This window comes from Brachycentrus maculatus, unplaced genomic scaffold, assembly GCF_059751285.1.
Source record: "Brachycentrus maculatus isolate JH-2025_06_01 unplaced genomic scaffold, ASM5975128v1 h1tg000058l, whole genome shotgun sequence".
Classification (NCBI taxonomy): domain Eukaryota; kingdom Metazoa; phylum Arthropoda; class Insecta; order Trichoptera; family Brachycentridae; genus Brachycentrus; species Brachycentrus maculatus.
In genome coordinates, this window is record NW_028280812.1 from 594,300 (window position 1) to 666,388 (window position 72,089).

Sequence of the window (72,089 nt, forward strand, 5' to 3'; positions counted from 1 at the left end):
TCCCCTCCCTTACAAAACTCGCCAGATACTTATGTCCTGATTTATAAACACCCCATGGCTGGAATTATAACGGAAAGATAACGCTCTATCTACGTAGCGTAGATAACTTTGACTTTACCAAACTTTTATTTCTAACTATGTACTTTGTCATCCTGAAACCAGTTGTCAATCTATAACGTTAGTGAAGTTATTGATACCGAATATAAAATGTTTGTATATCGAATAGAAGTAATGTTACATACACTGCGTAGTTAACCCGTTATCTTTCCATGATGATTTTGATCCATATCTTATGGATTTCTTATAAAATGATACACTTTTTTTCTAAATATATCTCAGAATAAATATTTAAAAAAAATAGTAATTGGTTAATTGATTAGTGGGTTCATAGGAATTTTACATTACATTTAATAAGACAATTATCTTAGTAAATAAAGAAATGACTGGTTAAAAATTAGGACACGGAATCGTAGTGTTGTTATGATTATTGTTTAGTCATTACGATTTTTTTTTACAGTTAACTTTTCTATGATTTCGACAACTTAATGAACCGCTTTTCTTTTTCTCAAAAATTGCATTTTTGCAGTAAATTTTAACAACATTTAATAAATCAAAGAAGTGTTCAGCATCTATCGATGGATTTTAGAAAAATTACGTAGTGCAAAAACATTAATTTGCAATATTTGAACCTGTCATGATTATCTACTCAATTCGCATTCTACAAATTTTGTGTAAAATATGCTTCCACCAATTCAATATTAGAGTTTTTGTATTACATCATACTATTATCCAAATACAGGTTCCTGAATCTCTACATAATGATGTATGATTTACTCTTATTAGGGTCATCACATGACCTTCTTTTTTTCACTAGTGTTTTTGTCACACTATAAAATCTTAACCTTTCCTTCCCACCTTCCCGAGGCAGAAATTATATTGTAGATCATTTTCTTCAATGAAATAATTTGAAAATGATGTTTTATTAGTCATTCATACGAGAAGGTTGGCAAGTATTATGTGGATAATATTTTCAACTACAAATATGACATCGTTACATTTAAATCTCTTGGCGAAAGAGAGTCAGTTTCATTATGCTTGTCTAGTTTTGTCATATTACAAATTATAATTTCAAACGCCTTTCCAGAAAAATGAAATTTTGTGGTGTCCTGTCGTTTTTACATTAAAAAAAAACAATATTAGAGAATGACGGTATTTTGTACATCTATACTGCGGCATACCACTTTAGTTGTGAGCTCAGTAATATCATGAAATGGATATATGGGAAAGTCACACAAACAACTTTACAAATAACACGAGTTTAGAGTGATGCTTTTGTTTTTTTTAGTTTTATATTCTACCATTATCATACAATAAAAAACCCGCAATAATGTTAATATTTATTATCGCTTATATATGATAAAGTTGTTTGTAGAGCCCTCTCTTAGCGTGCCTCTCCCCAAACACCTACATATTACTGCGCTTTATTGACTACGCAGCACTAAGTTAGAAATTTACAAGGGGGCTGTTTTTTAAAGAAAAAATAACACTTTTGTGATCTTTTTTCTAACTACAAGCTTTTTACTTGCAGATGTTATTGGTTTCTACTCTAATATTTATTCAATGCTACACTGGACTGGTACCTGAAGCGGAGAGCTGATCACCTTTCCTTTATTTGTTATCGATCAAGACAACACTGCGTTTATATGATGCAATGCCCTATGCACCATCGGGTGCGGATAAGGGTATGAATGAATGAAGTTGTTATTGATATACGGTAACCCTAACATTTGTGGAAGAAGTTTCAGTAACAGAGTTAACAACTGCCTAACAGGGTGGTTGGTGGTTGGTGGTTGGTGGTTGGCTCTGTGCCAAGGACTCACCCCTCGTGGGAGACTAGAGAGACGGAATGACCAGAAATATGGGACCTGAACAGGCTGATCTACATAATAGGTACGTATAATAAAGCATAAAAATCAATTTAATAGTATAATTGGTCCGAAGATCTTGGCGAGTTATTTTTCAAAACTCCTGTTTTTTTGGAAAAGACATTACGTTCACGTCGTTGGTAAATAACTTAATTTATTCATCCAGTTTTCACCTGTCGTCAGGAATGTTAATCAACATTAGGGTGAAGATTATAATAGTTGAAATTTAATTACCTTCTACTTTTTTCTCAAGGTCGATGTTTTGGGAGAGATTACTATCGAGTATCGGTAATTATTATGATATAATAAGTAACAATGAAATTAATAGTTGATGTTTGTATTGTTTTAGATATTTAAAATTTATTTGAGTAATATGAAATTATTTTAACAGGCAGATCTATTATAAAATAAAAAAATTTGACAGTTTCAAAACAAAATTAATAAAAAATGGCGCTACATACATTATCCTTAATCATTTTTTTTCATATAAGTATATTATTTTCTACAGAATTCTGTAGAAAATAATATACTCATATGAAAAACGAAAAATGCTGAAAAATAATATACTAATAAGGATGAATTCATCCTCAATAATTCTTTATTTGCAATTCCTACTGTAAAAAAAAACAATAATATTTCCTCCGAAGGTTTCAACAATTTCTAAACATATTAATTTGTTTTCTAAATCATTTCCATTATTTTTTCACCCCCAGTGAAAATAATACGAATATGGTGCCTATATAAATTATGCAGAATTGTTATCATAACTGTATATTTTTTTCAAAAGAAAAAACCCAAAAACATTATCATATTTCCTGCGAAGGGCCAAACAATTTCTAAATAGATTAATTTAGTTGCACAATAATTTCCATTATTTTTTTCTCGGCCAGAGTAAATGGAAGTGATACTTTATAAATTATGCAATATTGTTAATATTATTGTCATAACAGTATATCATTTTGTACAGAAACTATCCTCGATTATATATTTATCCTTTCCAAACTACTCCAAGAGCATTACCACATTTGTTCCGAAGACATAAACCGTTTCTAAATTATCAATTTGTTTGCTAAAAATCATTAGCATATTTGTCATCCCCTGTTTAATTACTGCGAATCGCCCTTGAAGTATTTTACGAAAATGGCGCTAAATAAATTATCCAAAATTATTGTTGTTTTTATTATTTCCATAATAGTATATTATTTTCTATGAATATTTTTCTATTATTTCTTATTTATTTGGGATGCCTGCTGTAAAAAAAAATAATTTTCCAAGAACACATTCCACATTTCCTCCAAAGGTTCAAACCATTTTAAATAAATAAATTACATACAAGTTGTTTGAATTAGACTCAGTAGATGGCGCAACTGATCAAAATATAAATTTAATCGTTTTTTATATTTTATATTTGACTGGTCAGCCTCAGGTACTAACTCTAAAAAAGAAGGTTTTGACTTGTGTTTCTTCTATAACTCGAGTGTAATGAAAATGTCTCACCCTCTAAAAAGCAACAGAACTTGTCTCTTCATCAAAGAAGGTCATTAATATCAGAAACATAAAAAATTTAATTATGAATTAAATTATAAATAAAACACTACCACAACACAATACAAACCCGTAGATAGAAACCTCCGCAGCTCCCGAAACTGTGTAGTAGTTAAGATATAATAAATACTAAAGTGATAAACAAAAAAAATAGTGTTTTATTTATAATTTAATAATAAATAAGTGAATACCTGAACAATAAATTTTAATTGTGTATTTACTTACTTTAAGTACTGGAAGCTTATGGAGTGCCTGTGAAATTAGTGGAGCTATTTAAGTCCCTTTACCTCAATAGTGAATGCCATATGAGAGTTGACAATGTTGTCTCGGATTGGTTTGGGGTCTGTACCGGAGTCAGAAAAGGCTGCGTCCTTGCGCCGTTTCTCTTCATCATCCTCATGGATTTGATTATTGGAAAGTCAATACCATCTGACCGAGGTATAACCATCTCCCCCTTCCGGAAACCCTACAACCTAGAGTACGCAGATGATGCTGTTATAATTGATGACTCCGTCGAGGGTCTTCAATTAATCGTCGACCGGGTAAATGGGTACTCTACGCACATGAACCTTACAATAAATGTTGCAAAAACCCATGTGTTCCGCAAGAGCAACCGTGTACTAAGCTTTGAGAATAGGTGTCTGCGGAGAATTTTAGGCGTGCGGTGGTTTGTGATGAATGAAGAGATAAGGCGTAGGACGCAGCAAATCTTGGTCACAACTGTCGTCAATAAAAGGCGATTCAGTTGGCTTGGCCATGTACTCCGCATGCCTCCTGAGAGCCGCCATCAGCTTGCTTCTTTTACAAGGCATCAGGTTCCCGCCGCCCAGGACGACCAGTGCTGACAATTCATCGGCGGTTCTCGTCAGAACTGCGAGACACCGATCTGACTTGGGAGGATGCAAGGGAGCTGGCAGCCGACAGAAAAGCCCGGAGACAGTTTGTCGACTCCATATGCTCCACCCAGGGAGCGGATAGGGTTTAATAATAATTTACTTACCAAATTGTATAACAGAATTCTCTTTTACAGCTTTCAATTTTCAATTGAAAGCTATAAATAAATAAATACAGAAAATAAAACCACAGCTTAAAATTCAACATTTTATTATAACTTTTTATGCTTCAAATAATTTTCTATAAAAGGAAATATACTTTTTTACATTCATTCAAGCAAAAACACTGCACACTCTACGAGTACATCTCCTGACAACACCAAACTGTTCAGGTAACTCGGTACAATAATATCACCCGCTACTTTGTGTATGTACAGACCATGGTGCTTCATTACATATTACGCAAACAATAATGTGATACTAGCAATTCCATTACAGCATTCAATTATTGATGGCAGTTGTATCTTAACTTGAATATTCTAATTCATTCGTCATATAATATTTAAAACAAAAATTACATATGGTTATAAAAAATATATATATTACCAACCGATATGTAATATGGTAAATTCGATAATGACTCATAAGAGAAAATCGGGATGAATGCATGACCTAAAGAAGTATATTTTGTATTTACGTGAGATGAAGAGAATATTAATTTCATCAAAATACTACACATAAACACAGTTACAGTAAAGAGGAAGAATATTCAAGAATGCACATAGTGATGTATTGTATAACTTATGTTACATACTTTTGTATTGTAGAAATAAATAGCTTTGTTTTATGACAATGTAAATAATATTTAATGCGATAAAATAAATTGCTTTAAAATATATAAACTCTGTAAATAAATAAATAATTCTTTGTTATCAAATAAATGACAGGAGTAATGATTGGAATGAAATGTATCTCAGAACTAAACCCGTTCTCTCTCTTTCATTAAACTTACTCGAGAACAAGGTACTTAAGATAAACCCTTTGCTTCACCATCGGTAAATACTTTCAAAAGAATATAGTAGCTAAACATATTGAATATAACAATCTGAATTAAAACAAAAAAGAGGAATTTTGTTTTACAAATCAGCTTATGGGAAATATTAATTTCGAACTCATTATATTTTAAAATCGGGATCACATACCATTTTGAGTCCATTTTGCGCTTAACATGGAAAAATTGCCCTGCATATTTGATATATACATACAATAGAACAGTAAGTTAGTTTTATGAATAATTAGAAAGTATTTTTCAATCACAAAAATGCGCCCAAATTATATTTTCATAAAATAGTGTATAAATATTTAACATTATCAGTGCAAGCTAGACAATGGCCAAAATGTCCAAAAAATAATCATACTAGTACATAAATGCGCAAAAATATATTTATTAATTAAATTTAAACATCGGGAATAATGAATGTTGATGTTGTGTAAAAATATACACAAACTTTTAAACATCAAACTGTCGCACCATGTATATAAATTGGAAGTTCATAAAAATGCACCCTTAACACATAATTGACTATAAATATATTACATCCATGTAGTAATAAATTAGGACATTTTGGTCATCTTATAATATTACTATTATTATTACATATTACATTATGTACATAGAAAAATGTTAACAAAATATATTGACATATTCCTATAAATACTACTATCCGGGAGTACAGCCTGAAGGAAAGTGACCGGATTATACCTGTCTAAGAAATGGTACAAATCCATCGAAATGAGGAAATAAAGCTCTATAATAAGAAGTAATATAGGTGCAGAATTATGGCAGATTCAGTCAGTTTTCTCATTTCTGAATTAAAATATTATCACTTAAACATAAGGTATAATTCAATTTACAACATTTAATCAGAATACATGAAACTAAAGGAAGTTATTAGTAATAGTTTAAATCTCCAATTGAATCCATAACCTTAATGAAAACAAGTGTACGGTGAGAAATTATCATAACATAAAAAATTATTGTGTGTATTACAACACAAAACCTTTTCAAACCGTATCTTCTTCATTATAAAAATCTTTTACTTTAAACAAGCTTTTATTTTGACACATCGAGAGAAACAAGGAATGCTACTATACGTCTAATAGTCGGTTTAATAATTCATGAATTTAAATGTATACCATAACCGTAAAAATGAAGGACCTCATTTGTATTCATTTGTATGGTATACATATATGCATTTTTCTGGTTTAGTGAGCTGATAATGTGAAATGTATGTATCGAATATAGTGGCTCGTTTATAGTAAAAGATGAATTCAAATAGCGAATGAGTTTCTCTTTTTTGTATTCCTGGTTAGTGAAAAATCAAATAAGTACATAACATGGCACTTATTATAAAGCAATATCTCATAAGTCACTCGGAGGAAATTTAAAGGAGGCAAAAAACTGCACAGCATTCATTTTTGTATTATATTTGGTGTAATTATTAAGTAGTCAGGAATAGTCAGCCGGATAAAACAAGCAACAAAAGAATCTAACAATATATGTTTAAAAACAAGAAAAACCTTAGTTTTTCTCTCTAGTCTGAAGCAAACTGTTGTATGGAAGTACAACATGGACTATTGGGCAGGCAGAATGGCTTACGAGGTATTGCTTTATTATGTACTATTTAGTGAGGATGATTATTTAGCTGTATTCAGAGATAAGATAATTGCGAAACATTAATAAAACGTTAAATGAATTGGAATGTTTGTTGGCGTGATATTGCGTTAAGTTCCTCATTTCAGCGTGGCAGTACCGTCGTGCATTACCGACTATTCTAGTTCCCGGAGGCGCGGCTGCGGCGGCGGAGTGTCCTAAGGCCAAATCTTGTTGAAGGCCTCCATGAAGGAGTCGTAGATCATGAAGGTGATGGCGACGTCGAGGCAGACGCGGCCCATGCGCGGGACGGTCCCCTTGTAGAAGGCGAGCGGGCCCTCGTGCTTCCAGATCTTCACGAAGCAGTCCCAGGTGCCCTTGTACTTGGCGGCCTCTAGCCCCTGCATGCGAGTCTTCACCACGTCTATAGGGGTGTTACCAAATACGGACGCCGCACCTGACACAGAACAATTGTGGTTTATCCAAAGTGTCTAGTCGTTTCATGTGATAACAAATACTGTATTCAATATAGAAAGGACTTATATAACATATTGTACACATTATGTTTCCATCCATACAGTTTTTTGAGATAAGAAAATGACCGCTTCGTTTAGTAGTATTATTGTAATACCTTCTGAACTAACTAATTAAAAGAAAGAAAAAAAATACGAACTAGGTAATTATGCCTAGTTATTTTTTTAAAGTTCTTATTTTAAGTAATCATGGTTAATTACTTATAACATGATTACTTGCATCATGCATCAAAATCAAAAGATCAACCGATGATATATTTTAATCCAATTTTATTTTATTTTTAAACTAACATTTATTTGAGTGCAAGAAAATTATGATACAATTACTTTTTACACGTTTTTTCTAAACTGTTTTGTTCAGATATGGTTTTTACATAAGTCAAAATTATTCAATCAACTTTGTAAACCCAGTAAAATCAATTAATGAAAATGGAAATTCAGCAATAAAAATGTACATTAAATACTTTTGTTTGTTTTTATAACATGGTAAAAATGTCAAGTTGATAATTTACATATTTTAATAGAAAATGAAGAAGTTATATGGAAGTAAGCATTCGATCAACTTACTACGCTAAGTACTGGCGGATACTAGTTTGTATGTACTTATTCAACATTCCTAAGGTCAATTAGAAATAATTACGTAGTATAAATTCACATAAATATTCAACATTGGTCGCATTATATAATTTCCTCAGGCATAGACGCCAAAATAAATATTACTACATTTGGAGATGATCAATCAATTATGCCTTTGATAATAATCTGACAGCGAAATGTTCAAAACATAGATTAAAATTGGTAATGCTCAATTTAAAATTTACCAATTTATCATCAGCAAGTTGATGATTCTTGTAACAAAATCTGAGTTTTTTTGCACCATATTATTTACTCTCTTATTGCGAAAGTTCACATTTTAGAAATCTTAAAAGAAATTGAATGTGCGAAATGGATTGGAATTGAGGTATATGCTAATTGTCATCCTTACCGGCGATGGCTCCGAAAGCACCCACTACCACTTTGGGAACGGGTTTGGACGGGTCGCCCCCGCGGTACATGTCCTTCATGGACTCCATGACAAAGAAACGGATGGCCTGGTTGGAACCCTGTTTCATGATGGTCGCTGTCACCCCCTTGTAAACGCCGCCAATACCTGGACAAATACAAATACTCATCATCGGCTATATTGGGACGGGTACAAATCTCCCTGTTTAGTTGCTTTCCGCTACTAGAGCTTGCTTATTTATATTAACACATTCGCGACATTCGATGCCAACAATCGTGAGATGCTATATCAAAAATATTAAATTTATTTTTGTAGATATCAGTACTCTTTGAGTGTAGCATTCTCGTTTATACTCCCTTCGAGACCAGCTATTGCGTTAAAAGGCTGACCATCCAGTCCCTGTCCCCAGCCATTCCAGCTTATGTGATAATATTCGTCAGTCAACACTTTGGACCGCTTTATGCATATTGTTCCTGGCGTCGCGTTACCCCGACACCTACCTTCCTGCTTGACGATGGTGGACACGCCGTGGAAGAAGCCGCGGTACTGCGGCTTGCCGGAGAGCTGGTCGTTGATGAACTTGACCTTGACGGTCTCCATGGGCGTGACGGCCAGGATGGCCTCCGACACGCCGGCGCCGAGCCCGCACAGCAGCCGCGCCCCGGGGGACAGGTTGCCCCGCTCGTCCACCATTCGCTTCTTGAACGCCTCGAAGGCCCCGAATCTGACGACCGCACAAACAATGACCGATGACATATTTGGCGAATGGGTAACATACTGACCGATTAGACAATTCAAGTAAATAAACTAACCTGACAGCGGACTTAGGAATGGACCCATAGAGCAACACGCTGAGACCGCGGTAAAGACCGAAGAAACCGTGGCTTTTAACTGTCTTCTTCACGCAGTCTGCAATACCGGAATACTGCTTCTTCTGGCCCCCACCTGCAATGATGTACAGATCCGTATACTTACTGCCATTAAATATCATTTTATAAAACTGCCAAGTAATATTTATATATATATATATATATATATATATATATATATATATATATATATATATATATATATATATATATATATATATATATATATATATATGTATATATATATATATATATGTATATATATATATTTATATATATATATATATATATATATATATATGTATATATATATATTTATATATATATATATATATATATATATATATATATATATATATATATATATATATATATATATATATATATATATATATATATATATATATATACATATTATTTTTTTATTTTTTTTATTTAACTTTTAATAAAATTAAAATAAATTTATTAAAAAAATTAACTGTGATTAAAAACCCAACTTTTTTCTCATACCTGAGACAGAATAACGTGTGACATAATAATTTAACCTGATGATAATAATACTTCAGTTTCGTAAACAGATTGTCCATGTGATGTCGAGCGGTGGAGGAGAGGAGGGGTGGGGGGGGCGACCTTCGGTCCGCGGAACTCCAAATTATGACAATGCGGCAGGTATGTGGGTAAAGATTCTATTTCATTCGCAAAGACAGGCGCCGCGCCGCGCCGTAGCGTAGTAGGGTAGGCGCTCTACTGCGAAACTGGCGTCGCAGGTTCGATTGGCGCCAATTCCAAAGGTTTTTTAATGCTTATTTTCAATTGGTCTGGATGTTTGAGATGAATTTTTCGAAATTGCCTTCTTTACTTACTATCCTATCCGCAGATTAGCCTCTACAAAGGGGAACTTTATGGGTTATTCCTTTAATTAATAAAATGGTGCGTGTCCAAACGTAACGAATTTCAAATAGATTTTAGAAAACTAATGCGCTTATAAAATACAGTAGGTTTAACGGTTAGCCCTAAAGTCGAAAAATTCGCACGGAATTCCCCTGGATGGCCGTGACTATTTATTTTGATCCTCTCGGGAATCGAGCCCGGGACCACCAGCATGGTAACCTAGCGCGCTAGCCACTACACTATGGAGGCGGATAAATAGAATTATTTAGAGAAATTATGAAAGATTATTAAGTTATGCGATTCGTGATAGTTAGCCGGTTCCTTTGGTCGTTTATATTTATGTATTTTTCTTTAAAATTATTGTTGATACATAAAAATAGTCCGGCCTGTAACCCTGAGCGGACCGCGTGAGGTCGCAGTCGGCAGTCGGCAGTCGGCACTCCGACCGGACCAGGCGTGACCCCGCCGGCGCCACTCTCGTGTTATTATAAGGTGGGGACACGTTACGATGCGAGCATTCGTACGGTCAGTACAGCGCTCCATCGGATGCTAGCCGCGAACGGCGTTACGACGTTACGTTACGGCGAAATGCTCCGGTCAATCCCCACCTTTAGGCACATTGGATAATAATTCCTCCACCGGAGCGCCACTTCCCGGGAGAAGGTCGCGATGTCACGGCCTCGACATGTCCCAGGTCGATCAATTACATTTACATGCATGTGGGACTAAATTTAGAGTAATTTTGTACAAGAAACAAAACCTTTTAAAATAAATTATAAATACTTATCCACGAACGCATTGCGCTGACGTGGTGTCATCTTGATTTTCAATTACATGACAGGACGGCCGGTTCCGCGTGTGTGGTCGTAATGTCGGATATCCAAAAAAAATATATCTCATCGAGAATAGAACCCGGGATGTAAAATGTCACGTGACCCGTGCTCGGAGGTCACTTACACGAGTATTTTTTCAATAATGCCAATTTTATTATCATCTCAATTTGATATTGTATGTAGAAACGTAAATACGAAAACGTATTAGCGTCGGCGTTACGTTAGGGCGAATATTTTTTTTAATTGACTTTGTTACATTTTAAAGAAGTTTTAACAATCGCAAGTCCAGATTAAATGTCCTTTCTTTAGTTCACTAATTACGTGCATGTTGTTATTGAACCGCAAGCGCGTCAATTCGAAACGCAAGAACCGAGTTAATCGTAACAGAATGAAGATTTACTTCAAAAATACATTTCCTCTCTACAAAGCACCGAGTATATCGCTCACTCCTTTCAAGAACGTCATAAATCAAAAAAACTTGATTTTTCAGGAGAACGTTTTTAAAGTTTAAAAATATAATACAATGTATTAAAAAAATATATCAAGCCACTTATTTAACTTTTTACTGTGTAACAGACCTTTTTAGGTAAAACCTGAAGGTTTTTTCTCCATTTGAAAAATATTTAGTATTTTTTAAAAAATAATTAAACAATACATTTTCTTCAAAATGCAAAAACAACACTTTCTGCCCTGTAGCGGGTAAATATTAAATTAAAAATATGCCTCTTTTGCTGGGATATAGTACATTTTCTTGGCATCTTGAAAACATGCACAACTGAAAATTGGCGATTTTTTATTTATGACGTTCTTGAAAGGAGTGAGCGATATGTTTAATAAATAAATACATACATACATATCGCTGGTTAAACGCCAAAAGACCACAACGCAAAAAAGTAAACTCTTTATTCCAAAAATTATATCTAAATCGTCAACATTTTCATATTCGAAAAAGACACCCATGATTCTAGCGTTAGAAATGTCCATTCTAACGCTAGAATCATGGGTGCCTTTCGAATATTAAAATATTGACGATTTAGATAGCATTTTTGAAATAAAGATTTTTTGAGTTGTGACCCTTTGGCATTTAACCAGCGATATATTATATATAGCGTCTAAATCTCAATTATTATGTAAGGAAAACGCGTAAATCTGTTTATTTTTAAATGATTTCTAGACGTAACGGCCTTGTTCACAGTGTACGCAAATCCCACACGGGACGAGCCTGAAATGTGAAAACATCGCAACGAGTCTCCACTTGATTCACAAAAACATTACAAATTGCATGATTAGGAATATGATGCGGTACGTATTGTTCATTCTTTCAATGAGGGAAGTTATTATTCAACTGAGATATGGAATGTTTAGTGTGGTATCAAACTTACAGATAAACAATATTTCATGCTCGATGAATTTGCACTAGTTGATAAAGCAACGTTACGTAGGGAACATTGATGTAAGTGGATAATAATAATTACAACTAACTCGATAGAACATGGCGGAAGTAAAAATAATTTAATCAATAACAATACATTTCAACATTGGCATCACCACGGGGTTGAATATGGAAAATACTATGGAATATGGAAATGTCAACAAGAGATAGTAAACCTACTCGATCCCATCCCAAAAAACTATCAAGTTATCATTAAATGATTATAAAAATAAATGTCTATGTGCCGAAATAATTTCCCTTCTAAATGCCGAATGTCGCTATGCGCTATCGGGTCATCTGGCAACGCGAGAGAAAAGTCGTGAAAAAATTTGTCAAAAGAGCTTATTTTATTGACGTCATCCACCTTCGGTTTATTTTCATCCCTGCGTTAGGTAAACTCGCCATATCCATATTAAATATAAATATAATATCATAAGCAATCGCAGGCCGCGGGGATATGGTACACAACAAATCCGAAAAATGCGATGTTTCCTGAACACGTGAAAAATTTAATTGAAAAAAAATACAAAAGTATGCGTATAAAAACACTATTATTTTAAACAAGTAAGATTTTTAATACTAAAATAAAAACCTTATTTTATTGGTCTTAGTTATAGAATCGTGGGAAAATTATACTCGTACATAATCGATGTCACATTTCGTAACCTCAATGTATAATTCAAAGATATTTTTTTTATTATAAAAGAGAAATATTTGTGTTTTTATTCTAAATAAAAATACTTCAATTTCATGCTATTTCTGTGAGCCTAAGCAGCTTATTATTAGAAATAGGTATCAAATTGTGGTAGAGTGGATTCGAACCGAGAAACTCTGCCTCAAGAGTCCGCGACACTAACCACGGGACCACAACCCGACTTAATAATCGACAATTTATTATTATCATTCACCCTACGGGTGATATGTAGATATTATTGGTTATACTATTATATTATAGTCAAATGGCAGGTAGCGAGCCCTGGGATGCGGATGCTCAGACTTCCATCTACTTTCATATGATAGATGTTTCATCTCGAGTTGAAACACCTAAAGGGTCCGCCAAATAACTTTTTTTTTTCAAAAACAGGGCGCAAAACATCGAGTGTAGCTTCGGCTGTGTGGCACGTAGCGCCGTCCTGTTGAAACCAAATGTTGCCAATATCCTCCTCTTCAATTTTTGTGAACAAAAATCCGTTCAACATGGCCCGATAACGATCGCCATTGACTGTAACGGCCACTCCTTGCTCATTTTCAAAGAAAAATGGCCCAATTATGCCTCTGGACCAAAATCCGCACCAAACAGTGACTCGTTTTGGGTGTACCGGCTTTTCAATGTATGCGTGCGGGTTTTCTGTGCCCCAAATACGACAATTTTGCTTGTTTACATACCCGCCAAGATCAAAATGAGCTTCATCCGAAAAGATGATTTTTTTGGCAAAATCGGCATCTTCTGTAAGTCGATCGCAGGCCCACTCAGCGAAGCGAAAACGCATTGGATGGTCAGTTGGCTTCAACTCCTGAACCAATTGGACTTTGTATGGCGTCATACCAAGGTCTTTATGCAAAATTCGTCTCAATGATGTCTCCGAAATGTTCAATTGTTGAGAACGACGGTGAATTGATGTTGATGGCGCTTCACGCACACTTTCTGCCACAACATCGATATTCTCGGGTGTACGCACTGTTTTTGGCTTTTCACGCTTTGGTTTATCGATGAGGATGCCAGTTTCTTTCACTTTTTTCACAAGATAACGAACATACGGAGCTGACGGTGCTTCTCTTCTTCCAAAAACCGTACGCAATTTTCGCACACATTCTGCAACATTACCATGATTTTCAAAGTAATGTCGCAATATTTCCCAGCGTTGTTCAAGCGTATACACAACCATATTCGCTCAGCGGAAGGATAAAACTAATTATCTGTCAAATCAGACATGAGCTAAGTGTTACCATTCACGAAATAAGCACTAGTTGAAAAAAAAAACTTTAGATGGCGGACCCTATATAATATAATACTTAATATTCATTGGAAAAGATCGAGCGGTTTGAGAAAACACTAAGGAATGGTGAATTTAAAAAATACAATAATACGCACTGTTTGGAAGGCGTGTGCTCCTTAAAAAAAAAATTACTTAAAAAACGGATACTTCATAACCCTAATCACATCGGAATACCGACCTACTTTCATAAAATTAGTAATGATAGATAAAACATATTTTCTGATGAACTCTGTACCCGTTGGGTCTCGGTGAGCGAAGGATATAATCTCCACAAAGATGGAAAAACAGATGAGAGCAGTCGACGAACTCGCGAAGCGGAGTGCAAGCTTCGCGAGCGTCCAATTCAGTTTGTACGTATTCGTCTTTTTCATTTAACTTAGCACTTACCAGAGTAAGGTCAGGTGTCAAATGGAAAAGACTGTACCTCCATTTACTTTTAGAAAATCCGGGTAGCTAGAGACCAAAACATCGCCCGGAGGCATACGGAAGGAAATAAACTAGCTAACTAACTAACCATCACGCCGCTTCCCCGCAGGGGTAGGCAGAGAGAATCGAACACCACACCACTCTGTCTTTGCAAAAATTCTTCCACATGAATGCATCTCCTCATACATACCCGACGATTGTTACGACTCCTGACCCGGCCACTTTCAAGGAAGGAAGGAAATAAACTTGATGAAAATGGAATCAACGGGAATAGACGGGCTGTAAAAAAATTGCAATCTGTGATAAGTGCAGTTATAAGATTATCCCGGCTGCTCCGGTTAGGAGGGGAGTAATTAGTCGATAAAATGAAATCTGGTAATTATCGAACATTCATAACCGGCGAGTTGTATACGGGGAGCGGTAAACGATTACGATAAACTAAAAGCAGAGCTCTACGTAATAACCGCGATGAGATAACGCCGAGAGCAAGGTTCGAATGTTAACCTGTTTACCGGTTGCTTCAACGTTCAAAGCCGCGGAACCGATCACGTTCAATCGATAACAAATAATATTTTTACTATGATTTCTGAAGCGACCCGCCGCGTGGGATCTGAATACGTTATTTTTAAACCGATACTAAAAATTAGATGCTTTATAAACGCGGCAATCTTCCAGAAAATTTTAAGTTATTTTCTTTGAACCAATATAATATTAATAGAAAAATGATTGCGGTTACCATACTGAAACACTTACTAAATTAAAAGAAACATTGCGTTCTTAACTTGCAATCAATCAATTAAACTAAAATTAAAATTCAAACATTTTACATATATTTACATACCGTATGTTTTTACTATTTCAATTTCGGGATAAAAATTGAAGAATACCTTGAAATTGATCGCAAACCAAACTGACGAGATGATATAAGTCCTATATCAAGTTTTGTACCTCATTCCAAAACACTTCACACCGAACTGATGAGATACTAAAAGACAGGAAACGTTTTAAATTTGAAATATTGTTGGTATCTTTTCTTAATTTATTATAGATTAAAAAAAAGCATCGGGTTAACTGACTTAATTCATAAAAATATGTATCTACAGTCAATTCCGATCGAATTTTCTTGTTAAGCAAAATTACGTTCCAAAATAGATAGTCATTATTTCTTTGAATAGTGAACGAAGTTTTTTTAAACCCTTATCCGCACCCAAATGATGCATAGGGCACTGCATCATATAAAAGCAGTGCTATCTTGATCGTTAACACACGAAGGAAAGGTGATCAGCCCTCCACTTCTGGTATCGGTCCAGGGTTATATCGAATAAATATAAGAATGAAAAACGAAGTTTAGTGACGAGTAAGGTGTAATGTGGATTCCGCGATACCGCGCGGGCGACAATTGGTTACCAATCCGGGAATAGCCGGTTGGACCGGGACCGGGACCGGGTTAATGGAAATACGCTAACATACCCTTCTCGTCGAGTTGGAGCTGCGTTTTGACGTACTCCGTGGGGAAGGTGATGCAGATCTCGATGCCTCCGGTGATGCCTCCCGCTACGATGCCCTTGAGCGCCACGCTGCCCGGCTGCGCCGCGGCGGCCGCCATGGCGCCCTCGGCCCACGGCCGCCGGAACGGGCTCCCGCTCTTCTCCATACCCGGCATACACCTGCCCGCCACATCGTAGCACATTAATATATGTCCCTAATCATATTCTCTTCTTCCAACTAGATACATTTTCGCTTCATCAAACGTCAAATATATCAATAAAAAATACAATAACTTCGTTATACGCAAATCATCACAACTGTAGAAAAGCAACCGTTATGAAAAGGGGGGACGTATCAGTTCGGTACTGACTCGTTCCCCTTTCTATAACACCACTGATGGATCATCGTCAGTGCGGCCTTCGTGAGAATGTTTTCTAGAAATTCAAACGTTCGTCCAATTTAAAATTGAATAAAAAAAATATTGTCCGTTCGCTAAGTTATAATTTTCTATTTGCAATAATCAAAAAATTTTCGTCGGCGAGGGGGGGAGACTGGATATATTTACTCCATATTATTTTCGCGTCTCGGGAACCTCAGGACCTCCCTTTTCCGGTGTCACGTTAGAAAGGGGGCCCCCGTGGACTTGGGGCCCTCGTTCATTCGACGCCCTCAACCCTCCCCTGAGAAGACCGGTACCGAATTATTCTCATCGTAGAATAGTGTCGTTACCTATATAATATTGAGCCGGATCTATTTATAAGGGCTCAGAGGACGCGGAGTAGGACCCGAGCATGCTGATTTCTGTCTTCTTCCACTGTCGACATTTTTGCAACCCTCCATCCAACAAATAATTAGTTTTGAAAGTACTTTAGCTCGTGTTTACTCGAATATTGTTACTGGGCTTTTCCAAGTAATATATAACGTATAAATTTTAATTGATCAATTGTAATATTTTTTAAGTTTTACGTAAATTTCATTTTTGACACGTTTTTCTTTTTAATCGATAACACTTCAAACTATCGCGGATCGCGCGATTCTAGATTAAAGTAACATAAACCATGATCAGCATTAAAGAAAAGAAACAAAGAAAAATACATTTTTATAAGTTCTCATAAATAATACGCTCGTTGAATTATATCATCACAAAAACTTATGTTCGTGAATTGTGACAGAATAACATACCGAAGAGGAAACGTGTTTTCTCGTATCATATAAATAAATTATTGTATAAATAAGTTGCAAAGTATTTACTTAATATCACAGCACAGGAAACGCTACGAAAAGTTAGTATTTTTATGTACTTTATTATAACGCGCTCCCGGGTTACTCGAAACTGCACTACAACACCCCGCAACACCTCACCCACACAGCCTGAAACGCCTGAAATCAAATGACAAAACCACAGAAAAATCATGACGGCTTGATAACTTAACATTGAAAATGCTGCCAGTGAAACAAAAATTGTTTCAGTACCTACCATTAGTAAGCTAGTACTTACCTACAATACGAATGTACCCGAAGTTCAAGCTACCATAATATTCACGGCGTGTGGTTTAGCAATAGCAACCTTTATTATTACAAATGGAATCAAAACCATATTTCGACATAAAGTGTTACGAAAGAATGATTCAAAAAATATTTTTTTTTATGTATGGAATTTTACTGTAGGTTAAACTTTACTACCGCGATAAAGATTTTATGACTACCATTACCAAATCATTCCATGTACAGTAAAACCTTTATCGTTTTTAAAGGGACCTTTTGAAATAAATTATGAATGCTGGAAAACAATGAATACGGGATTAAGAAGTTAATGTGGTGACAGAGAAACAATATATTTTTGTATGAAATGAACTCAGGGTAAAAGAAATAAACGACACATCAGGGAAAACGATAATTCGAGGAACGATAGATAAAAGTTTCACTGTATACTATTCTGTTTATCTGTGCAAAATTATTTCATGCGTGTCAATGTTAGTTCCATAAGTCTCATTGAATTATTATAAAAGGTTATCCCCACTTCCTTCGACCTTACCTGCTGGCGAAAATTCATTCATTTTGCTTTTTTGTGACAAGTGTTACCCTTTTACTGGTCCAATGTCGAATCTCATTTGACATCGATTTTTTCCTCTTAGGTCCCATGTCGGATGTTATTTGATATTTTTTTCATCATTAGTATTATTTATTTAAAATGCAAGCTTACATTCTTGTCACGTACATATCTATTACAACAGTATGTGGAGCAGATGATTTTTTTCAAATTGGAATGCAACTGTCTACCTAGATTTTTTCTTCAATTTTGGGGAACCGTAAAGGGTTAATGAACAGTGTTAATGCCAGGCCAGGGGTTGATAAAACAATTTTTTTTTTTTAATATTTATTATTATACATAAAAAGATAAAAAAACTTATTAAATACATAGTACTTCTTATTTACCTTACACACATACATATTATTTATACATATACATACATAGAGAGTTGTTTCTCCGGATCCAACATTTTTCATTGAATGTTTTATTTTAGAATTGGTATAAATGAACAAAGGTTTTCTTAACACACCAAATGTAGAAAAATAAATAAATATGTACATCCAACATAATATACCTCCCAACTGTGATCCCCTGTACTACTGATTCTTTATTAAAAAATACGTTTTCAAATGTATCTTTTAATTATTTCTCCTTTTTGTTTACAAAAAAGGTAACAAGTTTTGGCAAAAATACATTTCAATACTTGCAAATTAGTACAATCCAACGGTTCATAATACAAAATTATATGTACACCGCATTAATACATCGTCTACACCCAGATCCATACGGAACACCAAGTTAATCTCATCTCGTATTTTAGGTCTCGCTTACCAGCCTGGCGTGGTGTTGGCTAGTCGTCGCATGCGTCTCGTATTGCGGTCCTGGTCGCGGATTTTCTTCTCCATCTCGGCATCGGTCAGCGTTTCCAGGAAGGGGGCCCACGCGTCCCCCTCGCCGGGCGGCCGGAAGGGCACGTCGATGGTGGGCAGCGGAGCCTCGCTGAAGGCGTAAGTACGCTGATGCCAGCCGAGCTGCCCGCGCACACTGTACGCAATGGCCGTCACAAACTCGCCTCCCAGTCCGAGCTCGGCGCACAACTTCTGCGCAAATTCCTCGGGATTGTTATCCGGCTGCGACATGTCCCACTCGGCCTGATCCACCAGCGAGGTGTTGCCCACGTGGATGTTGAGCTTGATGAGCACGCGCTGGTCCGCCTGCTCCGCCAGCAGCGCGGGCGGCTCGCAGGGAAAGGCCTCCAGCTGCTGGCGCAGGGAGGACGCAATGGCCGGCACAAATGCCACGGGGTTCAAGTCTAGATCGTCGCACAGCACCTCAGCAAACTGTTCCGGAGTTATGATCGACTCTGAAATCAAAACTTTACTTTCAAATACAACATTAAAATGATGATGAACAGTCGTGTTACTTTTCAAAATACCATCATATAAGATCAAAGCTTCAAAAATCATAATCCGAACACTCGAGAGATCCAATCAGAGATTGTCTCCGCCTCGGGCTCTAGAATTCACTTCTCAGTTTAAATCATCGGTCAGAATTACAGCTAAAATTCCTGACATAGATATGCTGTATGTGTAATATAATCACCATTCTTATTCCATGTGAAAGTGTCCCTGAGTTTATGTCCATCTATTTCCATGTCGAGGCGGATGGGAACAAGGAGCTGCTTTTGAGAGGCGTTCTCCAAGTTGGCCACCATATCCGTATCATCAAAGCATAATGGGAATGTTCGAATCTAGAAAGATATTAAATAAAGTATTTATTCATAACATATTTAGGGGTGTCCAATCTGTTAAAATAGCGAAGGAATTTAAAACAATATATCAAATCAAATCTCACTTCACAATTAACAACAAAAAATCAATACTCATGCAAAATACATACCATAATTTAGAATATACATATTCCAGTAAAAATGGCAAATTATTAATTTAATTAACAGTATACATATTAAGTTAAATGCAAGATTTATTTCGTAAAATATAAAGGAATAAATAAGTTATAATTATAAATACAAACAGTCCAAGGCGATAGTAAATAATACATACATATCCATTTTAAATTCAATATCAATTAAATTTGTATACATTTTACATACATTTATTGTTACTTCAAACATTCATTCAAGTAAGATATGTATAAAAGAATATGGCAGTGATTTGTCACCTTTTTACTATGAACTCTGTTCCTGTTGATGGGCGTGGCTTGCGGCACAGCGTCGAGATGCGAGGAGTTGGGCACCGCCGGGAGCCAAGCCGAGTGCGGCGGCTTCTTGGACTTGCTCTCGCGCGGAGTGCTGGTCTCCGACGCGCCTACGGATACGGCCTTGTACCTGCCGACAACACACCATTACTCACAAGACGGGACGTCTGTTTTGTGCGCCACATAAACTCCTGGTCAAATCTTCTACTTCAGCTACGCCGGCACTCCAGATCAACATCTAAATATAACAATGAAAAAACATTATCTTAATACTTGATCTTGACCAGAAATCGCGAGTAGTTGAAACTAAAATGAATATATAAAGCACTAAATTTGAAATTTTATAACACAAACTAATTACCCACTGAATGTGAAGTGATATACATCGTTAATTATTTCCAAGAAGCATCTCAGGCAGCACACGGATGCAGGAATTTTAACCTTTGTGTTTAAAATTCCATTACAAGAAATATTAGCACGTATTTAGCTTACAATACTAGTATCGGGCTATACACATTAAAAGTTTTCAACAGTTATATTCTCTCCATTAATACTTTTGATAATTTGATATATGATATGGAGAACAAGAAATATTAACATGTATTTAGCTTACAATACTAGTATCGGGCTATACACATTAAAAGTTTTCAACAGTTATATTCTCTCCATTAATACTTTTGATAATTTGATATATGATATGGAGAACAAGAAATATTAGCATGTATTTAGCTTACAATACTAGTATCGGGCTATACACATTAAAAGTTTTCAACAGTTATATTCTCTCCATTAATACTTTTGATAATTTGATATATGATATGGAGAACAAGAAATATTAGCATGTATTTAGCTTACAATACTAGTATCGGGCTATACACATTAAAAGTTTTCAACAGTTAGAATTTATAAGACCTGCGTAAGACCGATTGTGACATATGGCACAGAAACAAGAGCCGACAAATGAAGACTCTCTGAAATAAGAAAAATCTGCGATGTTGAAGATGTTGTGCGATGGGGAAGAGAAATAGACATTTCTGGAGAACTCATGTGGGAAGAGCGAGTTCGGATCGAATGGTGAGGATAGCAGCGGATAGCAGCGGACAGCAGCATAAACGGGAGTCTGCTCACCAGGAAGACCACCTAAACGTCTTCCACCTCCCAGGAGTGGACCGGAGAATGACAGAACATAGTCCTAAATAAAGAGGAAGAAGAAGAAGAAGATGATATTAAAACCATAAGGTTATTAGTGTATGTAAAATAATACATGTGAGTAATGTATTTTTTTGTAGCGACACTGGCTCCTGTTGCCAACAGGCAAATCCCTAATATGCTCTTACTGTGCTTTAGGTACAATAGGGCACAATACAAAATGTGTATTCGGTCCTTACTTTTCGTCGTTCCCCTCGATAATATCCTCCACTTCAGAAGCCTTCAGCAGCGACACGGAAGAGGACAGCACGTGCGCGCCGAGCCCGGCATCCACCAGGCGCTTGCGCTCCTCGTTGCTCAGCGTCCGCCGTACCATCCCGGGATACTTCTTGTAAAGAGACCCGCGGAACAGCCGCAGGTAGTTCCCCACCTATAAACGAATATCATTCATAATACTGCGTAAAAGTAACGTACTTTCCGAAATCGAGAGACGATATTATACGTACCTCTGAACCCACGCAATAGAACTCGCCGCCATCCTCAACTTGGAAACTTATCGGTTTATCTCCGTAAGTCCGCATCGACATGTTAATATTCAGACGTAGTTTTAGTTGATAATAAGATTTCTAGGGTTATCAGCCCCAGAAAGTATGCCGGGGTGAACCTTAAAGTTAAAACCCCGTTGAATATCAACAAATTAATTGTGCCCTAGTTTAATTTTATTTGTTGGAAAAACAATCTGAAATATTTATTTACTACTTTTTTCGAATAATAATTAATAATCTAATAGAAAAATACATAGTTTTAAAATGAAAAGCAACACGCAAACTACCGAAACAATTCACCAAACACCCATACACAGACTAACTAATTTATATAAAGACCGCCAACTGCCTCGATTTTTTATGGCTGGAAGTGATATTCGCCAGCGGCCGGAAGTGACGTAAACGGCTAGAAATACTAAGCTCCCGGCTGGGCGTGACTTCGCCGCGGCTGAATGTCGAATCCACCCGCCGAAATATTTATCATTCATTTTTCAGGTTAAATGATATTTATATTGAAATTTGTTGTATTACATATTTTCAAAATTATAATATTAATATTACAAAGAAGACATTTCACTATCTAAATTTATTTATTTCAGTGTAAACAAAAATAGAAAGGTCACGGCTAAAACGCGACATTTATAAAAAGAGTTCAGGCGATTAATAATGGTTACTCAACTCAGCCTTACAACGGTAAATGGTAATGGCAACTTTTTTGAAATAATTATTTCAAACTATGTATAAATATAAGACTTTTCAACAAAAACAAAAACGATAGAATTTTCAAATTACTATATTATAATTAAAATTCTAGAAAATACAATATTTTAAAAGGGCGGAAGGAGTGCCCACCACTTCCTGAAGTTATGTTTCTTAACGGGGGTGCCAGCGCCCCTTTGTGGGCGTTTTGGAAGTCTGGCTAGGCGTTTTTAATTTTTTTGCATTTGGGGGTGCTGCAGAAATTCAAGGGAGCGTTGTGTTAAGTAAGAAAAACTACACTTTCATACGCAAAATTTAACTTTAACTTTGGCATAATACTCAATATTATCAAGTTCTTCATATACGGATTTCTATTTTTCTATCGATAATTGTCTATAACCATAGTCTGTGTATATTTATTTGAAATATTTGAAGAACTTGTTGGTATCTCTTATATTTCGTTCCCGTTTTGGTGTTTTGGTTAGTGTATTAGTGTGTCTCGTCATTTTCTGGTCGTTTTTTGAACAATCTGACGTTTACGAGTCGACCCCCCCTGCACCCATAGACCACAGACTAACTAATTTATATAAAGACCGCCAACTGCCTCGATTTTTTATGGCTAGAAATGATATTTGCCAGCGGCCAGAAGTGACGTAAACGGCTAGAAGAACTAAGCTCCCGGCTGGGCGTGACTTCGCCGCGGCTGAATGTCAAATCCACCCGCCGAAATATTTATCATTCATTTTTCAGGTTAAATGGTATTTATATTGAAATTTGTTGTATTATATATTTTCAAAATTATAATATCAATATTACAAAGAAGATATTTCACTATCTAAATTTATTTATTTCAGTGTAAACAAAAATAGAAAGGTCACGGCTAAAACGCGACATTTATAAAAAGAGTTCAGGTGATTAATAATGGTTACTCAACTTAGCCTTACAATTGTAAATGGTAATGGTAACTTTTTTGAAATTATTATCTCAAACTATGTATAAATATAAGGCTTTTCAACAAAAAAAAACGATAAAATTTTCAAATTACTATATTATATATAAAATTCTAAAAAATACAATATTTTAAAAGGGCGGGAGGAGTGTCCACCACTTCCTGAAGTTATGTTTCTTAACGGGGGTGCCAGCGCCCCTTTGTGGGCGTTTTGGAAGTCTGGCTAGGCGTTTTTAAATTTTTTGCATTTGGGGGGTGCTGCAGAAGTTCAAGGGAGCGCTGTATCAAGTTAGAAAAACTACACTTTCATACGCAAAATTTAACTTTAACTTTGGCATAATACTCAATATTATCAAGTTCTTCATATCCGGATTTCTATTTTTCTATCGATAATTGTCTATAACCATAGTTTGTCTATATTTATTTGAAATATTTGAACAACTTGTTGATATCTCGTATTTTTCGTTCCCGTTTTGGTGTTTTTGTTAGTGTATTAGTGTATCTCGTCATTTCTGGTCGTTTTTTGAACAATCTGACGTTTACGAGTCGACCCCCCCTGCCATAGACGAAGTGAGGATTAAGATCAAAGACTAATTTATTGATGAAAATTCTTCTTCTTCTTCTTCTTATATGGCTGTTCACCCTTCATAAGTGTCTATTTATTGTTACACTTTTTTAGGTACATTTGATTTATTGTCGTCAAAATGATGAGGATATAAGACGCCAGTACTGTTCCCATTGCGTGCAGTCCAATATGCCACGCCACTTGGGCCACTGATATACGCTTGTAAAGACGAGAATATTTCAAGTCCTATGTGAGTAGCAATAAGTCAATAAATTTTGGTGTAAATTTTAAATTTATGCAGTTTTTTTTATATGTAGTGTTGCGATTGCCAGCGAGCTGATCTTCTTACGTCTTCTCTCGAGAATATTTGCTGTGGTTAACAATATTTATATTTATATATAGTTATTTTATGTAATATATAACAAAATATGCGTGACTAAGTATAGCATCCATCACTTAGTCATGCCGGAATAAAAATTATCTTTAATATTTAATATCTTCAGCACTACGCGTTTATGCACCGTGTGTACCAAGTTTTTAAACGCCTGGTGCACAAACAAATGTCATTCCACCGATATCGATTTGCAACACATGTCCATTTTAATTTTTTCCTTAATCTTTATATTCATACCTTACTCAATCTTATATTCCTCTAGAACATTTTTATTCATAACTCATTCAATCATTAATTCCCCCACACATACGTGCAAGGAATCACATTTTAACAACATTCATTAATTCATTTCACTTCTATCATTCTTTTGCAAATTCTTTGTTTCACTCCCATAAATTAGAGTTATCCCTGCACCGCTGTTATGTATTGCTAGTTCACATTCCAATTTATTAGCAATCATTGAATACACGAATCTGTATACTTGTAGCATGTTTATAAATCCTGTACAAAAAATAACAACGTATCAAGCGCATGGTCGTTTTTCATTTCGGTAATATTTCGAGTTTATTATTTTTATTTTCGGAATTCCGAAAGAGTAAAACGTCGGCCGAAAACTCCCGTTTGCAGGGAGGTTAAATATTCGCTGGTTTCGCTTGACATTTCGATTTCGAAGTACATATAGTATAAATATACGTGATTTTGACTGTGGCTGAAAAATTGCTAGTTTTAGGTTATATAAATAAAACCGTCATTATTTTAAAAATAAAATGTTTTTATTCTTACATCATTTAGTACATAATGTTCAATTGTATCATATATGTTTTATTAATCCCTAGAGCGATGGGAAAAAAAATCATCTCAAATGTCTTTTAATGAACCGTTCCCGTATGATATCGGTGACCCATTGTGGAAGTTTTATTACATTGCAAAAAATGAGTTGACGATATACTGCCGCAGTTTTGCGGAAAATATTTTTTTATGGATTTTATCGTACTATGTAATATGTGGAGTGTTGTACATGCTTTTAAATTATAAGAAGAATTGGTCTAGTTCAAAGATTAAGGGAGCTAAAAGGGCACTTTTTGTGATTGCGCATCCGGATGATGAGTGCATGTTCTTCGGACCCACCATAGTGCACTTCCTGAGCCAGGGTATAGATGTGCATTTGCTGTGTCTTTCAGAAGGTAAGCACAAGTAGGTGAGTAATAATTTTATTGCCTATTGATCCAATTTATCATAATAAATCTTATCCACTAATAAATAAAATATTTTACTAGCACATTTAATCCTATACAATACATATTGGCAGGTACTCTAGCGTAGTCGGGTAGACGCTCGACTGCGAAACTGGCACCACGGGTTCGATCCCGCCAATTGCAAAATGAATTCAATATATATTTATTTTCAATTGGTCTGGGTGTTGTGATGTATTTTTCACATTAACCATCACTATCCTTACTATTCTACCTACAGACAAGCCTCTAAAATAGAGGATTTGCGGGTTATTCCTTTAAAATATATATAAATATTGTTTTGTGCATTTCAATACCTTTATTTATGCAGGGAAGTTTTATGTGTTTGCGTTTTTATGGTTTTATATTCTAGATTCTCTTTGAATTATTTTTCTTAAATGTATTTAAATTACTTATACTGCAAAATTATAATTTTCATCGGGTACATAGCTTACATACTCTTGTTGCATGGTTATGAAAAAATCGTAATTTTTAATGTTTTTATCTTTAAAATATCTCAGTGTGCTCCCTTGAACAGTTATGTTTAGTTTATTAGTAACATTTAATTAATTACTTTGATTAATTAACATAATATCTACTAGTTAATTTTTTGCCTTCTATTGCACCATAGATATATTCTCTAAGCTTAGTTCTATATAGAAGTATTTTTAGCTTTATTTTGTTGCGTAAATACAGAATACTAGAGCAATGATTAATGTTTGTCGTGGTGATAGTGGTGGATAGTCATACAGGCACAAGAAATGTGCGCTTGGGGCCCGGAATTTCGGGACCCTCAAAATTGATTCCCTCTTCTCAAAAATTATAACAGAAATAAGTTGCTAGCTAATAAAGGGATTCTCCCTGGGAATTGAATCCTGGGCCTCCAGCTCTGTAGCCAATCGTACTAACCATTACAAAACGGAGGTGGACAGAATCAACAATCATTTTAAAAATAAATAATAATCAATAATCATCTCATAAATTGAAATAATAATCTTGACAGTTAAATAGTAAATATGAGCGATGGCGGAATTTAATGACGACTTCTTATGAAGAAGTCCTTACTTAATTTGATTTTTAACCGAATCATTCAACGAAAATTACACTTTTTAGAGCACAAATTTGGTCGAGTATTACGTATTTCTAGTTCCTGATGTATTTAAAAATTTGATATGAAAAAAACTTTAGCTAAATAAAATTTTATGTAAGAAAAATTTAGGTAAAAGTACGTTACCCATTAGGCACTAAAATAAGGATAAAATACTTGAGAATTTTTCAAATTATTTATTTTTATGATTTTTAATAAATTCTTTTGTTTATTTAAGTTTTACTTGGTAAATATCACTATTTCTCAAAATCTATGAGTCGATACATTGTTTACAACATGTCACGGTGTTTCGATACATTGCGCATCATTTTCAAACACCGTAATTACGGAAAATGATGCGGAATGCATCGAAACACTTGTCACAATAGATTTTAAGAAATAATGGTAGTTACCAAGTAAAACTAGAAAATAAAATGAATACCATACATTATTCCACAAAGCGACTGCTGAATCAGTCAATGATTTTTTAAAATTTATTTATTTGATAAAGTTATAAAAAATATTATAATTTAATTCATTTGTTAGACATTTCTACTTTTATCATATCTTAATACTAGTTACGCTGTTCATCTCCAAAAAAGAGACTAAGCTCGTGTGCTTGGAGGGGAACTGACATTCATTGTTTATTGTTTATACAATACTTATGAATGATATAATCCTTTTTTAAAAATGTTTTTGCTTTGTTTGTTTGTTTTTTTTTTATTATCTTCAATTAACATCATATCATGACTTAAATTTTTTTATATCTGGAGAAAGATTATTGAAATATTTGATTCCCAAATATTTAAAGTTCTGTTGGAATAGTTTGGTATTGCATTTTGTTATTGTAAAATCATTTTGGAATCTCAAAGATGAACTTTTCTTTAGATTCAAATATTTATCACCCTACATTAGAGACTCGAAGATTAGAAGAGTAATATATTCCTTTTATATCAGGAGACCATGAGGGCCACGGTCGAGAGCGCAGCGCCGAACTGTGGAGTGCGTGCGGCGCGTTGGGCGTGCGAGCTGCACACATCGTGTTGCTGCGCGATGCGCGCCTTCCGGACGGGCCCGAGCACGAGTGGCCACTGGGGGCGCTGGCCGCGCACGTGCTGCATCACGTGGAGGCGCTGGCCGTGGACACGCTCGTCACCTTCGATCGGGACGGGGTGTCCAGTCACTCTAACCACTGCGCCATATTCCACGCTGTAGGACGACTCTGTATGGAGCGACGATTGCCTCACAGTAAGCAGATTATGAAATACATTTTTGATGGTGCAAAAGATGTGTAAAATAATGAATAATATGTTCTAGTAAATTTTACTTCCTAGTTTCAGTGCTGCAAAACAGCATTTATTCGTGTTAAATATGACACGCCAAGATCCATTGAGTCTGCTACCTTTTTTGTAATCATTCAGAGTTATTTGCTTCCAAAACAGCAATATTTTGAGGAATTTTTAGTATACTTAAATGCATTATATTTCAACACCCACTAGATGTCTCGAGAGCGATGAAGCATCTTCTTATACAAAGGGAATATGGAAGTCTGGGCATTCATAGAACTTTCCACTTAGCATTGCATGGTGTATATATTTTTATGTGTAAATCTTTTCACTGGGAAGAAATGAATAATTAAAGAATGGCTAAAAAGATTTACATTTTGAATTTACAACTCAAACTTAAAAGGACAATAATATAGTGGATAAGCAAATATTTATTTTGATTGAGAACCTAAACATTAGGGATAATGTGACATGGAAAAATCAAAGTTTGTAGAATAGAGTGATATGGCATTATATCCTCTCTGCCTACCCCGTGGAAAATTAATTGTGTAATTACACAATTATTGAATTCAATAGTTTAAAACTTTGTTTAAGAGAAAAGCTTGTCATGGATGTAATACTATTTCAGAATATTAAAAGTTTTCAGAGTGAATTTATACATTAAATTAATTACTCAGTGAAAATATGTTAATTTTTTTGCAGATTGCACATTATTTACCCTGGATTCTGTGAATATGCTGAGGAAGTATTGGGGTTACTTAGATTTGCCTTTAAGCTTCCTTTTAGCATCTAATAGGTAAGAAAAACTTTATTTTCTGAAAGATATAAATATGTCAAAAAAATAAAGTTACAAAAAATATTATAAATTAATTCATTTGCTAGACATTTCTACTTTTATCATATCTTAATATGTATGTAGTTACGCTTACTATAAATTTATGTCCCATCTATACAGTATACTAACTAGTATATGAGGCATAAAAGTAATAGAGCCACTTTGCAATAATGAATATTTTCCAGTTGCTGATAATTATTGTAAAATTAATGCTGCAAACAGAAATTTCTTCTTCTGACCCTTATCTTCATACCTCACCCAATGATGCACGGAGCACTGGATCAGATTGACACAATGTTAACTTGATGTTCAATTATATGAAGGCAAGGTGATCCATTCAAGTTTATAAAAATATTGTTATGAAAAAAAACTCGTATTTACTTTGACCTCCGACCCTCTGGGAATGGAACCCGAGACTTCTAGAATTGGCTAACCACTACGCTATGAACGCAGACACAGAAATGCGTAAATGGAAATACAAAGGGTAAAAACATTTATGAATGAGTACATTGTAGTATTTCATTTAAATATTGATATTGAAAAAAAAGGGTAATCAAATTTTAAAAATGTTATTCATTATTATAGTTTATTTTTACTTTTGCAAAGTGGTGCTTTTGCTTCTATACCTTTCATATTATGTCAATCTATAGTAATTTGCAGAGGTCAGTGAAATAGAATGTGTACCTACGTTGATAAAAAAAATATATATTTAGTTTTACACCAGTACTAAACAGCCATTTTATTTTTACTATGATCCAAAGTAATGGGATTCAAAATAACCTTAATATTTAACACGCGTGTCATTACCGTACTAGGTTAAAGGTCATAATTGTATAATCAGCAATTATCTTTATGGTATTTGCAGATTTGTGCTCCCATTGCGAGAGAGGCAGGTGGTGATCCACGCCATGAAGGAGCACAAGTCACAGATGGTTTGGTTCCGTTACCTCTACCTCTTCTTCTCCAGATTCATCGTCATCAACACTCTCAAGGAGGTCTCTTTACTCGACGTGGAGCTGGAGTTGGACCTCGAGGATTGATCTCCCTCCGCAGCCATTGCTACATATCCGCTCAGTTGAACCAAAGATTTATTACATATGATAATATGTAATATTGTTTTAAGAAATTGTTCAATAAATAATTTTATGCTACCCTTCTAATTTATTTTTTCTTCTGTTTATTGAATATGAATTGGAAGTTACTTAAAAATAAAAAAATTAAAATACATATTAACAAAATGTAAAACGGTTGAATGCAATAGTTTTTATTTTTATTTGTAATTCGAAGAATCCAATTTGCAAAATTATTCCTTTTTTGAAAATGCCACACTGCTGTCTATGCAAACAGTCTTCGCCTCTTCCACATTCATGCATCTCCTTATACACTTATTACTCCGACTCCTGACCAGACCACTTTTAAGTATTTGATATACTTGATCACGCTTGGTTTTCCTTGGTCTTCTGCTCCCTTTTTGAACGACATTCGCTCACTCACAAATTTGTTTTACCATTTTTTCTTCGCTCATCATCCATCATCTCAACTCACCTTTTTTTACTTTTGTCAGTAATGCTTATCTCAGCTCTGCATTCTCTCCTTATTTCACCATCCAAACATAGATGTTCGTATCTATGCTGTTTTGCTGTGCATTCATCTGAGAGATCGGATTTTGATTGCATTCGGTCTACATTCATGACTACTTATTAACAGCAATAATACAAATCGTAGGTAATTCTCATCCTGCTTTTATTAAGCACACATTAATAAAACTAACGCATAAAATTTGACCAAGCGAATCTATATCTTATTTCGTTATTGAAAATGTGTCATTATTTTAAACTTTGTGAATATTTATAATAATAATAATAAATTTAGATAATTTAAATAGCGCCATTTTCGAAAATACTACCTGAATGCCACTTCACTGTGAATGAATTGGGGGAAAATATTACGGTGGAAATGATTTAGCAAACAAATCGCTCATTCCTTTCAACAACGTCATATATCAAAAATCGACAATTTTCAGTTGTGCATGTTTTCAGAATGCTCAGAAAATGTAGTGTATATCCCAGCAAAAGCGGCATATTTTTAACTTAATATTTACCCGCTACAGGGCAGTGTTGATTTTGCATTTTGAAGAAAAGGTATTGTTTAATTATTTTTTAAATGTACTAAATAGTTTTCAAATGGAGAAATAACATTCAGGTTTTACCTAAAAAGATCTGTTGCACAGTAAAAAGTTCAATAAGTGGCTTGATAATTATTTTTAATACATTTGATTATATTTTTAAACTTAGTCAAAATGATCTCCTAAAAAATCTTTTTTTTCTATATATGACGTTGTTGAAAGGAGTGAGCTAAATGTGTTTTTAGTTTTTTTTCTAAAGATAATCTCACTCTCACTATTTCTAACCATTAATTAAAGAGCATTCCACGCCATCGGCTCTGCAACAGCAAAGGCACGCTCGCCTAATTTAGTGCGCTGGTAAGATCACTTTGTCCATTGCAGTTGTTGTCGCCGACCGAAGCGTGAGACATCTATCAACCAATTCCTCTGGAATACACAGCTCTTTTAGATACTCTAGAGCCATATAATGTATTGATTTATCGATGAGTAGGCAAAGTTTATACTCAATCCTTTCGGTAAAGCGTAACCAGTCCAGTTTGAGAAGTAGTGGGGTGATGTGACTGAATTTAGAAATTCCAAAAATCAGTATTGCTGCTGCGTTTATCACTGATTGCAGCCGAGTCATTGTTTGGTAAACCCGTGTATATACCGTTAGAATAATCGACTCTAGATATTACAAACGCATTTATTAATTGACGGGCAGCATCAACTGGCAGATTCTTGCGAATGCTTTTAATTTGCCTTGGCTGATAAAAACATGTACTTGTTGTTTTGCTGATTTGAGTCTCAAGGGAGAGATCAGAATGTAAGAACACGCCCAGCAGTTTGACGGCCGGTGAAGTGGTACTCTTTGGATTGAGTGGTGTCATGTTATCAATCAAATTCTGTCGTTTAGGTGTGGCTATCCAGAGATGTTGCATTTTGGACGGGTTTAATGTCAAACTGTTTTCAGCAATCCATTCTCCTATTCTCAATACACTCATTGATAGAGTCAACAAGTTTATCTTTTTCCTCTGATTTACAATGAAAATAAATTTGAGTGTCATCCGCATAGCAATGAGACCACAATCTGTGTGATTTTATTATATTTTCTACGTCTTTCATATAGAGAAGGTATAGAAGAGGACCTGGACTGATCCTTGCGGTACACCAGTAGAGACGGAATGATTAGGGCATTTAAAATTTTGAAAAATGACTGAATATTCACATTCTCGAAGGTATGAGCAAAACCATGCACGTACTTTATCAAATGCTTTATAAATATTATGAACGATTTCCTTGCAATAAAGTTAAAAATATATCTTTCATAGTTTTAGTCTTTAATACTTCGAGACCTACTATCTTGGAGGTATCTTTTCATTGGCATGGCTTTAAGAAACTTTTTCTATACATATATCATTTTCCTTGGATTATAAAATGCATTACTTATTTCACAATGTATGAAATACTTTATTTATTGTTTCGGCATTAACTTTGTGGTAAGACATGTTACAATGATTAAAGAAAACACTTGTTTTTTACCACTTGAGTTTTATTATTGACTACATGTTTCAGAAGTTAAACTTCCATCATTCAGGTCTGTATAATAACAGTTCTGAAACATGTAGTCTATAATAAAACTCAAGTGGTAAAAAACAAGTGTTTTCTTTAATCATTATGAAATACTTTTTTTTTAATCTAACCCATTTTTTTTATGTTCATCTTTGCTAGTGCAGTTTTAAGAATACATAATAATTAGAATATTAAACACTAATTACATTTGAGGGTTGAAGATTTAAGAATATGTACTACATTTAATTTCTTAAACTACAGTTATGATTTTTATGTGTAATCATATATGTAGCATAATATTCCAATAAATTATTCATGACTGCGGTGCATTTTCTATTTTCTTCGATAATGACATAGGTAGGTAGACATTTTTCCTTCAACTCTGATCCCGACGTAACGTCCGGCGCCCCTGAAGGCTGGCAGTGGCTGACGAGCAGGGATGACGCCACGTCCGGTGCGTCACGACACGAGCGCGGAGCTGCGCGTGCGTGCTGCGCCTGCGCATTCGTCCGACGTCTCAGTGAGCATCAGTGAGCCACTCGATCGGTTGTCGGCGGTAGCGTTTTCTGTGTGCAGTTAGTGTATTCAATTTAGTGAATAGCAAAATGATTTATAAAGAATTGTAAGTAACCGCTTTGCGTAGACCTTTATCCCGTTACTTCTCCGTTCCAAACTTCACACTTTTCAGTTATAAAGTGTCAAAAATCAATGCGCGAGCTTTCGCCGAGGCCAGCCTTATCTATACTAGCTACATTAATCGTTACGAAATATCGTTTGCAAAAACCAATTCATGTGGCAAATCGATATTTCGGTATCGACGTAGGATCAAAATTTTCCCCTTGTCGCCAAAATCCTTCCGAAGTAACAAAGTGACACTGACAGCTCGGCGGGTCAAGGCTGTGCGATTCCACGACATGTCGTCAATTATTATTATCGTCAATCTCACTCTGTAGCGTGTTGACCGCGACAAGTTCCTTGTGATTATTGTACAAAATTACTGTTTTCATGTTATTTATCTGGTAAACGTTTCTTTTCAGCCGATTGCCGTTGCCGCTGACAGTCGAGGAGGTAAGCCTTAGCGCTAGTCCGGTAGTGTGTAGTTCCACCTGTCTAAGTCGAGTCCCATATTACTCATCTAGTAGTCGCGGTGTTCACCGCCTCACGCCTCTCAGGATCATGACATACCTCACTTTATTCATTTCTCCCTAGAACCAGAATATTCACACAACATAATCGAATGTAGTTTGAACCTCTTTTTATGCAATATTTCTACATCATTACGTGTTTGCTTTGTACTTTGTATTTTGCGAAATCAAATTTATTGCTTAGTTTCATGATATTCAAAGTTTTTTTGAAATAAGGAAATTTTATCATAACAGGTATTTAGGAAAAAAAGTTTAACGTAATTAAAGTATTTTTGTGGTACTTTTACCTTTATACTTTGTACTTGTGTCTCATAAGTTCTATAATTTCATATACTTTATTATAATTTGTAAATTCTGAGCATAAATAACTACACAATACAAACAAACATAGCTTGAAGCGCTTCTAAGGTCGTATTTTATGAAAATGGCAATATATTAACTATCCAAATTTATTATGTTAGCTATGAATCATCATGTCTGTGAGATCACAAATTAATAGTATAATCTCACAATATATTATTTTAAAGAATAATATATCTGCCTAGTGACAAAACTATCATTCTTTATATTTCCAACAAATGTGTTTTTTGAAAAATGCAAAAAAATCTTATTCAATTAGAAATAATAGAAATCATACTGTTGCACAAAAGCATTTTTTACCCTGGTTTCTCTAGAGCCCCGGTCCCAATAAGGTGCTGCAATACAATATTTAATCAACAATTTGAAGTTTTATGTATCATTTTGCATAGGAACTATTTATATCATATTACATAATTGTTTTTCGGAGACCCATTAAGCCATCTGATGTGGCTTGTCACCGGAGTCCTTTTTGTTGTTGCTTTATGTACATTTTCACCTAATTTGTTTAAAATTACAATAAGAAGATATACACACTACAAGAATATAACAACTTATGATCGCTGGCACATTTCTTTATTTTGCATTAGCCCCATATTTTATTTTTCCCTCTTATCTCCGCCGGCGAGAAATCAAAAATGGAAGGAACAATATATTGAAGTGTTCTACGTCCTTATTTATTGTAAATTGTTGGATTCATCAACCATTCGCTTTATACTTTTTATATGTTAGTTGATATTGTCCGCTTCCGTAGCCTAATGGTCAGCACGTTTGACTTCTGTGCTGAAGGTCCCAGGTTTGATTTCCAAGAGGGTCAAAATAAATTTAAGAAGACTTTCACTCTTATATGTATTTAACATCACCCTGGACTAGTACAAGAAGAGCAGCACTGATCGCCTTGCCTTCGTGCAATTAACCATCGAGATAATGCATCCATACAATGCAATGCGCCTTTGGGTGCAGATAAGGGTTAGAAGAAGAAGAAGTTGATATTGAATGACATGCACCAACATTATTATTTTTGAAACATTTGTCGTATGGATGAAGATAATCATTGAGATGTAAGATTTTAAATGACTTACATGTCAGTTATAATTCCAGTTCCAATTAAAATAAACTATTATCAGCTATTTGACCATCCCGTGTTTTCACTTAAAAAGCTAATCTGATGATTTGATGATTTTTAAATGATGTTAGAAATTAGTGCAATTGAAAAACTATTTTTTTCTTTTCATATTAACAAAAAAACATTTACAAAATAATTTATTGTTATCACAGGAATCTTCATAGCAAAAATAAAGGTATTGTACTAGTACCTAACCCCTGAACTATTTACTAAAGTGTTTGCATTGAGGGTTTACACGCTTGTCTGAAGTGAATTGTGTAAGGTTGATCACTTGCTGTCGTTGCAAAATCCGGTGTTCTGTGCTCCCCTTACTGGGCTCCGAAGTAATTAAGGAAAAGAACTACAATTGTTTAACATTTAATCAATTTTACAAAACTATTATTATTTTTGTGTGATGTTGGTTTTTTTAGTAAAGGTTTTTTAAAATCTTTATTTGTATCTAATTGTCCATAGTACCGCAAAAGGCTGTTCATACTTAAATTGGGCTACGTGTTAAATTAATTTGGTGACAGTACGCCAATTGTACATTCTGCTGACTTGATCCCCAGCCGAATGTAATAACCACTAGTCTACGGAGATGGACAAAAAATAATTCTCTAAATTGTTGAAAGGTTTCTAGTTCCCAAAAAAACAAATTTAATATATGTACATATGTAATTTACATTTACATAATGCATAGACATTGGAGTGGAATTGATTGATTATGTCTGATTGAAATAATTGTCTATCTGTCTGTCCAGTACCAAGTGGGTCAGCTGTGGGCGGTGGCCGAGGCTTCCAAGAACGAGACGGGAGGAGGAGAAGGAATCGAAGTTTTAAAGAATGAACCTTTCAAGGACTACCCCCTCCTTGGTGAGATTATTTATTCACTCGCAAATAATAATAATAACTGTACATTACAAAAAAAGGCCATTTTAAAAATCATCCATTTATTTATGCAAATTGATTTTTTTTTAATCTCCTCATAAATTGTAAAAATTATTATCTTAGATGATATTAACTTATTTACTGATTAAAAAAGTGGTGTGGTTTTACATTCCTGTCTATCTATAGACCAAATTACATAATGGAGTAATGTATTGAAATCAGATAAGCTCCTATCATGGTTAATTGTGAAAAACATTTTTAATGTATTCAGAAAATGGCATCATTGAGATACTTTTACTATTTATATAAATTATAATAATATACGAGCAATTATTATATTGGAATATTTTGCAAACCATTCCAGTCGTACAGATATACAACATATTTCTTTTATTCTCCACCTGTACGTAACAACAGTATTGTTTGCGCAATTGTTTTCACCCAAATAGCGCCGATGTTTATACATGAAGTAAATCATTAAGCAAATAAATGTTTCGTGTCCACCTTGTAGACTAATAAATTGTTATTTGTCATTATTTTGTTTTTGTCTGTTTGTGTTAACGGGTGCTGGTTGTCGGGTTGTCGGGTTGCAGGAGGCAAGTACTCGGCGGGGCAGTACACGTACAAGATCTACCACCTCGCTTCCAAGGTGCCGGCCTTCATCCGCCTGCTGGCTCCCAAGGGCTCGCTGGAGATCCACGAGGAGGCTTGGAACGCCTACCCCTACTGCCGCACGGTGCTCACCAACCCCGGCTACATGAAGGAGAACTTCATCATCTCCATCGAATCCCTTCACAAGGAGGACGAGGGGGACTCGGAGAATGTGAGATCCATCTCTTCTTTCTTACTCGCTGCTTGATGGCGCACTACATGACTGTGTCCATTACTCTATTGTTAGACTGCTTCTTATGTAATTACTGTATTTATTACAGATCATACTTACTATCATATTTTGTGTTTCTTATCTTAATCCGATACGTTCATCATTTCTTCATGCTGATAATTGATAGTGCTAGTAAAATAAATTATATTTTTGTCTTTATTAAGAAATAATGAAAATAGAAAATAAAAATATATTGATAATTTAATATGGGTGCTGATTTTAAAGCCTCTTGGCGTCTTATCAATGAAAAGACAATAATTACCTCATCAGTAACAAAAAAGTTACATTTTATTGATGACATCGTGGCATTTAATACATTGCAATAATAATTTGCATTTATTTTAATTTTTTCATCTCTCGATTCTATAATTATTTATTTTAAAGGTTTTTTGATGACATCAGCTTGGTGGAACTGCATTTTACATAAGAACAAAAAAACGACTAATCAATTTTCCACTTTTCTTTTATTCAACCATCGACTTGGTTTCTTCGTTACCGGCATAATCAGTCTGGTGATGACAAAACATGATCGCTGGTCTAATAAAATAAAAGTGGAATAAAGTGTTAAGTTATTGTTTTCATATTATATTACTTGATTAGAAAAGTAATTTAGTAATTTAAATAACTTGATATTTTATTTATTGTTAAAATTAAGTGTTTTTATTACAAAATAATATAGTTGAATGCAGACTGTTCAGTTAACAGAATTGAAATATCTAACTTATATAAATTAATAAATTCCATTTTGTCAATTTAGCGAGTGGTAGCAAAAAATAAAAACCACAAAATTGATATTCCACCTAGATGATATCGACCAAGGGTGGCCAACTCGCAGCCCGCGGCCCGCTGGATGGCTACTTGCGGCCCGCGGAGCAAATCACACATGTTTTCCTTTAGTGTACACAAAACCACCAAAAGAACATTCCATCGTGCGTAGTTCGTATCATATCCCATATATCGGAGTATTTCACTATCCTGATAATTTCAAGACCCATAATGGCGTCAAGTAGTAAAGACATTAGACTAAAGAAGAGAACAGTAACAGAAGAACTGAGATGTTTTTAAGGCAGATAAGGCAGATAATAATGTTCCATGGTACAAATGTATTTTTTGTGAATCACTTTTTTTATTAAGTTTGACAGTACCTTGGACTTTCTTGGATAAGTTAGCCCGGAATGTCATAACACATAGTAGAATAATTACCCGTATTGTATGAAATGTGGAAATATTTTCATAATATTAATGACTTAACTGTGTTACAGTTATTATTTCTGTACTTTAATTTCCATTATTTCTATTAAAATGATTACAGGCTTTTTTATCAATAGCAAAGGACTAAATTACTAGTTTATTAATGCAATAACAAAATAAAAATTAATTACATTATGTATTTTATTTACAGCAATGGCTTTAATTGAACATAAACATATATATATATAAAATAATTTATTTTAGAAGCACGGAATAGTAAATAATATGGAAATAATATTTCTACAAATATATCAGGGCTTCGATTACATACGGGAGTTAACATTTTAACATGCGCCAACATATCAACAGGTCCACGAGCTGTCTCCCGAAAAGCTCAAGTCCCGCGAGGTAGTGTACATCGACATCGCCAACGACCCTGTATCCAGCAGCGACTACAAACCCGACCTCGACCCGACTAAGTTCAGCTCGCAGAAGACCGGGCGTGGCCCCTTCACCGGCCCCAACTGGTGGCGCGGCCACAAGCCGGTCATGACGTGTTACAAGCTGGTCACGGTGGAGTTCAAGTGGTTCGGCCTGCAGAACAAAGTGGAGAGTTTCATCCTCAAGTCGGAGAGGCGGCTGTTCACCACGTTCCACAGGTAGGTGTGCGGCCGGGATGGGAGGGAGTGCTACACCACGAGTACAGTATCTGATCTCTCGTTTCTCTCTCAGGCAGGTGGTGTGCTGGCTGGACAAGTGGCACGGCCTGACCATGGCCGACATCCGCGCCATCGAGGACAAGACCAAGGAGGACCTGGACAAACTGCGACGGCAGGGAGAGGTCCGCGGGATGCGCGCCGACAACGAGTAGGCGTCCCCGCACTCGCGGCGTGCGGCCTCGCCGGTGCGGGGCTAGTTAGGCTAATTGTGGATTCCGGCGCGAGCGCGGCAGCCTGGTGCGCGGGTGACCGACTGTAGAATAGCTAGATTACCGCAATGCAGTTTGTGTCCTTACTCTGGCCTACCCGCGCGCCGCCCGCCACTGTCTCGCTTCGGGAACAATATTATTATTATTATTGTATTTATACGTGTATAAAATGGTGCAAGAAGTCACTTCGGAAAGGTAATCGGCGCGGTAAAAAGGACAGGTTTTAGGTACGATCGCTTTTTTGAGATTTCTTATAAAGTATATTTTTTATTGCGTCCTCGAGTATTATTACTGATGATGAAATATTTATTTAATGGGAGAATTGAGATGTTTTGAATATTTTTGTAAACCGTCGGTTGCGTTTATGTTGGTTTTGGAAACCTTTTGGTTGCGTGTAATATACGTCGGTAGCCAGGAAGCAGGAGGAAGGGGAAGGGGAAGATGACGTCCTATAATAGTTGTTAACGTGTGTTGAAGTGTTACCATGTGATGAGCGAGGCGAGGCGACGATGCGCGTGACCGCGTGGGGAGGCGGCAGGCGGGTACGCGGAGAGTGTGGCGCTCGCATTCCAGTCCGCCTGCCACCGGAGCCGACCTCGGATAGTCTAATAAATTAATTCATAGTGACAATTATTGTTAGGCTTCCATTTACTGTAGCTAGAGTTGTTGTCATCGTCGGTATTAAGTCGTGTCTGTAAGAAGATTATGGTCGGATGATTGTGAAACACACTCGCTGTAGCTATCGGGGAATTGTCTCAGTATTAGGTTTCTTTTGCACGCGTACAAGATATGTATTCTTAGGTTGGGTTATGGCTCTGTATGGACGCACAGTAACTCGGGAAGCACGGTAGAATATTCCAGTTCATTCGAGTCTAGTTTAAACTGTGCTGTGAATAAACTTATCAATTGATCATTATATAGTCTACTTCTCGGTTCACTACTTAATGTTTATTAGATTAAACGTTTTCCAGATGATCATTGTACTTTTGTTTCCTTTTCTCTCGTGTCTCCGTTTAATATTTCCACCTGCTTTAAGTTCCTGAGACAAATGAACCAAATTGCATTAAGAGGCTGGAAGTAACTGAGTAATATTATGTAGGAAACAACTTTCTGAATCCGCAATATGTAGATAAGTATTTAATTCCCATTGTTGACCTTGTTAGATTGTTAAACGGTTTGTGGAATGTGGAATGGAACGAGACACAGATAAGGAATATAAAGTTCCACATACTGTTGCACTAGAACTATAGTTCAGTTATTGATACATGTATATCGGTATTTGTACATATTAATTGGTGAGCGTCATTTAAAATCTTATCCCTTGTAGGAATAGGTTTAACACATCCTTAATGTTTTATATGTTCCATGGAATGGACTACTTAGAACTGTATCTTATAGAGAAGATATATTAGTATATGAATTCTGAATTTGCAATTATGTACCTATATGGAATTTAAATCATATATTTGGACATTCTACAATATTATATAAATATATTGTAAATAAAGTGTAAATGGTTGTTAGAAAAAATATATTCAACAATATTTTGTGATGTTTAAATGATGCATTTCTGTAAACTATAACACATTTTGTCAATTTGGAGTTATCCATGTTCCGGTGACTGGGTCACTAGGGCCAGTTGTCACCGGTGACCGTCCCAAGTCGTCACCGGTGACCGGCCGCCAGTGGTGGACCGCTGGCCACCGGCAGCTGACGACTGGCCAGCGGTGGCCACCACCAGGACCCGGCCCACTTAACTAATAAAGCAGACACTACTACTTTACCTTGTTTTCTTCTCTCCATATCTGAATGAGCTTTGTTCAAACCACAACATTTTTATTGATATCTCAACAGTGAATATGTAGCAAGTCATTGCTGTTAATAAAAATAAAAATAAATCACTTGATAAAACATTTTCTTAATTTGTAACGCATAAATTGATTTTGGCTTACATTTATAAAAATACAAATCCTCTTTTGCCATTAAAAAATTAATCTTTGTGTACAGATGTAATCCTTAGATTGAAATGGTGGATATTGGTAGATTTAATTTGCCAAATTTAATTTGAATATACTATCTTGTAATGTTGTCCGCTCCGTAGTGTAATGGTCAGCACGCTCGGCTACCGTTCTGGAGGTCCCGGGTTTGATTCCCAGGGAGGTCAAATAAATAAAAGTGATTTTTTCACTCTAATATTTATTCCATATTACCCTGGACTGGTACCTGAAGCGGAGGGCTGATCACCTTTCCTTCATGTGTTAACGATCAAGATAACACTGCATTTATATGATGCAGTGCGCTATTTACCATTGGGGTGCGGATAAGAGTTTGAATGAAAATCTTGTAATGTTACTATTCAGATTTCCAATGCCTCTGAGGAGATGATAGCGTCTTCTGAAAATATTTTTATTAAATATTGAAATGCTTCCAGTGACAAAAAAAAACAGTCTAAATAAATAATTTTGATAAGTTAATATTACTTTTATTTTAATTAATGTTTTACTTGGCAAATAGCACTATTTCATTAAATCTGCTGTGACATGTGTTTGGATGCATTCTGCATCATTTTCAAACACCGTATGAATTATTGAAAATGATGTGGAATGCATCGAAACACGTGTCACAGTTGATTTTAAGGAAAAGTGGTATTTACTAAGAAAAAAAAAAATTAAAATGGATAGATTTTACCACAAAGTGACTACCGAATAAATTAATGAAAGTTAATATTACTATAATCATATCCATAATACAATTACAACATTAATGGTGTAGTCTACCGTAAGAACCCTTGACATTTTTAATCTTAAGTGTGGACACTTACTGGGCAAAATAATAGGCGATTAATAATATTTAAAAAAAATACGCATATTTATTTTTCTCAAATGCTTCTTAATAAACCTGTCAAAAAGTGAATATTTTTTCCATCGCCATTTTAATCCTTGGCTACCAGAAATTTTGGGGTTACTATGCTTGAAATATCGCGATTTAAACATAAATATCTTAAAAGTAAAATGTGTGTGATAATTTATAAACATTCTGTGCTAATATTGAAACAAATCTGTTTTTAAATTTCGTCTTCGGCGCGACAAAAATAACCTTCGAAAATTACGTCCGGTATTGAGAGGAATAGAGTAGGGGTATGAATAATTAAGGATTTTTTTAGTTATGTATATTATATTTATGTCAATTTATTGCATTTGAAGAAAATCTACTTTGTGTTCAATTTAATTCTAAATATTGACATGTAACCTATTGAAAAAATAATATGAACCGAAATTGTTGGCACAACCCTGAAGGAATCCTTGACATACTGTGCAAAATGTATCTGATACTTTTATAAATCATGGCGACGGATCCGGTATTTTTCGCTAGAGTACCGAAAGCTGATATATTTGATTTTGGTAGCTAAAGGGTTAAAATTGGTTAAGGTGTCATTAAATAGCTTTTTGTATATTTATGAGAAAAAAACATATCGCGTAGTTAAAATCATCTTTGAGAAAAAAACTACAATGTTGCCTCCACGTGAAAGAACAATTTCTTAAAGTTGAGATGAGTAAATACACCGCACGGTTTTCATTTATGGATTTTTCCCTACGAGAGTGTTCTACCCGGTGTCCAGTTGTTATCGCACTGCCTTATTCCAAAAAACATTTTATTTATTTTACCTGCAGTCAGTGTTCTTTTTAGAAAGAGAAAAACCCCCTTTTGGATATGCAGACTATATAAATACTAGAGTGCAGTGTGCCGTACCTAACTTTAACTAAATAGATAAGTACCTGTACGTTTTTTCATTGTCTATGGATATAATCTTCGATACATAGTCTTTGGATCCACGGAATTAATCTGTGGTCCGCGGGTACCAAATACGATTTTTTCTTCTATGTAATACTGTTGTATTGGAATCGGCGCCAATTCTTTATGACATAAAACTTAAAATGCTTATTTATTTCTCGCAATAATAAAGACAGTACCGTTTTCATTAACTGATTGAAAATGTTATTTATAAATGCTTGTTAACACTGTTTCTTTTTCAAACTGAAGACTGCTTGTCGTTGGATATTCATTAATAAGAAATGGATGAGTCTTCTCCTGGGAGAATACTTTTGCGACTCGATGAACTAAGACGATGGCAGAAAGTACAAGAAGAGCGCCTCCATCAGGAACAAATGGCACAGAAGGAACAGCTAATTGCACAACAATCCGAACTGTATAACAAAGTTAACCTCTCGCGCCGCAGTGACTCGACGAACAATACAGAGAGATGTTCTTATTCACTTAACGATGACAGTCTATTATCAGAAGATGAGAAGTTCACTAAGTCACTCTCCAGATTGTCCAATGTCGTGGAAGGCGTTTCAGTGCTCGAGACATTCCCCGAACCCACACATGGCTCGAATTCATTTAACTGTATAGGGAAAGGTCTGAGATTCGAAAAGAAACTCGACGAGGTACCGATATTACCACCCAGTAGAGATTTTAAAACTTTATTGGAAGATAAAATTAAAAATAATGATGCGGGCATTTTACTTTCGAAAAAAAAATTAGACATTAAAAAGGTTACAAAACCCAAAACTTTTTTGAAGAAAGGTCAAGGTATGGTTAGATTTAATATGACTCCCGGGGATATAGGCCTTAAAACTAAGAAGCCAAAGAGAATTTTTCCTAAAAAAAACTTTTCCACACCGTTGCTCGAAATCTCAACACCGGAGTCCGCACTCCTCGTACCTGACACGGCGCTCCGTCATCTCCCCACCGCGGCGCACAAAGTAATCCAGACTACCAATGTAGAGAGCGAGGTAACGTTACCCGATGAATCCCCGGCTTGCGACAACCTCGACAATAAAAATGTCAAAAAACCAAACTGCGAACTTTCCCTGCGGAAGAATACTAAAACTTGGGCATCACTTCTAGTCGAGGAACAGGAGCATTACCGAGAATTGTTGAAGCAGGATGACAGTTCAGATACTTGGTGCGCCAACCCTTCATCCGCCGCTCTCGAGTCTTATAAAGAGTTGGCGGAGCAACGCATGTTTGAACTCCTAGAGAAGAAAGCGGCCGACTCTAGTTGTAGTTCTGTGGGCAGCATCGCTCGCCTTCTCGGCTCCGACACTCCCGAAGTAAACAAGAACTATCTTCAATCCTTCCCGCCTGTTCTTCGTTTGAAACCTGATTTGACAGATATTAAAACAATAGAAAATTTAAACAGTAGTCGAGAATCTACAGTACTTAGGAGTACTTCTGACACTGACGGAGAGGAGGACTATAGTGAGAGCACCGACACAGAGACCACTTGCAGACTGCCACTGAACGAGTGCATGTCCACATCTACGCCTAATCAGGACCAGAAGAGCAACTTGGAAAAGGATCGTAAAGTTAACCCTCCCAGTGAAAAAGTCATTAAAATAATGATCTGTCAAGAAAGTGACGACGGTCACAAAGCGGTTGACTGTAGGAAAGAAGAGAACAGAACTCTTACTGAAAGTAATATTGGAGATGTTAAAAATATGAAATATGATAATCTTTCTTCCAAAGCGGAGCTACTGAAGACGAGGTTAAGAGAACTGCAGAATGAGATTAATATTTTTAAGGTGGAAAATGAATTACTCCTCAGAATGAAGAAGGAATTGGAAACTGAAAAGGAAGCATTTCTTAAAGAAAAAGCCGAAACCGAAAGAAGACTCAACGAGGACAAGGTCGTTTCGGAGTATTATTTAACAGAAGAAAAGGAGAAATTATCTAAACAAAAGCAGTTATATGATCGATATGTTAAAGAACATAAAGGAAATTCAGTGAAAAAGGAAAATGAAGAAATAGCTTTCCTTAAAAAGGAATTATGCGACCTAAAGGAACATATGAAGGCTCGAGAAGCTAAAACGGGAGCCGCTCAGGCGTCCTTGAGGACGCGACTCAAGAATTTGGAAAAGGACAATGCCGATCTCAAGGCGGAGTCCGATAAGTTGAAGAAGGAAAACGTTAGAATGCGCAATGCTAACGCGAGATCTCGCAGATTATCCAATATTCAAACCCTGGCTGAAATTAATAAATCTCTCGCACAGTTCACCATTGATAACAAAATGACTAATTTACAAGAAATGAACGTTAAGTCTAATTTATTTACTAAAAATACACAATTGTCCAAGCCCACCGTTATCAAGCACAAAGTTTCTCTCCAGAGATCTAAAAGTGTACCAAATCTACGCAAGACTTCGCACTATGCTAAATTCTTCAGTCAGAGAGATGAAGAACAGAAGCGGGATACGGAAGAACAGCTCGGGTACCAACTATACTCGGGCAGTGACGACTCCCTTTCTCGCCAAGATTATATTCTTCCTAAATATTATTCCAAATCCAATCAATTACCGGAAGTACAGGAAATAATGTCGGAACCGAGTATTCCGAATTCAAACAAAAATGCTGACTGCGGAAGTATAAATAAGAAAAGTATTATGAAAACTGATATGATGATTCGAAACGAAAATAATCTAATTGAAAAAATATACGCCGAGAAGTTTAATGCCGAACGCGATACACTTTGTTCCAAATCCGCTCTCGGGTCGAGTGGAGAGACCGTGGCGATGAACCATTGTCCGAGTATAGATTCCGCAGATCACACTGTGATAGACCGACCGGACGGAAGTAAGGAAATCAGGTTCAGCAATGGAAATATAAAGGTGGTATCCGCTGACAAATCTTACTCCAAGTTTGTGTACTACAACGGCGACATCAAGGAGACGCATCACAAGGAGGGCACGATCGAGTACTATTACGCGGAGGTGGACACGCACCACACCACGTACCGGGACGGCTCGCAGCTGCTGCGCTTCCCCGACGGGCGCGAGGAGCGGCGCTACGCCGACGGCGCGGCGACCGGGCGCCTGGCGGGTGGGGCCGTACGCTGGGCGCGCGAGCCGGATGCGGCCGGCCAGGAGTGGCGCTTCCCCGACGGCACGCTGCTGCGCCTCGGCGCCGCCGGCGAGCGCACGCTCCGCTTCCCCAACGGGCAGGTGGAGGTGCACGCGCCCGACCACAAGGTACGTACGCTCCCGGGCGCTTCAAGTATCATCCGGCGGGCCGCCATCTGATCCGCGTGTCTTGTTCCAGAGACGGGAGTACCCCGACGGGACGGTGAAGGTGGTGTACGCGGACGGAGCGAGGGAGACGCGCTACGCGAGCGGGCGAGTGCGGGTGTGCGATGCGGAGGGCCGTCTACTGTTGGACTCGGGAGGGAAGGGATAAATAATAACAATGTAGTGTGTGTGTAAAATTACAATAATTATTATAATACAATGCAATATTTTTTTAAAGAAAATTTATAATTAAAAGTTGATTTTCGATCAGCATACAAAAACATATATTTATTAAATTTATCTCGATAAAATCCCGAATCACAAATACACTAAGCGATGACTGTCTATACACAATGTGGATACTAAAATAGACCTACTCTTAATAAAGTTACATCTGTTTAATTTCTAGTCACAAATATTTTATGGCAATTTCCCCTACATAAGAATGTAGTATAAATTAATGTTTATAAAGTTCTCATGCGACCGTCTCGTGCGAGGATTCTCTCGCACGCATGAGAGAAGGATCATATAGAAAAAATATCATCTATAAATAACTCTCATTTCTTCAGAAACCATTACTCTTATATATATATAGATTTGTATATATGTATATAATCATTAATCCTACGCTAAGGTTTACTTGTGAAATTCATGTTTCTGATATGGATGCTAACAGAACATCAAACACTCGTTGAACTAAATCTAGGTAAAATATTATGCTTCCGTTCCACGCCGGCGACCGGTTGCGGATCGTCGGATCATTAATCGGTTCCCCTAGTACTAATACAATGTACATGGTGTTTCGTTTCTTTAAGAATAACATATTATGTCTACGGCTAACAGAGTGATGCGGGTGTCGGGCGAGCGGAATAAGCCACACAACTATCTACCGACGGCTCTCGGGACACTTGCGGCGACACGTTTTGTAAAGGCCATCGTTTCAGTACTTGTATTTACACCACTAACCTAACCTACGCTCATGCCGCCTACTATCCATTCCTAAAAATTATTGCTTTTTAAAATTATTGCTTTTCAAAATTATTAAATCCGATCGTATCGAATAATACGATTGTCCAAAGCGTAAATTAAACATATAAAAATATTCCTCCAAAATGATTCAGACAATCGTCAAAAACTTCACAATTCGAGCTAAATAAAGCCCCCAATAGGGTTAGTGAATATCAGAAATGATTCAGCGACTGGCGCGATGCGTATCGCGGCACAAACGTCTCATCAAAATTTCAATAGGAACGCGTATCCGAAAGTATCATCTAGTTAACGATTTACATTAAATTTAGCTCTCGTTGGCGCAAAAATAGCTGCGTTTTATTCCTCTGGTCGGATCCGGCCGGCAGGAGGTCACGGTAACGGGTCACCTAAAACGACGACGCGACGCTTTTTACAAATGCACGGGAAAATTTACATAAGCTTCCGAGGGGAAGAAGGGGCCAAACTCCGACAACTAGAAAGAGAAGGAAACGAAACTCCACGGGAGTGTCTCCGGCGGCGCCTAGCGGAGCGAGCGCAGCTTGCTGAGCGGCGTGTGCGCGTCCTCCTCGTCCGACGAGATGACGATGCGCTGGCGAGGCTTCCCCGACGTCTGGCCGCGCGTCACCCGCCTCGCGTCGCTCGCCGCCTTGCTCTCCGCTGCCGGCTTGGGGGCTGCGCAGAAAGGGAGAGACATGAGAGGAGGGTCCGAGAGAGACTCGAGAGAAACCCGCACGAGCGGCCGGGAAGGGTGTATACTCACGTTTGGCGTCCTCCTCCTCCTCCTCTTCGGAGGCCGGCGCGGGCGACGCGCGCGACTTACGCGGCCCGCGCTTGGAGCCGGGCTTGGGCCCGCGGCGACGCGGCGCAGGCCCGCTGTACAGCGCGCGACACGCTTCCAGCGTCGGCTCGCCCTGCAGCCCCTTGTCGCGCAGCAGGCCCAGCAGCCGGCCCACGCGCTCCTTGTTGGAGCTGCAGCCCTCCACGAGTTGCGCGTAGTCGTACGCCACGCCCGCCGCCTTGAGGAAGCGCTTCATGTCCGTCACGCCGGCCGGCTTGTCGCCCGAGTGCACGGAGGGCGTGCGCGGCCCGTCCGAGCGCCGGTTCACGGTCTTGGAGCCGCGCGGGCGCCCGGGCCGCCGCCGCTGGTCCGCGGCGCCACCGCCCGGCGCGCCCTCCGCGCCGCCTTCGCTCTCCGACGAGTCACTGTCGGAGGAGTCGTCGCTCGAGCTGTCGGAGGAGGAATACACGAGCGTCACGTTGCCGGCCGCTTTGTTCTGCTGCTGCAGCTTGTCCCGCTCCGTGTTGGCGTCGTAATAATTGTACAGCACCTCCATGGGCACCGGCACGTCTCCGAAATACACCTCGTTGGGAATGTGGACCGGCTCCAGCTCGTCGTCGCTCCATCTCCTGCAAATATCCATCCGTCAGTCGACGCTTTTGCGACGATAATATTCGGGGATAAATTTGAGAGTGCGGGTTTACCTTCTGAAGCGGATTCCGGAGAAATCTCTCTTGAAAGGCCTCATGAAGCCTCCGCTGTGTGCGGATCCGCGCGGGCGCCCCACCTGTCCGCGCCCGGCGCCGCTCGCCGCCGCCTTGCCCTGCAGCTCGGGGGGCTTGGGCTTGTTGGTGGAGCCCTTGGGCCGCCCGCGCTTCTTGCCTTCGCTGGGCGCCGGCGTGTGCGTCGCAACCGCCGCTCCCCCCTCCACCCGCGCACTCTCTGCCGCCGGCCTGCAAGTCGAAATAGCACTTTCCCCATGAGCCAGAGGACATCTTCTTTTTTATTATACCATTTTGAATGTCAAATATTCTGCCCCGCATTACTACAATTCTCGGTGACAAAACATTTTTACAATTGAAATAATACTGCTGTTTTTCATTTGTTATTTCCTTAAATATTTCCATCAATTTGGACAAAAAAAAACAACGAATGTTCCACTTGATATAGGAGAGTGGAACATACATAGATTTTCTGCTAATGTAAAGTTACAGTAGCAGAAAATCTGAAAACTAATTTTCTAATTTATTTATTTAATTATTATTATATAACATAATATGTACTCAAAATAAAATGTAAAAAAGTATATATCTAAATATAGCAAAGCCAGTTTTAGATTGCGATAGAAATACAAAAAAATAACTAAAAGAGTTATATTATCCACTGACACTTCGTGATGGAATTGCATTTTTAATTTATTATTAGATTAAAACCAATATTTTTAGCTTTTCCACTTTTTTATTTGACCAGCGACCGGGTTTCGTCGTTACCGACATCATGATGATGTCGGTAACGACGAAACCCGGTCGCTGGTCAAATAAAAAAGTGGAAAAGCTAAAAATATTGGTTTTAATCTAATAATAAATTAACTAAAAGAGGTTGTTGACGGATATAAATCTAAATAAAAAGCTATGAAATGATTGTTGTATAGCTTTTTATTTATAGGAAGAATTTAGGCTGAGCAACTCGGGAACAAATAATCCTACAACAATGATTTAAGGTAAATGTATCAAATTAATACACTCCTAGATACTTTTATCACATTTTCGGTGGTTTTCCTATAAATTGAGTATATGGGATTTTTTTTAACAAGCAACTTTTTTACTTTATTTAACGTTTACGTTTGATAATGCCCTAACAAGGTGAAACAATTGTCACAATATACATTTTTTATGTGTTTTTGTTTAATAAAATACAACTTAGTAGACTCAAAAAATCTGTGTTTGATTTAAAATTAATACATAAAAAACTTTTTTACTCATATTTCAGAATCTATGATGAATTAAAATGATCTTAATTCCATTTTGTAGTTAATTTAATAAAAAATATTTTTACCACTAATATTCTTCTAATAATCATTTTAATCATTTTGACAAGAATTAAAGAAAACCCTAATCAGGGACATATTTAAGGCCGTCGAGAGCGAAGCGAGAGAGCGAGCGAGAGCGAGAAGCGGAGTGGGTGGTGACTTTGGAGTCCTGAGGAACTACGAGTTTCAAAAATGAAAACTCAATTATTTTCAGGTTAAAGCGTAATTGTCCCATACAATAAGTACTATCTGTTGAAGGATCTTTTAATTTGAAATTTTAATAAAATTGGCTAACACATTTCACGCGGTTATTTTTTACGCCGGCGGACCACTGGCGACGGGTGAAAGTAAGGGCCCCATGTGAATTTCCCTAATTTATTTTAAATCGCTATATCTTCAAAAATATTTTAATAAAAATTCCTACTTATACTCAGCATATCCAAGCTATTAAATAACTTACCGAAAACTAAATATTATTTGTAATTCAACTTAATTTACAATGTCAGTGTCGTGTCATTGTGGTTCAATTATTAAAAAAATTAATATAAAAATAAGACTCGCATAGCGTTTGATAATTTTGTACATGTAGTTAAGATCTTAACAAAGAGATTGGGATATAAAATATTCATATAAAACATCGGATAATTCAATTTTTAAGGTTTCAACATCGGTTAAGCATCAATTGACCGAACGGGTAGAAATACCTTTCTCGCCCGAAGTGTGTTAAGGCAAAAAGTGCTCGAACTTGATATTTTTTTACAAACCAAAAAACCACTATCATTTGAGTTTTAACATTTTTTACCACAGGGAAAATAAACCACTTGTTCCCCTGACCTGCTCAAACCAGAGTCTTCGGATTTCCGTCAAGTGGTCCATGCGGCTGAATACCTGTTGGAGTGTTGCGAGTATAGCGATAGTGTTGCGACATACCCGAGTATAGGTTTAGTCTCCGGCGCGGGGGGGGAGGCGGCGGCGCTGTCCGGCGGGTGCGCCGGGGCGAGGGGCGCGGCGGGCGCGGGCGCCGGCGCCACCGCCTGCGCGGGACCCGCCGCGCTCTCCTCGGGCTCTCGCTCGGGCGGCTCAGCGACGAGGGCCGGCGGCGCGGCGGGCGCGGCGGGAGCGGCGGCAGGGGCGGCGGGCGGCGCGGCGACGACCGGTCTGGCGACGCCCTCCTCCTTGAACAGGTCCGTCTTGATCTTGATCTTGGGCTCGTCGGGCTCGGCGCGCTCCACCTCGGGCGGCGCGGGCTCCGCCTTGACGGCGCGCGGCTCGGGCTCGGCGGGGCCGGGCGCGGGCGCCGAGTGCGGCGGGGGCGCCCACTTGGGCGGCGCGGGCGCGTGGTGCGGCGCCAGCAGCGCGTGGTGGCGCTGCGGCTCGTAGCCCATGTGCAAGTGCTGCTGGTGCTGCAGGAAAGGCGGCTGCTGGTAGGGCTGGTGGGCGGGGGGCGCGTAGGGCAGTCGCGAGCCGTACCCCTCGCTCCACTCGCCGCCGTAGTAGGCCGCGCTGGCCGCGCCGTACGCTCCCGCGGCGCCCCCGTACACCTGATGCCCGTTGTCTGCGGGAAAATGGCCGACAACTTTGTGTAAGTGATCTGGTGGAAGCCGACAGAAAGCGAAGGAAACTCGGTTATTACTGACACTGATCGGAGAATCGGAGAATCGGAAATTTCGGCCGCGACTACTCACCCATGTAATTTAGAGGCATCCCGTTGCCTTGCACCACGCCGGCTCCTCCCTCGCCGTCCATCCTCACGCGCTTGTGGTTCATGGTTCTGTCCTCGTAGTTGTTCATGGTGCGCGCTTCGCTGAAATAAGCCCACACAAAATATAGCGAAGGTTCGGCAGTCGTGCGAATCTTATTATTACGAAAAATACGACGCCGATACTCGAAATATCGAGTGAAAACTTAAATTCGCGCCGATTATGACAGACGCTTTAGGACGCCACTTTACGAAAACATTAGGTTAGGTCTTCGGGGAAGGAAGCTTACCTTTGTTTGGCGATGAAAACTATCGATTTCGGTTACAACATGTATCGGCGTTCGCTCACATACAACCGCGATATATCGAAATCCATAAATGAAACTTGTAATTGAGATTTTGCGCAAAAAATCTGTGTATATATCGGCAAAACTGACAGTAAAAACACAAAAAACACAGCGCAGGAAAGAGTAAATTAATTTTATTTTTTTTCCTTCAGATGGCAACTATAATCACTTTTCATAATATTAATATTTTTCTTTTCTTTTGACTAGCTGGCAAGTATGTCTCGTTACCAACCTGACGGCGCGCGGCATTGTGTAACCCTAACGGGTCCATGTATATTTTCGGGGCAGGTTGTATAATATTACTCTTTACAAAAATTGATAACTTGATTTCCAAGTTTTATTTCTTCTGTGACTGATTTTATTTGAAAAAACCGGACTGCCGAACTACACGGAATTTAACTATCCGACAGAACTACTACGAAGTTTGACAGTTTAGCGTGATCGAGTTCGCGTGTATCGTGATAGCGCATCGATCGAGCGCTTGTGCACTATACGGAATTTTACCATCCGGCAGTCCGGTTAGCATAAAAAAACGAATGATCTTGTGCTTTTGTCCGTCTTTATTTGGATCGGAACGCGATCACGGTGTGCATGAACTCAGTCAATGATTTTAAAATAAATCTTTAGGTAACTTTGACTCTTCTTCGTGAAAAAAATATATGAGGCTAATGGGAATCGCGCTGGCCACTGAAGGTCACCCTCAAGAAAAATGCGCCATTCGGGTAGGTGTTCCCGCAAAAAATAATGGAAGTTCGTGTCGTGTGAGCCGTTGTGTCATCCAGTTGAAACCACAAATCCCGTACATCTCTTTCTTTGAGTTTCAAAAAACTCGAAGAAATGGATATGACGACGACGTTTTCGATTGTCGACGTTTTCAGGCATCCTGATGGTTCTGGTAGGTCCATTTTGTTTCTGCCTCACATTATCAGAATCCCTGAACGTGTCCACCCACATCGTAATGTATGATACCTGATAAAAAAATCAATTTACGATTAGACACACGACCTGCAGGCGCGATATTGAATTGTTTTCTGAATGCGCGCTGAGTTGCGATGACGAAACGGCCGAAGGAAAAGGGCTTCCACCGCAAACGCGCGCTCCTTGTTCGTCCATGGCATGATTGACACTTAACTAACCTGAAAAAAATAAGCTCCTGTGCTTTCGAACGCACTATAGGAACGCGTTTTAGGAGTAACCGTCGTTTTGTGTTGAGAGTTTCAAAAAAGGTAATGACTGCGCCCCATCTGTATTAGGAACATCCTTGAATATGGATCCCGGGTGTGGAATCCTGGTTGTAAAATCTATAAATGAAGAATTGAAAGAGTTCAAAACAGGTTTTTAAAATACCTCATCTATAGATCTTCTAGACCACACTCGGATAGTGTAGACCCTGCGATCTTTAAAATGAACCCTCTGGATGATCGCAGAAAATACACATATTCTATCTATACATATTTTCATTCTTCTGTTTTATCATATACTATGTCCAATATCAAAAATCTGTATAAAACTAAAAGTACTACCTAAGAGTAAAATCTGTCATCTGTAACGGCAGCCTAAAATCTGTATCAATACAGATAAATCTGTATAAGTATATGGCAGCACTGTGGTCGCCAGTCGCCACATAATAATGCAAAACTAAACTTAAGAAATCATTTGTGTTATATGCAAGCACGTAAATGTAGTAAAATCACGCGTTTCGATTGGCTGCACGTCTGTTTGTACAGTGTGCAGTGACCATGTCTGATGTTTCGAAGTTGGGACAAGAAAGGGCTTTGTCTGGACTAACCAAGGAAGTCGTGTTAAATGTTTATAAAAAAAACATTTAGAATAAACGTGATGCGTTGATGGAATTAATTGTTATATAATGTTAATATTCATTTAATTAACGTAGTAAATATATACTTTTAAAATATATTAAGTAATTCGAATATTTTTAAATGTTATTTTTATATTTTTTTACTAAACATTTACACATTGAGATATACATAAATCTTTTTATTTTTCTTTGCAACAATGTTGCTTTCGGCATGCATAAAACAAAATGATGGTCATGATTTCATGTGGTCATGTTTTTTTAAATATAATTATATCATAATAATGTTCCTTTTTTCAGGCGATAAATCTATATAATAAAAAATACAAAAAGTGAATTTTGGGAACGGGATGCTGCATTGGATGACTACACCGAAAACAGTGGTTTGTTTTTTAACGTGTCTGATGACGAAATTGATGACATATCGAACTGTGGAGTAGTTAATATTTAAAATTTTCGTCTTATATGTGTTTAAAAATACGTTCAATGTTCATTATTTCTTACTGTCATATTTTCAACCCATTTAATGCCTATACTCGTATGTTTTATCCTTTTATTCACATTGTCTCACTTTTTTGTGCTGCATTATTTTTTCATACGTTTTATTTTCACTACATCGCTCACTCCTTTCAAGAACGTCATAAATCAAAAATCGCCAATTTTCAGTTGTGCGTGTTTTCAGAATGCCCAGAAAATGTACTATATCCCAGCAAAAGAGGCATATTTTTAACTTAATATTTACCCGCTACAGGGCAGAAAGTGTTGTTTTTGCATTTAGAAGAAAAGGTATTGTTTAATAATTTTTTTAAATATACTAAATATTTTTCAAATGGAGAAAAAACCTTCAGGTTTTACCTAAAAAGTTCTGTTGCACAGTGAAAAGTTTAATAAGTGGCTTGATATTTATTTTTAATGCATTGTGTTATATTTTTCAACTTTAAAAACGTTCTCCTGAAAAATCAAGTTTTTTGTTTTATGACGTTCTTGAAAGGAGTGAGCGACATGTGTTTTATAAATTTTCTCATTGTGGTATTTTCTTGCTTTGTGAGATTTATTTCATCATTTTTTACCATTTTATATTTTTCCAAAATTAACTGCGTTTTTATATTAGTCGCATCTCTCAGACTAAAAATCAGACGTTTATTATAGTGTTGCATTATTATCCTGGTGCCTATGTTGAAATCAAAACTAAGAGTAAATAATGTTAAAAATAAATTTTAATAAATGTGTTTATATTTTTTCACCCTGGTCACCCTATGAAAGGTTTGCATTCTTAACTGGCGACAACTATACGTCCCCGACGCAGTGGTCCGGTTTTGAAAAATGGTGGAAAACCCGATTTAAAAAAAACTGCATACGTTAGATAATCTGATTTTCAACAATATTTGCCATGTTAAATTTTTCGTTATTTTGAGACTATCATGGTTAAAAAAATATAAACGAAAAATTTGTATGGAGTAGAAGTGAATTTATTTTTTTCTTGGCATTTTCAAAACTGTTCAAAATAAACCTTTTTGTATATTAATGTACTTAATGCGTTCTTTATCAGAATATTTTTTATTTTTCAATATACTTGCAACTTTGGCGTTAAGGCGTAGTTACGCTTTCAATATTTTCATTTTAATTATCTTGGGCTGTAAATGTTTTTTTGCCATATTATTTTAGAGCAATAATGTGGTTTTACAATATTTTTAGTAACCTATCCCTACAAATGAAGTTTTTTTTAACTCTGTCATATATATATATTTCGTGAATTCAAAAAAATAATAAACCGAATGTCAGAAAACACATTACGTCTATTAATTCAAGGATTTTGTTATCATTGTGCACCATAATCATCAAACCAAATCTTACCACATCACACACTGTATACATAGACCACCCGTACATACGAATCTAATGTTATTAACACTTCATGAATCATAACTGCAGTTGCTAAAAAATATATGAAGCAAATAGACTTTCATTAGCACCTACTCAATGGTGATGTTTCACCGTAATGACTTATTTGATGAATCATCGCTGCAATTTACTGCAGTTTCTAAGATTTATGTAAAAAAAGATTATCATTAGTACGTATTTAATGGTAATGGTACCGTAATGACATATTTAATGAATCGTCACAACAATTTACTTAAGATATACATCAAGAACTACTTCTAAATAGTACTCGATGCTGATTGGCTGAGCCAGAGTAGTTGGTGTTAGTAGTATACCTATGAATCATATAAAACATGCGCGAGCGCATATTGTTATTAGCTATCTAAATCTTGAAGAAGCAACATACATGAGAACTTGACCGTGACGAGAAAAAGACCTGGAAATCATGGCTCGATTTGGCACTTATCTGGACATTTACGTATTTCTACGAGAAGGAGACCTAAAAGACTACAAGCTACTGCACCGAGCAATTTTGAATTGCATTTCGCTTGAAATTTCACAAGAAGATTCTGAATCGATATTGAAATTATCTTTCACTATCAACTTGCATCGTAGATGGACCGAGGCACACAGAATCCAAAAAAAAAATATAAGTAAATATTTGAACTGGTTGGAGACAAGAATCAAGTGGCCTCCCTGCAATTCCGTAAATCTCGCCGAGATTTTTGAAGAAACCGATAATTTAAATCAAGAGGATCAATATTTAGTTGAACTGACATCGTCATTGAGGAAATCGAGAATTTGAAGCAAGATGATCAATATTTAGAGGAATCTACTGACATCGTCTTTGCATCTACACCGATGGTCACTAAAGAAATGGGCACTTCTACAGAAATTCAAACAAGAAGACCGTTTTCCAGGCTTGGGGAACAAGTAGAAGAAAAGGCAGTCGAGGACGTTAAGTGACTATTCGGAAAAGGAATAATATTTTTCTTTGGTCACCATTCTTAAATCTAATGGAAAGGAGGCCCTTGCTTGCATCATTGACAACCTTATGACGAATCCTGACAAAGTCCCAGATGTCAATTCATATTTGTTCGACAAGGAAAAAAGGAAATTATTCAAGAAGATCAAGCTTTGGCTTTTACTACTTCATTAGATCTGTCAAAGTGGAAATATTTAATGTTGAGGGCTGCAATGTCAGATTCTCTGCAGCTTCTTTCCTACTACAAATTATTAAAAGCTAAGAAGAGGTGCTATCCAGATGCCAAAGACGTTGAAATATCTGAACACGGAGCAAAAGTAAACCTGCAAGCGCTTCTTGATTCGACTACACAGAAGATCCTGCGAGTTGTGGGTGACGACCTAGATATTTCGAGTAGAATCTGAAGCTAACTAGCAAATGGGGATTCGACGGGTCTTCATCTCAAACAATAATAAGCAGAGCAGCGAGATAGAATTTGATAAGTCATCGGTATTCATGACGAGCCTTGTTCCTTTGAAGCTGGAGTCGAGCAATGTGGTCATTTGGAAAAATCCGAAGCCATCTACGACGTTTTACTGCAAGCCTGTTAATTCCAGTTTGCGAAAGAAACTATTGACTTCGTCAAACAAGAAGAAGCTGCAATGAAGAAAGAAATACAAAATTTGGTTGTTTCGAAATGTGGAAATTTCAAAATTACTCATGACCTGCTCGACTCATGACGATGATTGATGGCAAAGTGGCCACTATTAATTCAGACACTCCATCTGCAGCTACCTGCAATGTATGTATTGGGAAACCGAGTGCGATGAATGACCTGTCACGAATGTTTTCAAGACCTGTTCGAGATAATATATACCAATATGGACTCTCGTCACTTCATATGTGCATACGAAGCATGGAGTGTCTGCTACACATATCTTTTAATTTAGATTTCAAGATGTGGTGTGCACGAGGTGAGAACAAAAACCTTAAGCAGGCAAGGAAGGACATGACACAATTTGAGTTTAAACAACAGATGGGACTGTTGATAGACATTGTAAAACAGATATTTGGAACTACCAATGACGGGTACATGGCAAGAAAATTATTTAGGAAATACGTGAAGACTGCCCCAATCACGAAGATAGATGAAGATTTAATAAAAACACTTTATAAAACATTCATCTTGCAAGTGATATTTTCTGGGAATACTATCAACATAGACAGTTTCCAGGAATACTGCAGGGAGACAGCTGAGCTTTTTGTGCATCTTTACCCCTGGTACAACATGCCAGCCAGCATACATAAGATGCTGATTCATGGAGGTGAAATTTGCAAGAATTTCTCTTGCCTTCCCGTCGGGATTTTGTCAAAAGAAGCACCCGAAGCAAGAAACAAGGACTTTCGGAATACCAGAGAGCGTCACACGAGAAAAATGGGGAGAATACAAAATAATGAAGATATTCTTCATAATTTTTTGATAACTTCCGATCCCTACATATCACACATTTAACCTAAATATGATAAATTCAATCAATGAAATTTATATCCAGAAGCTTATATCATGGAGCTACTAGCGTCAAAAGAAGTAGTGGAAGAAGAAGAGATTGATATCGACGGAGCTCCAGAAAACATGCCAGATCCTTTAGAATTTTCAGGGCAGCATTTTTTTATGTTTCTGTGTACAGGTCTTTTTATTATTATTTTGTGTTTATTTTTATATTGGTTTACACAGATTATATTATTTTTCTTTATTCTTCTTTCTTTTTATCATGTTTATATAGGTAACCTTGGTTTACTTGTATGTTTTTTTGTTTTTATTATTGTGTTGTATAAATTGTTTTCTAAAGAACACAACACAAAAAGCATCTAATCCGTGGATTTTGCATAAAAAATATTATAACCACTCACTTAAGTATTATTATTATTATTACATTTCTTATTTCTCAGGTAGGTGTACATGTGGTTATATTTCTAATGTATTCCTTACTGGGAAATCCTGTGCCGAGAATACATACATTTTACCTATTTTTGTATTTTTTTCCATAAAATGGTTTTACTATATTTTGTTGTAAGTATTTGATAGTAGGTAAAATATTAACTGACATTAGAGAATTAACCACTTCACACACTACATCATAGGCGGCCAACATTTTCAGTAGCCGGGCCAGATTTTAGAAATGAGATTTCCTACCGGGCCGTAAAACAAAATTTATTATAATATTTAAAGTAAATAATATATATATATATATATATATATATATAACGTGGTAATATTTTTCTTTTGTAAATTGCGTGTAAATAATATGTAAAGTGGGTGTATAATAATAAAATAAACAATGTGTTGCTTTGTAATTAAAGAAACGACAATAAAAGTTTATTCTTAATTAATCTTTACAATAATTTTTATATCTATATGATTCTGACAGTTAATAATATTATCGGAAGTCTTTTGTTTTCTTCTGAGCGAAGCATGCGACATCTAGTGGTAGAACTGTTTTATGTAGGTACTATTTGTAGGTACTTAATAAAATGTATAGGTAGGTACCTAGTTATTTTATTACATCTCCCCCCTTGGGGATGAAAATTCATAGTAAAATTTTCACTCGTCCTCCGGATCATCTTCTTGTAGTGAAGGGACTGGTATAAGTTTAGTGATATGATAAAGGTTTGATTTTATTTTTTTGTGACCTGTATCAATTCTGTATATTGAGTTAGAAATTTTTTCAATAATTTTATAAGGTCCAATTTTTAGTTCATCCAATTTTTTTCTGTTTAGCTTGTTTCCATTTTCCACATACACCATGTCTCCTACGTTGAATTCGCACCCTATTCTATTTTTGTCAAATAATGTTTTATTGTAATTATGTGATTTTATTGTATTTTCAAGCGCTATTTTCCTGTCTCTAATCCAGTCATTATTAGATTTTCCTTGTTTTAATTCGTTGGGTAAAATATTTACATCTGTACCATATAAAAGATAACTTGGGGAAAAGTCAGTGACTGAGTGATTAGTATTATTATATTTATGAACACATTCTTGAGCTATTGTGGTCCATGCTCTTCTTTTCCCTTTTTCATTTATTTTGCATCTGATTTTGTTCACCAATGTTTGATTCAGCCTTTCATTTAGGCCATTTGAGAATGGTGCATTTACTGCAGTGAAGATTATTGGGATCCGCTTGTCATTTAAGAATTCCTTGAATTCTTTCGAGTTTATTCCTGGGTATTGGTCGGTGAGAAGCATACCAATATCCTCGGTTTCTGTTATTTTCATGACTAGTTTTATAAAATCATTTGCATTCTGAGTTTTCGAGGTTAAAATAAATGCGTATCTTGTAAAGTGATCCACTAAGAGATGTAGATATTTTTTTGTTGATCTTGAACCTCCTAAACCTCCAATTGTGTCTAAAGATATTATTTCAAAAGGCTTTGTGGCCGGGCCTAGATGAGACATAAATCCAAATTTCTTTTGTCCTCTTGATTTATTTTTAATACAAATTTCACAATTTCTACAAATTGTTTTTATGTTTTTCGTCAAATTTTTGGCTGTGTAATGTGGACTAATAGTCTTTTGCATTTGTCCAATTCCAATATGGCATAGGTTTTCATGTATGTCTTTAATGATTTCGATGCTAAACGGTTCTGAAAGAATTATTTTTTCTTTTTTCTTGACCTTTTTAAAATAGACATTGTTTTTTTCAATCCATTTGTTTTTTTTCTGTTGAATTCTTTCATTTTTATTCTGATCTCTTAAAATATCTTCTAATTTAACCAAATTTACAACTTTTAATTGTTCATCTGCATTTTCACTCGATTCTAATACTGGATTCCTGCTTAGACAATCTGCTTCTAAATTCTTCTTTCCTGGATTATATTTTATTTCAAATTCATATTGCGATAAATAATATGTTAAATCACCTAACTCTTCATCGGTCCTAGATTTCAGATTCATATTTTCCAAAGGTTTGTGATCTGAATAAACCGTAAATGATTTACCTATTAACCAGTATTGCCAGTATCTTACCGCTTCCTTAATTGCTAAACATTCTAAATATATTGCTTTTTTTTTCTTCTGGGCTTCATTTAGTTTTTTTGAAAAGTATGCCACTGGTTTTTCTCTACCATCGGGCTGCTTTTGTTTCAAAATGGCCCCAACACCTTCTAAAGAAGCATCGGTATAAATGTTGATTGGTAAATCCTGATCAAAAATTTCTAGAACGGGCTGTGAGCAAAGCATGCTTTTTGTTATTTCAAATGCTTTTTGGCATTTATCACACCAAATAAATTTTTGATTTTTCCTTAGTAAGTTATGCAATGGATCTAGTATTATTGCACTCTTTGGTATGTATTCATGGTAAAAGTTTATTTTCCCCAGAAATTGTCTTACATTTTTTATCGTTTTTGGAACAGGAAAATTCTTTATTGAAATCAAATTATCCTTTACTGGTTTTATTGAATTATTTTGAATTATATGACCTAGATATTTTACCAAGTCTGACGCAAATGCGCATTTTGTAAATTTTAACCTGAAACCTTCCGTTTCGATCGCTTCCAGCAACTGTGTTAGATGTTTAATGTGCTCAGCAAAAGTTTTAGAAAATATAAGAATATCATCTATGTAATTAACAGTGAAATCAGTAAGTTTATACTTTCTTAATATGTTACCTAGTATCCTTTGAAAAATTGCTGGTGAGGTCTTCAATCCAAATGGTAGGCAAGTCCATTGGAAATGTCCTTCTTGTGTAACAAATCCCGTCTTTTTTCTGTCTTCGATTCGTAAAGGAATAGACCAAAACGCTGAGTTTATATCTAGTGTTGAAAAAAATTTGCAATTCCTGGTCTTTATCATTAGGTCTTCAATTAAAGGAAATGGTTGAGCTTGAGGCACAACTATTTTATTCAAGTCTCTGAAATCTATACACAGTCTGGATTTTTTGTTTTCCTCTTTTTTAAATGCCAATGTAACAGGTGCAGCAAATGGACTGTAGGATTCTTCTATTAGCTTATTATCCAGTAATTTTGCAATTTGTTTTTCTATCTCCTTTTTATCTTCTACAGTACATCTGTAAGGCCTCTTACTGCAATATCTGTCTACTAGTAAGTCTATCCTCGCTTCGTATCCACTAACAGTGCCGATATCATATTTGTCTTTTGCAAAAACGGATTTATATTTGCAAATCAGTTCATTTATTTTAGATTTTTGAAATTGATTTAAATGATTTATTTTTATTTCAAAATCTTCTTCTTTTACATGTTCATTATAATTTATTTTGCATTCCTCGCTGTTGTTATTTTCTGTATTTTTAAATTCACAATTTTTAATTTTATATTTTGTAGAAATTTTTTCTACTTTCTTTTTATTTTCATTTTTCAAGCATTGTCTTTGTGTTATTTTTAAGTCTTCATTTTGGATTAGTTTAAATTTTTTTATCATATCTTATCCTATCAAAAAATCATATTTGAAATTTTCTTCATCAATAATATATACATCAACGTTTTTTTCCAATTCAAATATTTTTATTTTCAAAGTCGTCAAACCGTTTGTCTTTTTAACACCATTAATTGTTACTAAATCTGCTTCATTCATATTGTTTCCTTTTCCTTTTAGTTTTAATAACTTAGAATTTATTAGAGAAACATTTGAACCTGAATCGTAAATTCCAAATATTTCAATTTGATCATTTAGTAATAGTTTGACATTTATTAATGGTGTTACTATTCGTTTTTTTGATCGGTTTCGTTTAACTTAGCTTCTATAACTGAATTGTTTACATGTCTGATAGTATTTTTATTATTAAACTTATCATCCTCCTTTGTTCTAAACCAGCACATTACTTCAGGGTGATATCGAGTTCCCTTATTTAATTTTTCACAAATCTTACATGGACTTTTATCTTTAATTTTACCACTAGTTCTTAGATTTCCATATCTTCTTTGATCCGAAAACCTTTTTTTATTTACAATGTTTTCGTGTTTTTTTACTTCATTGAATAAATCGACTGTATCTTCTAATTTTTCTCTATCAATCTTATTAATTATAAATTCTGGTAAACCAGCCACAATAAGATCTACTAAGGTACCCATGTCGATCGTTCTTCTCATCTCCAACAAAAGTTTTTCCTTCCTTATGGCATAGTCTAACAAGGAACCGTCGTTATATTTAAAAGATAATGCAAACATTACATGGTTCCATCCCTTGTTTGTAAATGTTTTACAAAAGTTATTTTTCCATACTATCCATTCTGAGTTCATGGAAAATTTTATCATCATCGAACTGTACCAATCTTCACAACTTTTATCCATAAACAATCTTAATATTTCAATTTTTTTCTCATCCGTTGTCACCTCAAAACGTGTACATTCTTTTTCAAAAATATCCATCCACTGGTTTGCATTAGGATTTTTGCTTGTAAATTTTTCAATGATGAACTTCTCTGAAATATCTTTTAAATTTTGATGTTTGCTTACCTGAGCATTTTGTATTAATTTTTCTAGTAAGTTTCCTAATGTTTGAGGAGCAGTATCCATTTTTTTTTTATTTTGTTTCTTTATTTTTGATTAACAAAATTGTCGTTTTATAACGTGGTAATATTTTTCTTTTGTAAATTGCGTGTAAATAATATGTAAAGTGGGTGTATAATAATAAAATAAACAATGTGTTGCTTTGTAATTAAAGAAACGACAATAAAAGTTTATTCTTAATTAATCTTTACAATAATTTTTATATCTATATGATTCTGACAGTTAATAATATTATCGGAAGTCTTTTGTTTTCTTCTGAGCGAAGCATGCGACATCTAGTGGTAGAACTGTTTTATGTAGGTACTATTTGTAGGTACTTAATAAAATGTATAGGTAGGTACCTAGTTATTTTATTACATATATATATATATATATATATATATATATATATATATATATATATATATATATATATATATATATATATATATATATATATATATATATATATATATATATATATATATATATATATATATATATATATATATATATATAAATATATATATATATATATATATATATATATATATATATATATATATATATATATATATATATATATATATACATAATTTTCTCATTTTTTTTTTTTTTTTTATATATAAACATATTTATAAGGTACTTTTCAAACTTATTTGCATGTTAAGCCTCGTAATGCCCTTTAAGTTTATACTGTTTTTAAGAAAGAAACAGAATCATTGCATATCAGGCATATTGGCTTTGTTTTAAATTCCACGAAAAATTATTTATTAGTTCTTCTGTTACTCTTCTCTTCTTTAGTCCAACGTCTTTACTACTTGACGCTATTATGGGTCTTGAAATTACCAGGATAGTGAAATACTCCCATATATGGGATATGATACGAACTACGCACGATGGAATGTTCTTTTGGTGGTTTTCTGTACACTAAAGGAAAAATGTGTGATTTGCTCCGCGGGCCGCAAGTAGACACCTGGCGGGCTGCATGCGGCCCGCGGGCCGCGGGTTGGCCACCCTTGCTATAGATAGAACTTCACATTAAGAGCTAATCTTACATTTATCCGCAGATTTTAAATTTCATCATCACGTGTTACGTGACATATACTTCGAGGGCGACATGTAAGTCGTTCTCGTAGTTAGTTGCAACTCCAGCACTCGAGAGAAAAGAATCCTCATTGCTCCTACATAAGCCCGTTGTGTGCTCGTGATAATTAAAATCATCCATATTTGATAATTATCTTTATCGTGTAGCCTTTAACAGCGACTGCTTCACTTCGTCCATCTCCGCGTCTGTCTTTGGTAGATATCGCATTATTTACACATTTCTCTTTCTCTCTATATAAAAAAATATTTAAAAAAAAAAAACATATTTCACAATAGTACTTATAATGTCGAAACACGTATTGAGGGCCGAGCTCATTTGTTGTCCGCAGTGATATAACAGTATCTCACTTATATGTGATGTTTATGGCTTAAAATATTTGTGAATTACTTTGATAACCTGTTTTTTTCAAATAATTTTTTAGTCATAATATTTGTGAGAAAAGCCAGCCTTATCGGTGCTATTTATTCGACGAAAGATTTATTGTTTCGGTATTAGAGTACGGATTTACTGATGCGGATCATCTAAATGATCGGATCTTACCCAATATATCCATACGATACTTTGTGGTATCAACCTCAAAAAAATATATTTTCAAGTGCAAAAGTTTTATAAGGTTAGTCGTCTCTAGTCGAGTCACGCTGCCAACACGTGCGCCTTACTAAGCAAGTAGGTATACACAAGCGCAGTTTTAAAATTTTATTTGTCTACATTTTCTTCATGTTTTCGAATTAACTGGGAAATCAATTTTACGGGATTTTTACAATTTACATCCCGGAAAATCGGGAGTGTACTGTATAAGAAAATTTATAATATGTAAACACTTTTTTTAGATGGGAGTTGCATAAAGTGACCATACGTCCCGTTTGAAAGTTTCGGGATGTCGAAATGTCCCGTTTTCAAAAAAAGAGCAACACACGGTACCGATTAAAAAAAGTGCAAAAATCGACGGTAGTTTGTAGTACATATATATAACTTTGCTGAACAAATCCTAGCTTGATTTCGGTGCATATGGCTACAGCAGGTGGCTGGTGAGTAATGTGCAAAGACTAATTTATAAAAGCAAACCCACTTAATAAAATTTATAAAATACTCAAGAAAATTTGTTCATCACAAAAATATAAAACAACATATTTTTTTCATATACGTATCATTTATTTCTCTTATTTTCTTTATCAACATTCCTTTTCTTTTTATTAATACATAAAAACTTTGAAAAAATATGTATTTTCTCGAATATATGTACTATTACGTAAAAATTGGTAGATGTCCCGTTTTAAAGACAAAAATAAATGGTCAGTTTAGAGTTGCATCTATTTTTTACCTTGCTTTTTATACTTATTAAGATGTGCAAGGTTTATAAATGATCTAAAGATTATTAAGTGATTTTTTTTCTTCTAACTTAAGAAAAGATGTTATATTTCAATCTGTGTTGGGAACAAGAAGTTGGGATCTAGTGTAGGCCAATCAGAAACTTGTCAGCATTTGCTCATTGCTGGGGGAAAACCACGCAAAACTCCTCAGAAGCCGGACTGTTGATATTCGTCAGCAGACCTTCCGTTCCACTAGAAGAGGGTTGTCCTAGCTTGGTTTATGGTACCAATGTCCGATTTAAAAATATCGTTCATCTTAGTATTCAAAAGTTTTGTTGTTGTTAAATTGGAGAAATTGCTATAAACAACTACATATAAACCAGACGTTTAAATTTTTTAGCTATTCTGGTTTTGATCCTAATTTCTTCATTTCTTATTTTTTAATATACAAGAATACGCTTTAGGTATCACAGTGGACTGATACCTGATGCGGAAGGCTGATTACCTTTCCTTCATGTGTTAACGATCAAGATAACACCGCGTTTATATGTTGCAGTGTTATCTTGATCAATACTTACATGAATGTAAAGTGATCACTCCTGCGCTTAAGGGACCAGCCCAGGGTAAAATTAAATAAAAATTAGAGTGTAAAATCACTAATATTTATTTTCACAAGGGAATCGAACCTAGAACCTCCAACACGGTAGCTAGATACGGTAACCATTACATCCACTTAAATATAATTATTTATTTATATTATTAACTTAAAATACAATTCATTTTTTTTCTTATGAAACAATAATTATTTTATTATTAATTTACAGTGATGCCTCGCATAACGAACGCTGCGCACAACGATATTTGTGTTCGTCCAACACGCCCCTCACGGACTGCATTCCGGTGCAGGGAGAAGCAGCTGAGGACGCAGCGCACGAGCTCGTTGAAGAACACCAGGAAGAGCTGACAACTGTAGTGCCAAGTACTAGTAGTAAAGCAACTTGATGAATACTCAAAGAGAAGCTGACAACGAGGAGGAGCAATCAAATCAACCAATCTCAACGGCCGCCATCGAGAACATCCTGGTCAAATGGGTTTCTTCAAGGTATCAGAATTTAACATAACATAACCTAACAAATCTTAACTCAACCAAATTAAACCTAACCTAATCTAACTTTACGAAAATTACTGGAATCTTACCTAACCTAACAAATGTTCATAACTAAACCAAAGTTAACAAGACTTCCCTCCTAGCAATGACCAAATGCCGAGAAGTCAATGATTGGCTCACACTAGACTATCCCTCCTGTTCTCTACACAGATTTAACCTACGAGAAGAAGTAACAAAAACCCACTAACTGATGTATAAACTTCGTACATAATAAAGATAATAATGCAACTCTCATAAAAAACCTAATTAAACGAAACTTTACCTTACTAACATAAAAAACACATTACGCTTTATATAATGGAAACAGTATTTGAAAAATATATTCACACATATTTACTGTTGCATAGATTTGGCAACGTTGTAAAGGGCAAAATCAATCTGTATCGTCGAAGGCGGCGCGGTGTAATTTTGCGTATCTGTGTTTTAACACACTACGGACGGGTGTTTTTTAGGTCGTTTTTTTAAATTATCGATTCTACTTATTTTGTAATATTTTGTCCATTAAAAATACACTTTGCTCTTAATTATTTTATTCATCAATATTTGTCTTTCATTAAGTTTATTTTGTAATACTTTGTCAACAAAAATACACTTTCCTCTTAATTTTTCATAAATTTTCGTAAATCAAAAGTATTGATTAAAAAATCACTACTGATATCAATATAACTACAACACGGGACCAATCCCTTTGGCGCGTCTCTTCGTGATAGTCGCGAGTAGGTGCCTTCTTTCTTCGATTATTCGTAGTACAATATCTCGTGGTTCGAGATGTGGTCTCTCCAGGATATCCCAACCATTATTTCAAGCTTTAGGAAGTCGATACGAAAATAAAAACGCGTCTGATGAAACTGTCAATGATAACAAACGGAAATTAAGGCACTTTGCAAATCCATCCCGAGCAATACAAGTTTTGTTATGAAAACATAGTAAATTTTGCATGCCCTTTTCATAAAATGAGAGCGAAATTAAGTATACAGTGGAACCTCTTATAACGAGCAAATTTCGTTCCAGCATCTTACTCGTTACATGAAACATGTTTTCCCATAGAAATCAATGTAAAATACGATAATGCATTCCATGCCGTAAGTATAGTCTTTTAAAAAATATATTAACGTTTATTCAAAGAAGATAACTTATAAATTGTTAAGGAATGTAACAACTTGGATTACAATTCAAATTTGAAAAAAACCTAAATCAAAATATGAGTTTAAGACAAATAATTAATTTCTTTAAACTAGAAAACCGTCTAAAGACATTTGTTTTTGCAGACGCTTAAAAATTTGGCGAAAATCTGCCACATCATTATCATTGAAATTTGTAGCACGAATACCCACCTTAGAATGATGCTTCTTATTATACGATGCAACAGTTTCCCATACTTTCAGCATTTCTCTTATTGTGCTAGAAGATTGTTGATCTGCTACTTCCTCCTCCTCCATTAACGAGCTCTCCTCCATAATTTCTTGCTATGAAACATGATGCAACTCCATAAGCTCTTCGGTGGCCAGCTCTTAGCTGTGCTCTTTAACAAAACCTTCAACATCGTTGTTATCCACCCAGAGTCCCGTGATATTGACTTTTGACACAATCTCGTTGACTGTAGACTTCACAGGTACTGTTTCAAAATTACATTCGACAACACTCTCTGGCCAAAGTTTTTCCAAGTATAATAAAGGGGCCTTCTTGGTGACTCCTTCCCAAGCCACGAAAGTCCCGGCTCACAAGTGAATGACGTAAAAAAGGGACTTGCCCTTTCTCTGCTCGTCATAACGAGAAGTCGCTCGTTAAAAAAGCAACCTTTTCACATTTCATTATGCGAATTACTCGTCATGTATACGTTCCACTGTACTTACTATGTGAAATAACTGATTCGTGCATTGCTTTGACCCTTTTGCACGTTCATCGTGTGATCATATTAGTAGAAACATGTTTCATTTCAAATAATGATCCGATAATCGATGGCATTTTATTGCAAATTTTTTACATTTTATTTACATTACATTTTTTTCAACAGCTTCTACTTTAACATCGGATATATCTGCAAGCGCTGGATGTATTTCTTCATTATCACACATCAAATCACATCTCCCCAGGTAATGCAAATTTAGGTACGGTACACATAATTTATAACAACGCAATTCGATTCGTTGATTTTTTGAAATGTGAATAAATTTAGAATAAATTTGAGTTAACTAATCGATATGTTAGTAATTTTGACGAAATGTTTTTTTTTTTTTAAACCATAAACTTATTTTGCGGGCGGTGTACCTATGACATTCTTCATATTCTCATATCAGCTTACATGCCAAACAATCAAATAACAATAACAAAGCAATAATAACGAATACCGATTTATTTTGAAATTTTAAATAAGGACAAAACTTCCTTATTTTATTTATAATTTACTTGACTTTTTATGGCAAAGTAATAGTTTGCAACAACTGTAAGTATTGATTATTATTTGTTACCACAGAAAAAATCAGTCTCAAAGTTACTCATTCATATCCTCAATCTTTAAATTAACTTGTTCAAAATTCTCACTAGTGAACTTATCAGCCGCGTACGTAGAAACGAAATGGCTTATTTTTTCATAATTCACATTAATTTTTCATTTAAAAGCACATAAAAAAAAAACAATTTCTAACATATGGCGAAAAGAAATGGCGCCGACAACCTATTTGTAGATGATTTATTATTCCCTTACCTTCAAGCTAAACGTCCATACGGCATACTTACATCAAAATTTTATACTACATATAAACATTAAATACAAATAACCCTTGATGAAACCGGATGGTAAAATATGTCAATAGGTATAAAAGATCAATGCTGTGCCTTGTATTTTCGATTTTGATCGAGGCAATGTTTTATCTTTTTCTGTGGTCTCCCCTAGCTTAATTTATTTTTCTTCCTAAATGTTGGAGATGTTATTTACGGTTTTTGCAAAATCCTAAATACGGGTCATACGAAATTTAACCTAATAACCTCAAAAATGTTTGCCTATGTGATCTATATTCGCACGCATTTTTAATACGCGTTAGTGCTTGTTTTTCTGCGCTTTGGTCATTTTTACCCTTCAGAAGTGTACACGGATCATGCACGGATGTCGTGTTTTGTAAAAAATATTTATTTTTGACAAATTTATATTATACAATCATCAGCTTTCTTATTCAATCGTGAAAGGAACTTTTACGTCAAATTATTTTTTCATCTGTGACATATTATATTCGTAAAACTTGTATTAAAAAAGAATGTGCATTGTATTTTTACTATAGTAATATTATTTGTTTTTTAAATGTTTAATGTGGATATTAAAATAATGAATTACTTGGTGATTTTTTTTTCATTTGTTATTTTTTATATTCAAATTGATTACAAATAATTATTTTTAAGATCCCATGTCGCTCACTCCTTTCAAGAACGTCATAAATCAAAATACTTGATTTTTCAGGAGATCGTTTTTAAAGTTTAAAAAATAATAAAACATATTAAAAATAAATACCAAGTCACTTAGTAATTTTTTTACTATGCAACAGATCGTTTTAGGTAAAACTTGAAGTTTTTTCTCAATTTGAAAAATATTTAGTATATTAAAAAAATAAATTTAAACATAACCTTTTGATTTATGACGTTCTTGTTCAAAATTTCAGTAATTGTGCCTGAAGTATGTCAAAATATGTCATTATTACCACTAAAACAAATAGAATTTGGAATTCTGAAATTGAAGTATCTTGAGATAATTTCATTCCAAATAGGCAGTTAAACAGGCAGTTACCTAAAAATAATCATCTTGGAGTTCAAATAAAAAATATGAGTTTAGGATTTTTTTGGTTTTAAGGATAAAACACAGATAGAGGCAATACAATTTTATTTTCTCAAAAATTTCCAAAAAGTTAATGGTAACAATTACAATGCTCGTAGATATATAATACAACATACAACAGATAATAATATAGAAGTTTAAAAAAATTTAAGCTACTGTATAATACATTTTTTGATAACACTACAGGCACAGTTGCTTTTTTTAATTTAAAAAGTTTTATAAACCTTTGGTATTCAATTTCAATAAGTTATGCATAATGTCATTTTTTTTTGCGTCAGAAATCTTAGGCTTTTGGACGAAGGCAGGCTTTAGCGGTATATTTTTACATGGCTTATGTTTTCTTATAATGATGGGGTCCATAAATTCTGTTTCCTCGTAAGATTCCCAATTATAAAATAACGAACTAGGGGAATCTCTTTGAATTCGCATCACTTTAATCTGTTTAAATTGAACTGGTTCATTTGGCTTATTTTTGAGGACACGGAGATGACCAATGTCAGAGGCCAAAAGTTTTAAATCAAAGAAGTCTTCAAATAAAAGTTCATTTATAGAAAATAGTGTTGTTCTTTTTGCTGTTCTAATTAATGAAATAAGACCTTCTGGCGTATAAATTGGCCCACTTTTGAGTGCTTGCTTTATTTTTCTCTCAATTAAAGAGTGAACGGAATCCTTTTCGTTCTGGGTATGGCCCTTTATCAAAAATTTATGTGTGATTGAATCGATAATGTATTTGCGGGCAGCAAAAGTGTATGCAGCTAACATAAATTGATTCTTCTGCTGTCCACTGCAATTATCAGAATAGAAAATAACATCTTTAGATGTTTTTCTTTGATCGGTTTTCTGCTTTTTTGTTGCCGGCTGAAGAATAACATAATTGACACCGCTGAAATCGTGTTTGTTTTTAACTCAATAACTAGGTTTTCCTGAAACAATCACAAAATAAAATAAAGACATTAACGAACTTCATTTACTGCATATTTAGTACATGTACAATTTTTTTTTACCTTTACTGTC

General features: G+C 35.7%; 6 protein-coding genes across 10 annotated transcripts; 3 read left to right on the top strand and 3 right to left on the bottom strand.

The window, feature by feature from the left end:
• Positions 1–4,557: 4,557 nt before the first annotated feature.
• sea (mitochondrial citrate transporter scheggia) lies at positions 4,558–17,823 on the bottom strand. Of its 2 annotated transcripts, none has more exons than XM_088278445.1 (6): positions 17,730–17,823; positions 16,411–16,607; positions 9,305–9,437; positions 8,993–9,216; positions 8,475–8,639; positions 4,558–7,413 (listed from the first exon to the last, which is right to left on the bottom strand). In XM_088278445.1, the coding sequence occupies exons 2-6, from the start codon at positions 16,601–16,603 to the stop codon at positions 7,175–7,177; spliced, it is 954 nt and encodes a 317-aa protein (XP_088134571.1). In that variant the 5' UTR covers positions 16,604–16,607; positions 17,730–17,823; the 3' UTR covers positions 4,558–7,174. The 2 variants fall into 2 exon arrangements, with proteins under 2 accessions (XP_088134571.1, XP_088134572.1); XM_088278446.1 differs by having other exon boundaries at positions 17,680–17,821.
• A 965-nt stretch (positions 17,824–18,788) lies between these two features.
• Snr1 (SWI/SNF related, matrix associated, actin dependent regulator of chromatin, subfamily b, member 1) lies at positions 18,789–22,704 on the bottom strand. Its single transcript, XM_088256168.1, has 5 exons — positions 22,333–22,704; positions 22,066–22,256; positions 20,642–20,807; positions 20,063–20,210; positions 18,789–19,823 (listed from the first exon to the last, which is right to left on the bottom strand). Exons 1-5 carry the CDS (start codon positions 22,411–22,413, stop codon positions 19,288–19,290), a joined length of 1,122 nt encoding a protein of 373 aa, XP_088112294.1. The 5' UTR covers positions 22,414–22,704; the 3' UTR covers positions 18,789–19,287.
• A 2,954-nt stretch (positions 22,705–25,658) lies between these two features.
• PIG-L (phosphatidylinositol glycan anchor biosynthesis class L) lies at positions 25,659–30,578 on the top strand. Of its 3 annotated transcripts, none has more exons than XM_088256161.1 (4): positions 25,659–26,172; positions 28,255–28,545; positions 29,286–29,379; positions 30,284–30,578. In XM_088256161.1, exons 1-4 carry the CDS (start codon positions 26,136–26,138, stop codon positions 30,456–30,458), a joined length of 597 nt encoding a protein of 198 aa, XP_088112287.1. In that variant the 5' UTR covers positions 25,659–26,135; the 3' UTR covers positions 30,459–30,578. The 3 variants fall into 3 exon arrangements, with proteins under 3 accessions (XP_088112287.1, XP_088134573.1, XP_088112286.1); XM_088278447.1 differs by having other exon boundaries at positions 25,659–26,162; XM_088256160.1 differs by having other exon boundaries at positions 25,659–26,162; positions 30,386–30,578.
• Positions 30,579–33,623: 3,045 nt separating this feature from the next.
• vib (phosphatidylinositol transfer protein vib) lies at positions 33,624–41,369 on the top strand. Its single transcript, XM_088256165.1, has 6 exons — positions 33,624–33,716; positions 34,132–34,162; positions 36,463–36,574; positions 37,183–37,412; positions 39,033–39,322; positions 39,396–41,369. Exons 1-6 carry the CDS (start codon positions 33,700–33,702, stop codon positions 39,532–39,534), a joined length of 819 nt encoding a protein of 272 aa, XP_088112291.1. The 5' UTR covers positions 33,624–33,699; the 3' UTR covers positions 39,535–41,369.
• Positions 41,370–43,466: 2,097 nt separating this feature from the next.
• On the top strand, positions 43,467–46,939 carry LOC148311734 (uncharacterized). The gene is made up of 2 exons (XM_088256162.1): positions 43,467–46,622; positions 46,693–46,939. The coding sequence occupies exons 1-2, from the start codon at positions 43,665–43,667 to the stop codon at positions 46,825–46,827; spliced, it is 3,093 nt and encodes a 1,030-aa protein (XP_088112288.1). The 5' UTR covers positions 43,467–43,664; the 3' UTR covers positions 46,828–46,939.
• Positions 46,843–52,680, bottom strand: LOC148311735 (uncharacterized). 2 transcript variants are annotated; one of them, XM_088256163.1, is made up of 6 exons: positions 52,445–52,680; positions 52,141–52,259; positions 51,386–52,046; positions 49,131–49,379; positions 48,409–49,055; positions 46,843–48,320 (listed from the first exon to the last, which is right to left on the bottom strand). In XM_088256163.1, the coding sequence occupies exons 2-6, from the start codon at positions 52,244–52,246 to the stop codon at positions 48,169–48,171; spliced, it is 1,815 nt and encodes a 604-aa protein (XP_088112289.1). In that variant the 5' UTR covers positions 52,247–52,259; positions 52,445–52,680; the 3' UTR covers positions 46,843–48,168. The 2 variants fall into 2 exon arrangements, with proteins under 2 accessions (XP_088112289.1, XP_088112290.1); XM_088256164.1 differs by having other exon boundaries at positions 51,386–52,010; positions 52,445–52,586.
• Between the last annotated feature and the right edge of the window lie 19,409 nt (positions 52,681–72,089).

Coding starts and splice junctions, on each gene's coding strand:
- LOC148311735 (XM_088256163.1), bottom strand. CDS start 52,246: ATGAACAACTACGAGGACAGAACCATGAACCACAAGCGCGTGAGGATG. Junction 49,380..51,385: donor GAGACTAAACCTATACTCGG/GTATGTCGCAAC, acceptor TTCGACTTGCAG/GCCGGCGGCAGAGAGTGCGC. Junction 49,056..49,130: donor TCCGGAATCCGCTTCAGAAG/GTAAACCCGCAC, acceptor GGATATTTGCAG/GAGATGGAGCGACGACGAGC.
- LOC148311734 (XM_088256162.1), top strand. CDS start 43,665: ATGGATGAGTCTTCTCCTGGGAGAATACTTTTGCGACTCGATGAACTA. Junction 46,623..46,692: donor TGCACGCGCCCGACCACAAG/GTACGTACGCTC, acceptor GTCTTGTTCCAG/AGACGGGAGTACCCCGACGG.
- sea (XM_088278445.1), bottom strand. CDS start 16,603: ATGCCGGGTATGGAGAAGAGCGGGAGCCCGTTCCGGCGGCCGTGGGCC. Junction 9,438..16,410: donor GCTCCAACTCGACGAGAAGG/GTATGTTAGCGT, acceptor ACATCATTGCAG/GTGGGGGCCAGAAGAAGCAG. Junction 7,414..8,474: donor TGCTTTCGGAGCCATCGCCG/GTAAGGATGACA, acceptor GTTCTGTGTCAG/GTGCGGCGTCCGTATTTGGT.
- Snr1 (XM_088256168.1), bottom strand. CDS start 22,413: ATGTCGATGCGGACTTACGGAGATAAACCGATAAGTTTCCAAGTTGAG. Junction 22,257..22,332: donor TCTATTGCGTGGGTTCAGAG/GTACGTATAATA, acceptor ATTCGTTTATAG/GTGGGGAACTACCTGCGGCT. Junction 19,824..20,062: donor TTTCACATGGAATAAGAATG/GTGATTATATTA, acceptor TTTTGATTTCAG/AGTCGATCATAACTCCGGAA.
- vib (XM_088256165.1), top strand. Junction 34,163..36,462: donor TGCCGCTGACAGTCGAGGAG/GTAAGCCTTAGC, acceptor CTGTCTGTCCAG/TACCAAGTGGGTCAGCTGTG. Junction 36,575..37,182: donor CAAGGACTACCCCCTCCTTG/GTGAGATTATTT, acceptor GTCGGGTTGCAG/GAGGCAAGTACTCGGCGGGG.
- PIG-L (XM_088278447.1), top strand. CDS start 25,841: ATGTCTTTTAATGAACCGTTCCCGTATGATATCGGTGACCCATTGTGG. Junction 28,546..29,285: donor GGAGCGACGATTGCCTCACA/GTAAGCAGATTA, acceptor ATTTTTTTGCAG/ATTGCACATTATTTACCCTG. Junction 29,380..30,283: donor TTCCTTTTAGCATCTAATAG/GTAAGAAAAACT, acceptor TGGTATTTGCAG/ATTTGTGCTCCCATTGCGAG.